Raw genomic sequence first — 72,089 nt, forward strand, 5'->3', positions numbered from 1 at the left:
TTGCTATTGGATCTTTGTTGGGTTGTACGCTTTAACAGCAAGAAATGACCTTACGAATCCTTTCTCATTAATTTTGACTGAAATCTACTTTTCTGTGTTTGAGATAAGACTCTCCTGTTAGTTTTTGTGTCCATTTGCAGTAAATATCTTTTTCTAACTTTTCACTTTCTGTCTGTGGATGTCTTTACTTGTGAGACAAATCTATAGCAGACACAATATAGTTGCTTTCTTAAAATTAATTTTTATTTCAGTTTGTATTTGTATTTCTATAACCAAAATACCTAACAAGATCAACTTTGAGGAGGAAAAGTTTATTTGAGGCTCATTATATCAAAGGTATGTAGATTGTTCACATCCTTGCTGTGCTCCCAAGATGAGGCAGACAATCGTAAAGAAAAATTGTATTGGAAGGAAGTTTCTCCCTTCATGGCGTTAAGGAAGCAGAAAATTGTGGGAAGGGCTACAAGTTAGATGAACCCTTCCAGGGTACGCCTTCTTTGTCCCACCTTCTTCAGTATGTCCCATCAGCCTATTCAGAGTGAAAGAGAGTTATATCCAATTTTCACAATACTAGAGGAAACCTGCCCACCAGGAACATTGTAACTAAAAAAGATATCATTTAAGATTAAGAAGAGATAAAGACAATCCCACACATCTAATGCTAAAACTATATATCTCCACCAGACCTGTCTTACCAAAAATGCTGAAGAGAGATATTCAAAGTGAAAGAAGGAAATGTTAATGAATAAGAAGAAAACATCTGAAGTCACAAAATTTACTTGTCACAGTAATTATGCAGACAAATTCAGAATGTTCGAATATTGTAAACATGGTAAATAAACCATTAATTTCTTTAGAATGAAGAAGGAAAACAATTAAAGTAATAGCTGCGTTAATACGTTAAGAAGTAAGCAATACAGAAAAAATATAAAATGTGACAAGAAAATTTCAAAAGTTGGGAATGGAAGGCAAAGGTTGAGTTTTTTCTTATTGTATTTTCTCTCATTTTATTTTACTTTTAATAATTATATATGTTATATTGCTATCATTTGAAAAACAAACTTACTATAAATATAAAATATCTCCATAATGTTTATGGTAATAACAAAACAAAAATCTGTAGTAAGTAAACCACAATAATAAGCAAGGATCAAAACACAATACCAAAGTAAATCACTAAACCACAAAGAAGACAATAAGAGAGGGAGAATAAAATAAAGAAACTGCAATACAGTTGAAAAATATTACAAAATGGCTATAGAAAAATCTTAATTATTGAAAATTACCTTACGTGTAGGGAATCAAATTTTCAAACTTAAAGAAATACACTGGATAAAAAAATAAGATCCAACAATATGCTATAAGAAACCTGTTTCACCTCTAAGGAGAGGATAGTCTGAAAGTGAAAGAATAAGATAGTCCATGTAAATATAATTTAAAAAAAGCAAAAGTAGCCTTATTTATGCCAGATAAAATATATTTTAAATCAGACAGTAAAAATAAATAAGAGAGATCATTATGTACTAATAAAAGTATCAATTCATCAAGAGGAAATGGTAAGTCTAAATATATATGCACCTAATATTGAAGCAGTCAGTATATGAAGCAAAGTTTCATGGACCTAAAGGGAGACATTGACTTCAATACAGTAATATTAAGGGATACTGATACTTAACTTTCAGCACTGAACAGATGATACAGACAGAAACTCAACAAAGAAACCATGGGGTTGCACAGCAGCAAAAATCAAATGACCCTTGAAAGCATCTACAGAACATGCTATCCAACAACTGAAGAGTGCACATTCTTCTTATCATGATCTGGGACATTCCACAGACTACATCATACAAAAGATCACAAAACATTCTCAACAAATTAAAAAATTGAATTTCTGTCACATATCTTTCATCAAATATAGTCAAAGTAGAAATCAGTAACAGGAAAGACATTAGAAAATTTACAAATGTGTGAAAATTAATTCATTCATAAAGAAGAAAAGTATCAAGGAAGAGCTCAAGAAGAAAATTTTAAGAGTATTTTAAGCAAATCAAAATGGAGATAAACATAAAAATCTATGGGACACAGCAAAAAGAGTACTAAGAGGGAAATTTATAACAATTAATGCCTGCATCAAAAAGAAAGAAAAAAAATCACAAAGTTATCAAATAAACCACCTATTGTTGCATCTCAAGTCGGGAGACAGACTGGAATTGCCTGGAACAACAAATGATCTGAAACATGAATCAAGAAAGAAAAGGACACCAGAAGGAGGGAGGAGAGAAGGGAAAGGGGTAGTATTGGGGATAAAATTGATCAACTTGTAATGTTAAATTGTGTGCATGTACAAATATGTAACAACAAATTATTCTATTACCTACAATTATAGTGCACTAATAAAAAAAAACGAAGAAAGCAATCTCTTTAACCAAACAGGTAAAAGACTTCTATAATGAAAACTGTGAAACCCTGATACAGGTAATTGAAGAGGGCACAAAAACTGGAAATGTATCCACATTAATGGATGAGAAGAATGCATACTGCTAAAATGTTTATATTAACTAGAGCAATCTGTAGTTTCATTGCAATTTCTTTCAAAATACCCAGTTTCACAGAATTAGAAAACAAATTCTAAAATGGTATGGACCCACAGAAAATCCCAAATAGTCAAAGCAACTTTGAGCAAAAAGAACAAAACAGTTCACACTGCCTGCCTTCAAAATATGCTGCACAACTTTAGTCATTAACATAGCATAGTATTGGCTTAAAAGCAGACACAACAGAAGAGGATAGCTTAGCAGGCAACATTTATAGTCAACTAATTTTTGAAAAAGTTGCTAAAAATGTGCCCACTCTTTTTGGCTGGATCAACAGTACTCTCACAAAAGAGAAGGCATCTTTCAAAGACTGGGAATAAAATCGTGGAGAAGGCATCTAGTAACTCCACCAGTAATTTATCTTCATCCCACGGAACTGAGGAAAAAAGAAAGACAAATAGACCAAAATAGTAGGCATAACTCTAAGGGAAAAAAAAGAGGTCAAGACTGCTCTATGAAACTTAAAGGAGAAACTGGTTGCAAATGGTCAGAAAAAAGCCCGTTGCCACGGAAATCTCTCAAGTGAGTTCTTACCTGCCTTCTAATTTGTCAGAACTGGAATTCAATGTTCTGGATGGCAGTACATCAGATCACTTTGAAGAAGAGGATGACATTGGTTCACTAAGAATTTCAAAGCAATACAAAGATATCTGTGAGTTAGTAATAAACAGATTTCCAGGATATATGGTGTAAAAATGTGCTTTAAAAAAATTTATGTGTACTGTTAAGAATTTTAATTATATTATTTTAGTGTATAAATTATATGAATAGTTTTTATAAGAAAAGTAAATGTCATTCCTTTATGCTTAACTAGTATTCTACCTTAAATCTGATAATATTGATCATGAGATCACCTCATAACTTAGTAAGATTTCTTTACAAGTTATTTAAATTTAAAAGTGTATCTAAACTTTTAAAATATGAAACATTCTAAAACTAACTTCATTGAAAAAATGTTAGTTAATAAGGATAGCTACAAATTTTAGTGGGAATAAGTTATTTAACAAATATATGACATTTTGTGAGATACAGAAAGATAAAAAAAATTTAAGATATAGTTCCTGCTCTTAAAAGAGCTTACAGCATGTGTGTGTGTATGTGTGTGTGTGTACAATGTATGTGTATATATATATATATATACACACACAATATCAGAGAGGTACACAGCCTGCGATTCACAATAGATGGGGTCCCTTTTAATAGTGTTCTATATCTTTATTTAACCACAATCTGCATGATTGCTTGATTAATGTTTGTCTTCCACTAGTCTGAAGTGTTGTGATGAGAAGGGCCCTGTCTAATTTTAGCACCCAGCACAGTCCTTGGCATGTCATTGGGATGCAATGAAAACATTTGTTGAACAAAATAAATGATTACTAGCATTTAAAATAAAAAAAAAGCCTAATGAGATATCACATCACTCTATTAAAATGGCAATTATCAGAATATCGAATGAATGATATATTAGTGAGTATGTAGAGAAAAGGGAATCCTCACACACTGCTAGTAAAGATGTAAATAGTAGAACCATGATGGAAAAACAGTATGGAAGTTCCTAAAAATATTAAAAATATACCATGATATGATCCAGCAATCCCACCACTGTGCATATATCCAAAGGAAATGAAATCAATCTTTCAAAAGAGAAAGGATACTCAATATTTATTGTTCCATGATTCAAAATAGCCACAAAATGGAAACTAACCGACCATGAACTGATGAATGGGTAGAGAAATACAAAACACATACACATAGGTGAAATAAGCCAGGAATCAAAGGATGATTGCCACATGATCTCATTCATGTGTGAAATACAAAAAATTTGATCCCCGGAATTTAAGAATTAATGGTGGTGAGGGGATGCTGGAATAGTAAGAGAGTGGGAGGAAGGGAACAAGACTGATTAATCAGTACTAGGTTATGATATATAGGAGAATGGAATTCCAGTGTGCTACTGCACAGTAGGGTGACTATAGAAAATGACAATATACTGCATATGTCAATATGCTAGAGAGGAATTTGACTTTATAAAGAAATAATGAGTGTTTGAAGAGAAAGACATGTTTAACCAGATTTAAACATTATACAATAAGAATATTCATCAAAATATCACATGGTACCCCTTTAATATGTACAATTTCATGTTTTATATATGTTTTAAAAATTAAAGAAAAATCATAGAAACACTAGGGGAAATATGCTGAAGTTTCTGTATTCTTGCTTTATTGACCCAAAGCAGAGAAAACGGCTGTAGTAATTTGAGAATAAGAAAATAATAACAAATGTTTGGAGAAAAATTGCATAATGGATTTACAGAATATGGGTAACATATATAGTACAAAAGAAAGTAAGATGCAGATGCACTAAGTCAGACATGAAGTGCAAGTCCAAACATGAATAAAAAACATTGGTTGATCATTAGGTATCATCAATAGTTCCTTGTGCAACAGTGACTGAAGGAAGGATGTTTTACTAGGTCAAAAGTGAAGAATGGAAATTTGAACCTGTATTGTGTACTCTTCTTCCTCTCAACTTCTGACAATGACAGTAATTAATTAGAGATGACAGAGCCACGGACAGGTGAGAAGTGTGAAGCACATGGATAAATAGAAAATGATTTGGAGTATAGAAAAACTAAAAGTTAAGTGCTTATAGAAAAGGATAAAATAATTTGTGTAGCAGAAAGAGCTCATGAAGAAATTTCTAAAATCCAGGACTTATGAAAAGTGCAAAGGGCGGAATTAGTTATCAGTCTACACGGGAAGAGTTGTGAAACCCAGTTTTGCCCTCGCCTTTCCTCACAAAGAAAGGTGAATATTCCTCCAAGGCCAGACAAGAGAGTGATCAATCCTTTGAAAAGAATAAGAAAGATAAAAATCAAGCTTCCATGATACCAAGAGTAGCAAAAGGCAAAGGTGAAAAAAATTTTTCTGACAGTAAGGGACTTAAGTGAAATTGTAAAAATTGTATTCTGTGATTTTTATCCAACATCTCCAATTAACTACTACGTAAAGGCTTTCTGAATACAGTCTCAAGCAAGGAATTGGAAAGTACATCTTTTGAGGATCTGGTCTTTAAGGAGGAAAAAAACAAAACAAAACAAAACAAAATTAAATTAAATCTACAGACATATAAAGTACAGGGACCCAAATAAACTTCATTACAGAGTGAAAGCAATTATTATACAAGCCCCTTCTCTATACAAGCACACCGAATTTCAATGTTAATTTTATTTTAACTACTTCAAGATTTAATTTACACACCCTAAAGTTTGCCTAATTAAAGTATACAATTCAATGATTTTTAGTGTATTCACAGAATTGTGCAACCATCTCCATAATCAACTTCTACAATATTTTTATTACCTAAAAGGAAACCCCCTACCTACTCATTTCCCTCCCCCATTTTTCCATAGCTCCTCCAGTCCTAGAAAGCCACTAAACTACATTGTGTCTTTATAAATTAGCCTATTGGGAATGTCTCACAAAAATGGAGTTATATATTATGTGAATTTTTAAATGTTTTCTTAGTACTATAGGTATATGTAATAGTGGTGTTCATTTTGATTTACTCATACATGCATGAAATATAATTTGCTCTATTTTAGTCCCCAATCTTCCTCTTTCCTTCCTGACTTCCCCTGTTTGCATTCTTCTACTCTACTGGTCTTTCTTCTATTTATTGATTGATTTTTAATTGGTGCTTTATAGATATGCATAAAGGTGAATATTATTGTGGTGTATATATTAATGTATGTGTGTAGCATAATTTGACCAATTTCATTCTGTAGTTCCTTCCTTTTTCTGTCCCTTCTCTCTCCACCTCTGCCCCTTTTCTCTATTCCACTGATGTCCCTTATATTTTCATAGGATTTCCCCTTATTTTGCTTTATCTCCTGCAATGAGAAGAAACATTAGACCCTTGACTTTCTGAGTCTGACGGTTTCACTTAGGGTGTTGTTCTCTAGTTCCATTCATTAGCAAGCAAATGTCATAATTTCATTCTCTTTTTATGGCTGAATAAACATTTTTGTATGTGTGTGTTTTCCACTTTATCTATTCATCTGTTAATGGACCCCTAGGTTGGTTTCATAACTTGGTTATTTGAATTGTATTGTTATAAACATCAGTGTTTCTTATCACTACAGTATGCTAATTTTAGTTCTTTAAGATCAATACCATGGAGTGTGAGAGCTGGGTCATATGGTGTTACCATTCCTGGTGATTTGAGGAATCTTTAATTTCTTTCCAGAGTAATTGTAGTCCCACCAAATAATGTGTAGGTCTACCTTTCCCACACATCCTTGCCAGCATTTATATTATTTGTTTTCTTGATGATTGCCATTTTAACTGGAGTGAGATGAAATTATGATAGGTTTAATATTATATAACTTTTTGACTGGCTTTTAAATTTAGCCTAATGTGTTTAAGATTCATCAATATGCTCATTACATTACTTTAAAATAATACCAGAAATAAACAGTTAGAAAACTTAGTGCTCATAAAAAACACAAATGTAAAGAAGGGTATACACATTTATTTCTGATACAAATATTTTATGAATTGATACAACTAAAAAAGATTTCATGTGTTTGCCTGTATGTTCTCTATATATCCAGTTCATAGTTGAGGGAATGTACTTTCAAAAAATAGCCTAAATTCAAATCAAATACTTCTGAAATCATATACAATTGCTACTATTTGTAATTATACTGTATGTATGTAATTGCCATTCATTTCACCTTTCTTTCACAAATGTCAGTTTTTTCAATCAAATAATGAAACTACAAAACCCCTTGCACAACAAAGCAATGAAAAGAATTATTAATAAGCTACTTGATGTCTGCAGTCAGTTATTTCAACTCTAACTTATTTAGTATGTAGATTGGATTCACTTAGTATTGATGAATTAGCAGCATTTATAAATGCATGGGTAGACACAAGAAGCCAAATTAAAACACAAGACTGCAAAAAATAAAGCTGGCAAAGCCAGAAACTATTTTGTTCAGTAAATGAATTTTTCTTTAATTGGGAAAAAACAAACTAAATTAGTCACATTAATGTAATACAATCTTAATTATTGCCCTGAGTCCTTTTAAATATTTATGAGCATTTCTTTCCAAATGCCTTGTCAGCTCTATTCAATTAAAGAACATGGCATCAGTTGTACTTTTCAAAACTGACTGTAGTTTTTTCATTACACTGTGACCAGTGTTGCTAAAAAATTATACTTGGGAGCCACAGGCAGATGAATTTCAGTTCATTTCAAAGCCCAGGTTGTGGCCCAAAGATAAAGAAGGGTAGGTAAGAAAGGACATAAAAATTGAGTCCTCACTTATTGAGGACTCTTGGTTTGGACTACTTGGTTCAACTGTATTTGTTCTTAGTTATTAAAAGTTTCTTTTTTACCTGCTCACTGGAGGCATTTATTAAGCTGACGTCACTGTCTTTCTTGTAATAAAAAGTGAATAAATTCATTGGGAAATTAAATTAGCACATCGTTCTGCTTACAATGAATGGAGAGGAGGCTGAACTAACACAACCAATAGTTGTTAACAGATTCCCACCTTACAAAATGAATCATTTTTACTCTCCCTTTACACTTTTGAAGAAAATAGGGAAAATGCTGTCAGATATTACAGATTTATCTTATTAATTTATCAAGATGTATTATATTCAGTTATTTTTGCCAGTTTGAAATGACTTGTAGTACAAACAATTCCGCAAGAATATATCAGCCATCAGTGTCTTTAAAAGTCATGTTTTTTTTTATTATATTATGGACACATGTAAACTTCTCTGTATGTGCCTGTTTGCATATCCATTCACTGTCTTTATCTTTAAAAGTTGACTTTGAAAATTCACAATAAGGGTTATATTCATTTTTTAAAATGTAAAGGAATCCCATGCCTTTGGTGGGGTAACAACTCATTTTGCTCAGTAAGCATTAATCAATATTTTGCATTTATAATTATGGAGGTGGTGCATGTTTTATTTTTTTAAAAGAAAATGTAAATAAAAATACCTATCAGTAGCTCAGAGGAGTGTGTAAATATTTATTTAGAAAGTAAATTTTTATGAGTTGTAGGTGATAAGGAATTTTCCATCTGACACTTATTCACTGTATTTCAGATAACAATAAACAAATTTTTGTTTATTTTCCAATATGAATAATTACAAATTTGTTTGAATCTTCTCTCAGTTTAAAGATAAACCAAGGTAAAGATGAAAGAGACAAGTTAAATTACACACTGAATTTCTCTTATCTTTATATATTTTTTCAGATAAGTGATCATTTATTCAATATTAGCCTTATCATGAAATAGATTTGTTTCTAAATAGGAAACTTAAAAACATAAGTTATCTTATTCTAAGAAGAATTCCTTTCCTTCCTCTTGGTTTATTACAGAAAAGAAATTGTGGAAGATCCATTTGCTCACAAAAGGTTGCTTGGACAAGGCTGGACAAAGTTACTAGAATTTACATGCCTTCTTATGGTGTTCTAAAATTAGGAAAAATGGAAGACAAGTTTTTTTATGTTTTTTCCTATTCAAATATGTAGCTTGTTGTATGCAATAATATTATATTTATCCTTCTCATTCAGTTGATTTAAACATTTGATGAGTTAAGATTATATAAGACATACTTCCCCCATGCCACTGTCATAATTCCCTCATTGGCTTCATTATCATGTACCTCTGATAAAACATCTCCACTGGTGAGTCTTTTACACCATGAAAATCCCACGAAAACAAAGATCTAAGTTTGCCTGGTCTTGCTGAGAACATACAAGCATATAGCAGTTTTAAGTGTTGTTAGCAAAGGAACAGGAATATCTTCCCCTTTATGTAAACCCGAATATTTTATCATGAAAGTGGAAGAAGCATGACTTACCTAATTTTGTTTGATTCATTAAATTTTTAACTCAAAACTTAATTGACTTAGAAATTTTGTTGTCATTACATGAACCAGTTAAAATTTTCCTCAGCTAAATTGATTATCATAACTCAAAACTGTAAAATTTTGTTCATAATTTAACAAAGGTGACTCAATGCAAAGGACACAAATAGAAATAAGTATAAAGTATTCTTTGACAGCCTTTACTCATATGCAATATAATATATTTTAAATAGGTTTAAAAGACAATGAAAAGGTCATAAATATAGCTGCAATGGAATACAAACCTCAGACTTAGAATGTTTGACAGCTAAACTTGGTAAGTTATTGGTATAGTTAATTATTAAAGAAATAAAAACTCTTTAAAAATTTGCAATTAGTAGTAATTATAGACTCTATAGCATGTGTTCTGCTCTTTATATCTTTAATTATGTTGTTTATTTATATAATGTATTTCAGTTTACAAAGCAATTTTCATATATTCTTTATAAAAAGATAATTTCACACTATTGAGGCATTATTTTTCTTATGAAGATGGAGATATTGGCTGAGAAGTTAACTTCCAGTTAGGATATTTGAAGACCTGCAATGTTTAAACTCAGTATCCTGAAATAAAAATTTAAAAAAAAAATTCTTATTCTTAATCATACGAAGAGACAAATGTTTAGACGTTCAAATTTTAGTAGAAATGCTCTGGCGGGAATTGAAAATGTAGTTTTGGAGCTCAGGGTCTAATCAGGAATGATCATATAGATTTTGTACTTTGAAATTTCTTTTGGTGTCATACAACTTACCACTCTGTACTAGAGATGAAATAAGTGTGAATAAATAATATACAAAAATATAGAGATGTGAAGATTAGAGTTTGATTTACTATTTCATACTAAGTTATTTTAAAGTTTTCAAATACTCATATTCGCTTATAAAACCCATGCAAAGTTAATTTGAAAAGAGCAGAAAGATGTGAGCCTGTGAACAATGAATAGCTTAATCAGGAGGATGTAGGTCTTTAAATTTATATGAATTCATAGAATACAAAAATACCTATTTCAAATAGTATGTTCTACTTTCAATTTCTTTTTTTTATACTACCGTTAGTCTCTTATGGACTATCAAAAGAAGGCATTTTTAAAAATATAATGTCTGCAGTTGATATCTTTTCACTTTTTAATTTCAATTACATTTAATTTACATTTAATTTCATTGAAATTACATTTAACTTAACTTCAATTTCATTTTTTTTTTGTGGGGTGTACTAGGGATTAAACTCAGGGGTATTTGACCACTGAGTTACATCCCCAGCCCTATCTTGTATTTTATTTAAAGACAGGGCCTTACTGAGTTGCTTACTGCCTCACTTTTGCTGAAGCTAGATTTGTATTCTCAATCCTCCTGTCTCAGCCTCCCTAGCTGCTGAAATTATAGGTGTGTGCCACTGCACCCGATTCAATATCATTTAATTTTAATTACAATCAAATGGGTTAACATACTAAATATTAGTATGTTAATACTAATATTAATACTAATATTAATACCATAGCCTCCAATATTTACCAAGTCTCTACTATAGAACTGTAGAAGTCAAGCACAAATGTTTTAATTGTAATCCCCAAAGTCCAAGGTATTTTAAATATTCCCTCACCTCAACTTATTTCTCTAGTCAATATAGTTATATAGTCAAATCTTTTTAGTTAGTAAATTATATGCTTTCCAGATTACTGGGAGGGTAATGTTAAGTCATTGTTCGGATGTTTTTGTTGCCTAGAGTTGCTGTCAATCTTATACTTCTAGGTCTTCTGCTGAAACAGTTATGTGATCTTAAAAGCAGTTTCATATGCCTCTTGTCTTGATTGCTAGAATCTGAAACAAAACATGGTACAGGAGGCAACTGTTAAAGACTTCTGAGTCAACTCAAAGGAAGAGTTACAATGGAAGTCTAGAAAAAGGGTTAATTCTCTACCTTTCTAAAGTAGTTTTTATAAACCAGTCATACTATAGTGATGCAGCCTTATCAATGTTTATAGAGGCACAATTCACAATAGGTAAGCTGTGGAGTCACCTAGGTGCCCTTCAACAGATTAATGGATTTAAAAAAAAGTGGTATACATACACAATTGTCTTACTCATCATAGAAAACACTAAGAATGACTTTATGACATTTGCCAATAAACAGATGGATCTGAGATAATCATACTAAGTGAAATAAGCCCATCCCAAAAAAACAAAGGTCAAATGTTTTCTCTGATATGTGGAAGCTAACAAACAATGGGTGGGGGGATGGAAATTCAGTGGATTAGGCTTAGACAAAGGAGAATGAATGAAGAGAAAAGAAGAAGATAGGCATAGAAAGACAGTGGAATGAATCTGACATGTTTCCTATGAATATACCATAGTGAATTTCACCATCATGTGATCCACAAGATATTGATTTTAAAAAATAAATATGGATAAATGGCAGAAAAGTCAATAGAGGGAAGAGAGCAGGAAGTGTGGAAAAGGAAGATAAAGAGGTACTGGAGTCAGAATTAGAATAAGATAAACCCTTCACTTATATAATTAAGTCAAAATGGATTCTGCTGTCATGTATAACTAAGAAGAACCAATAAAATTTTTTAAAAAGAATATTAATAATTTAGTGACTTTTCTTTAGAAATCACATTTCATGGGAATTTGAAATGATATAAATAAAGAGAAAGGAGGAAGAATCCTGTCACTTGCAGTGAAATTTGCCTGAGAAGATGGTTATTCACTATCTTTGAAGAGGTGAGACCTAAAAGGTGAGACCTAAAAGGTAAGATGGTTAATTTATTACATTCTCCCCCAGGAGACAGTCATAATGTAACTTCAGAAAAACATGATTAGATGCAGTACATATTATATCAGAAAATGAAAATATCAGTTGACAAAGTAAAAAATGTTCCAGTGTAAATAGATGTATAAATGCGAAAATCAAATGCAATCTTTTGGAGGAAGAATAAAATGTTTTATTTGATAAATTAAAGATGGGAAATTCACTTCAGAATAAAGAGATCCTGGGGACAACACTGTTATCAGTTCCCACATTTTCATGTTCATTACATTCAAGAATTCCTCCAGGTCTCTGGCATATCTAAGTGGACAAGTAACCAGTTTGGCAACAAGTAGGGTCTGTAACACTAAAAGCAAGAGAATGTATATATGAGCACAATGTCCTACTTGTTAAAGTAGGTTCCCAGAGGATATACAACTTAGGAATTACGAAAAAAATTTTATGCATTTATTGCAATTAATCAATGAAAGAAATGAATGGTGGGTGATGGGATTTTCTACTAGTGGAGGGGAAGGTTGCAAATATGAAGGGCAGGAGCCTTCAATGAACCAGGTGACAAAGGATTAAAGATGAAAAATAATATGAACTTATGTTTAGACTAATACAAATATGATAACATAAATAGTTAGATCTGTTATATACATGCTTTTGTATACACACATGTATGTATATATACACACACCCATATACCGTATTCTGTCAGCTGAGAGGGCTTAATGATTCACTAAGAGAAACAAACTGCTGTGCTCTTGTTTGCAATATATTACAGAAAAAGGATACAGATTAAAATTAGCAAAGGAAAAATAAATATATAAGAGATGAAATCCAGAAGAAATACAATTAAATATTGGCATTAGATTCAGTCACTTCATTAAAGTAATTACCTTTTCATCTATTTCATCAGTTGCATAAAACATGCCACATGGCCGGGTGAAGTAGTAATTTCAACATTTATGGGCTCATTTTTGTTTCTACAAACCATTTCTACTAAACCATAGTGCTCTTATGAGATGTGGAAAAAAAGACAAAACAACTTTTTAATGGTTTATTAGTCGTAACAGTGAGAAGATTCATTCTTGGAAGATTTAATTCTTGGAAGTAGAATCAAATACATTTATTTTGAATACAGAAGTGAAAAATAATAGTAGTCTCTAGTAAGACAAATAAGATAGACTCTTCTCATAGGAGTTGTCCTCAATAAGCCAATCCATCACTCTATTAGTTCAGTCATTTCTGGGTGATAGAGAGAACTACAAAATCAATTAAATCTTTGGCTGTACCCAATTGCTTCAGTTCCCTTGTGGTGAATTAATTTGAAATGACACTTTTCAGAATGCCATAATAATAGATAAGGCATTCTATAAGTTGACCAAATAAGTAAGTAAATAAACAAAAAGTCAGTGATACAATAGAATTTAGTAAAAACATTACAGGATTTTTTTCTATTGGTTCTTTTTAGTTAGACATGACAGTAGAATCCATTTTATATAATTATGCAAACATAGAATATAACTTATTCTAATTAGAACCCCATTCTTGTGTATGTACATGACAGTGAGTGAAAGAATTTTTTTAAGAAGGCTTTTTTAAAAATTTCATTTGTTTGACAGTGGAGTATATTTTGACATGTTTATAAAAACATGAAGTACATCTTATTCTAATTAGGATCCCAGTCTTGTGGTTGTACATGATGTGGAGATTCATTGTGCTGCATTAATTCATGTACATAGGAAAATTGTATCAGATTCATTTCACTGTCTTTCCCATTCCTATCTCCCTCCCTTCTTTTCATTCCCCTTTTTCTAATTTACTGAACTTCTATTCTTCCTGTATCTGGGGACTTTTTGCTAAGTGAAATAAGCCAATCTCCCAAAATCAAAGGTCAAATATTCTCTCTCATATGTGGATTCTAGCACACAACAAAGGGTGGGGGTGGCATGTAGGATTCTAAATAATTATTGAACTGAGAAAGAACTATACAATTGAGATAGTGGCAGGAGAGTACTAAAAGAATGCTTATAAGATACTAAAACTCAACATATTCATTCCAAGAGAGTCATGGACAGTATAGCACTTGTGAATTATATTGTTAAGCAGTAGACAAGTTAAAGATGACTGAAATACAATATTTCCTTAAAAGTGTTAAAAATTAGAGTTTTATATTAGTGTTAATTAGTTAGATTTTTATTTTGAGGAAAGACACAGTCTCTTAGAAATGTAAGAGAAGATTATTATATTCTCTATTGTGGCCAGTGTTTCAAATGTACCCTATGATAAACATATTTGATAATATCCACCTCTATAAAGGAATTAATTATAAAATAGTAGTTATCATTGATTTTTCTCTAAAGAATGGTAGCTGAATCAAGGAATAGACAGCTAATATTATTTTATTTGAAAGGTACAAATTCAAGGTGCAGTAAAAATAATACTAGGTAAATGAAGAGGCACTGTAGTGTGTTAGGATAGCTTACCTTACTACTGCCACTTCACAGTCAGCAGGAAAGAGACTAAGGGGTAGTTTGACTCTGACTTAGGAACTTACACTGCATTAGGGACTTCTTTATAAAGGTTTACAACCATTCAGGATGTGCCTTCTTACATTTACAAGTATATCATTTGTACTCTTGACAACTGTATGGGAAATCTAGTGCCAATGCCACAGAGTGATATTTTGTATAAATTCAGAAATAAAAGGCAGCATGAATAGATGGGATTTTAAAAATACTTTAAGTGGATAATAATTCCAAGTATTGTGCAGAGACTAGAGTTCTCATAAGTGAGTGCTGAGAGAATAGACAAGATGGCTTTGGAAAAATATTTGTTGTCAGCTACCAAGTTAAATCTTTTAGTGCTTATGACCCTCTATCCTAATTCCTAGGCTTTGTTCTAAGATAAACAAGTGATTGTGAAACCTAAAGACAAATGAGTCATTGTGAAACATAAAGACATGCACTTTAATATTCAAAGTTTATTTATTGATGTCATAATAAAAATAAGAGTAAAAACAGTAATAAAGGAAATAATTAAACTTATAGTGGGAATATAGTAAGTATTTCACAATGATTAAAAAAATATCAGAACATTGATAAACCCTGAATTATCTAAATTTTACAAATTTGATGAGTAAAAGAAGGCACATACAAGAAAAATACAAATTCAATGACTGCACTGCTATTGAGTATTAAATTTAATTTGTTAGTGTAAAATGTTTGATGTAAACACTGGAATAAAATTTGTGAGTTATTAGAATTATATTCAAGATAAAAAAATAAACTCCCCTCAAACAACAGTGATACACATACATGTGGTGCATTTTTCCTTTGCCTTTATTCAGTTAGCATAGTAAATACAATTAACTAGCTTTATGCATTTAAATTTGAAGACACTATGTTCTGCCCATATATACCTCTGTGATACAATGAGAAAAAGTAGAGACTTTTTTATTTCTGTCATACTGATAAACACATATAACTCTTTTCCTACAATAAAACAAAGCATCATTGGTATTAAGGGCTGGGGTTTTAGCTCAGTGGTAGAGCGCTTGCCTTACATGCCTGAGGCACTGCGTTCGATCCTCAGAACCACATAAATAAAATGAAGGTAGTGTGTCCATCTATAACTAAATAAAAAAAAAATTTAAAGTAATATATTAAGTAAGCTTTTATGTATCTTTAAGAATAAGTACTTTAAAAAAACCTACATAGTAAACTTCTCCACATCACAGCTTGTGTCTTTTCCATATTTCAAAAGTTATATCATTTTTCTCAAACCATTTTGAAGATGCTAAATGAATCAAATCTATAGAATCAATTCAATAGTGTAATGCATTCTTTCTATCTTAACAATCCTAGATTTTTTTTATTCCTAGGACATTATTTACAGGTCATCTTATTTATAAGGAACTATTTATATAGGTCTATTTCACCAAAAAGTAACTGAGAAGAACTCTGATCAAACAGAACTGCTCAATCAGACCTATCTTTCCAGTAGAAGACATGCTTTATCTGTCTTACTGATAACAGATCATCAACAGAGTTGACAATAGTGCTGAGGTTATCAAAGGAGGAGAGATAATCCTGTTCTACTTTAGGCAAAGTTTATCCTTTAAATGAACAGCAAAAGTATATTTTATCAGTGTCTTCACAAGCTATTTGAGTATTCATAGAATTGATGACTTTGGTATAACAAAAGTCCATTATCACTTTTAATAGGGAGTATTTTAGTGAATAAAAAGAGAATGTGCTGAAGTTGAAATAGATAATGACCCCCCGAATAGATCTTGCACCAGTTTTCACTTTGTTTAGAAAAAAGAACAAAATTAATTATATAAATACAAGACATGATTAATAAATAAAATAAAATCACTATAAACACAAATTTTGTCTCCTCGCTTTTAACTACTTGAATACCTTAAGAGAAAATGATGTCAAATTCATAAATCTGCTCTGAGATCAAGTAGCCACAAAGTTTTCCTGGGAATGTTTACAAATGTGTATAAACCAACACAATACAGGTATGCAAAGATATAGATTTTAAAAATACGTTTTTATGGGATTTGCACCTTGAAAAAGATCTTGCTTGAAAGAGAAACAAAATCACAATATGGAATTTTTAACATATCTTCTTCTTTCTTTAAAATAAAATAACATTTCTAAGAAACAGCATAGCCTACTAAATGTCAAAATGCCACCTCTGTGCCAGTGTGTTGAATTAATTAAATCTGCTTGTCTAGAAAGAGAACATTTTGTTAGGTAAGTTGCAAAGGTCAATTTTTTACTCTCCCAAGTTCTAAAGAAATAAAAATGTATATATTTATGAGTAAGTACATTCTGCTCACAGTCTGTTGTGTTATTTATATCATGAGCATATTAAGTCATTCTCTGATCATATCATAAGTTTAAGAAAAGGAAAATTTGACCTTATTTTCCCAATAATCTGATATTAAATATAAGGTTCCAAATTTGAATCATCCCTTAATCTCAGATGATTTAGGTTCATTCCACAAACTGTTTTCAACTGCTATCGTTAGTAAAAATGAAACACATTCAAGTTTTCTTCAAGTTTTCTGCTCATTCAGCTATACATTTTCAAATTGATTTTTTTGTGTGTGTGGAGGGGGACTTTTCATGTGGTAGGAAAAATCATTTCTGTAAAAACTATTGGATTTTTGAGAACGAATCTCTCTGTTCATAGTTTAGTAGTACTAGAAGTTAGTGCTACTGAACTTTTTAAGAGTTGAGGAAACTAAAATGATTTTTTTTTAAAAGTTAGGAATTTGAAGTATAACAGATGTGCTTTTATAAACATTGCCTGTCTGATTATATGGAACATATGTATAAGTTTATTATACTGAACATATATTTAAGTTTATATATATGTTTATATGTTTGTTCTATATAATAATCAAAAGCTCTTACCAAATACCATTTATATTAGCAACTATATATGGTGAAAATATTAAAAATCTAAAATTTCTGACACCAAAGAAAAGAAATATTGAGTATTAATGAGCAGTTGATAAGGAACTTAAAGTAAAAATTTTAAAAGTCTATATTAGTCAACTAAATTTTGATAAAGCCAAATTTCTAAGGAACTGTTTTTTAATTTTGTTTTACTTTGTTTTGCTTTGAGTTTCTTGGTATTCATGTCCATTCTCATGGTATTAATTGTACTCTGAAATAATTTCAAATTACCAGAAAATTTTCAAGAATCATGCAGAGATGGTCATAACATCTTTGCTCAGACTTACATGTTATAAATGATTTGTCTATTGGAGATGTTGTTTTTCTTTTTGTGGCTACAGCATACCACACTCTTTCTTTTTACCTTTACAGTTCTGTTTACTGTGTCCCTGAAGCTGAACACCCCTCCCTCTTGTACTTCACTTGGAGAGCTCTTATTCATTCATCGACATTCATCATATTGGTTCAATAAACATCTATTTGGTAACTAGTAACTGCAAAAAAATATTATCAGCTATAAGCATTAAACAATAAGAAACTCACCTGGTATAAATCACATAAGACTTACAGTCTTTGAAAAAACAGTCACTTGAGGTGAAATTATTCCTTGATTATATTGAAGTGAGTAGTTTGAAAAAAGAGGTCCTAGATAAATCACAAAAGGCATCCTCTGATTCAGACCTTGGGGTTAGGGAACACTTACCTGTGAAAGTGCTATCCAAACTAAGATCTAATAAAATAACTTCACAGACACCATGGAATGAGGAAGAACATTCAAGCAGAGTCAACAGCATGTGTAAGTAATCAGATATGGGGGAAAGGATACTGTCAAAGAACAGAAAATAAATTGGTCTGCCTGGTACACAGACTGGGAGGGAACCATGGGAAGAGATTTAAAAGCTGAATCAGGAAAAGTTCTTTTCACATTTTCTATTTTAAAGAATTCTGATATCATCCTTGTCTAATGGGGACCTATTAATGGGAAGCCCAATTTTGAAAAATCAACCCACTCCCACAAGGAAAAGTAGACCATAAACTTCTCTTAGAAACAGGTCTTACCTATCCCATCTCAAATAACATTCTTTTTGAAAATAATTTAATCTCTTTGGGATCTAGTTTAATTCTTCTCATAGTAGTTGCTTGATAAGTATCTACTCTTTTCACTAAATTCATGAAAAATATAATTTATTCAATTTGTTAATCTGTAAAATAAAATATTGTCCTTTATTGCTAATAATATTTTTGTAATAAAAATAGGATATTAGAGAGAGGAAGATCAACTATCATGGCAATGATTTTTTCTGTGTCAAGTATTAAATAAAACTTCATTCAGGGGAAATTTATTGGCATTGGCATTTGTATGTACTATTAATTTATCTTTGAAAATATTTGCAAACATATATTAATTTTCAAAGTTCTAAAGAAACTATTGTTTTCCTTTTTTTTATTCTTCTTCTTTTTATTTTTTAATTTTCTTTTAGTACTGAGGAATGAACCCAGGGGTGCCTAATTAATGAACCACAACCCCAGCCCTTTTTATTTTTTTATTTTGAGATGGGACCTTGCTAAGTTGCTAAGGCTGGCCTTAAACTTGCTGTCCTCCTGCCTCAGCCTTCCAAATTGCTAGGATTACAGGCATGCACAACCATGCCTATCAACCTCGTTTTCTATTGCTACCACAAGTAATTGTCACAGACTGAGCAACATAAGATAACATCTACTTATTATCTCAGAGTTTCATGAATTACAAGTATAAAAAGGCTTCAATAGATTCTCTGCCTAGAGGACCACAAGGCCAAAACCAAGGTATGCACCAGAGTGGCCACTTATCTGAGGTACTTAGGAAATTAATTCTTTTAAGATCTTACTCAGATAATTGACAGAATCCAATTCCTTTAAGTTGTAGGGCAGCAGTCCCTTTTATTTGCTGGACCTCATTCATGAATTACTCTCAGGTCCTAGAAGTCCACACATCCTGTCTACATGGAATAACTCCAAAACTAGAAAAAGAACATCAAATCTTGACCACATTTAGAAAAACTGTCCTTTCCACTTTTCCTATTGGTCAGAAAAAAAAAAAAAAATTTGGATTTAAATAGCTCATGTGATTTAACCAGATCTATTAAGATAAACTTTGATTAACTCAAAAGTCAACCAAATTATTTTTTTATAACATAATAGGATCTTTTTTATATTTTTATTAGTGCATTATAGTTATACCTAATGCCAGGTCTCATTTTGATTTAATCATAAATGCATATGACAGTTTGTATGTTCTAAATCCCCCATACTTCCCCTTTCCCTCCTGCTGACTGCTTTCTTCACTGTTCAGGTCTTCCATTTATTTTTAGCTTTTTCAAAATTGGTGCTTTGTAGATATACATAAGTAAAATTCATTGGGGATGTAGTCCTACATGCATATAGCATATTTGGCTAATATCATTCTGCAGTTCCTCCCTTTATCCATCCCTCCTCACTTCCCCTTCCTCTATTCCATTGTTCACCTTTCTGTTTTTATTATATTCCCCTTTTACCCTTATTTCTCTCTGGTTTCTGCAAATAAGAGAAAACATTACACCCTTAACTTTCTGAGCCTGGCTTATTTCACTTAGCATGATACACTCAAATTCCATCCATTTACCATCAAAAGACAATTTTATTCATGGCTGAGTACATCATTTTCTTTATCCATTCATCACTTACAGACACCTGGCCTGGTCCCATAATTTGGCTATTGTGAGTTTAACTGCTATAAACACTCATATGTATTTATCACTAATAGTATGCAGATTAGAATTCCTTTGGAAAAATAAGAAAGAGTGGGATAGTAGAGTTTTATGTGGGTTCCATTACTAGCCTTTGGATGAATCTCAATACTGATCTCCAAAGTGATTACACTAATTTTCAATCCTACCAACAATGTATAAGTGTTCCTTTTCCCCCCATTCTTATCAGCAATTATTGTTATTTCGTTTTTTCTTATTGATATATGTATTTATTATAGGAATTGGCCCACACAATTTTTCTATTAACTATTTTTCTATTAACTATTTTTCTTTATTCTAATTAGTTATACATGACAGTAGAATTCATTTTGACATATCATACATAAATAGAGTACAACTTCTCATTCTTCTGGTCATACATGATATAGCATCACACTGGTCGTGTAGTCATAAATGCACACAGGGTAATAGATGTCTGATTCATTCTACTTTCCTTCCTACCCTCATCCTCCCTCCCCTCTCTTCACTCCCCTCTGTCTAGTCCACAGTACTGCTATTCTTCCCTAGCCCCTCACTGCCTTGTTTTGAATTAGCATTCACATATCAGAGAAAACTTTCAGTCTTTGGTTTTTTGGGATTGGTTTATTTTGCTTAGCACATTCTCCAGCTCCATCCATTTACCAGAAAATGCCTTATTTTCTCTCTTCTTTAAGACTAAACACTAGAAAAACTAGGGATAGTAGGAACATACCTCGACATTGTAAAGGGTATCTATGCTAAGCCCTTGGCCAACATCATTCTAAATGCAAAAAAACTGAAAGCATTCCCTCTAAAAACTGGAACAAGACAAGGATGTCCTCTTTCACCACTTCAATTCAACATCATCCTTGAAACTCTAGCCAGAGCAATTAGAAGAAATAAATTAAAGGGATATGAATAGGAAAGAAAGAACTCAAACAATCACTATTTGCCGATGACATGATTCTATATTTAGAAGATCCAAAAATTCTACCCAGAAATTTTCTAGAACTAATAAATTAATTCAGCAAAGTAGTAGGATATAAATTCAACACCCATTAATTGAATCCATTTCTATATATCATCGATGAATCTACTGAAAGAGAAATTAGCAAAACTACCCCATTCACAATAGCCTCAAAAAAATAAAATAATACTTGAGGATCAATCTAACAAAAGAGGCAAAAGACCTCTGCAGTGAAAACTACAGAACACTAAAGAAAGAAATTAAAGAAGACCTTAGAAGTTGGAAAACTCTCCTATGCTCCTGGATAGTCAGAATTAATATTGTCAAAATGGTCATACTAACAAAAGTGTTATACAGATTTAATAAAATTTCTATTAAAATCCCAATTATTGTTATTTCTATTCTAGACAATTATTCTAATTGGAGTGAGATGAAATCTCAGTGTACTTTTGATTTCCATTTCCCTTATTCTAAGGATGTTGAACATTTTTTTATGTTTGTTGGAAATTTCACTCTCTTCTTTTGAGAAATGTCTATTCAGTTTATATGTCCATTTATTGATTGGTTAATTGTTTTATTTTTGTGGCGGTAGTCTTTGAGTTCTTCATATATTCTGGAAATGAATCACCTTTTAAAAGAGTAACTGTCAAAGATTTTCTCTCATTCCATAGGCTTTCTCTTCACATTCTTAATAATTTCCTTTGGTATGTAGGAACTGAGTGCTTTAATAAAACTCCTAAAGCTCAAGAAATGAAGCCAAGATTCAATAAATGTTATCACATCAAATTAAATGCTTCTGCATAATAGGCTCTTGATATCTCATCATATTCACAGTTCTAAGATATAGGCAAAAGATTTGAAAGACCATTTCATAATTCTAACTTAGAATGACAAAGTTGAAAAGATATAAGCTGACCTCACATGTCCAATGATATTACACTGTTTATTAAAAGTGCACAAAGAAACAAATTCATCTTTGTAGTTTCAAGTGAGTCAAAGACATCAGACCAGATCTCAAATATGCTTTCTATTTTGAATAATGCATTGATATTCAACAGATACCTCTTACTTGATTAGTGCTTTCTCTTAAAATTATCATTTTTATTGTTAATTTAAGTAGATTGATGAGGAAATTAATGAGAAAATTAATTTGGTAGATTAGTTAGAGTATTTCCTGAGAATAAGAGTACTTAGGTAACAACTATCTAAAATTCAAGGAAATATTCCTATTAAATCATTTAGTATTACAAACATTTAATCATATCCCAACCAGTTGTCAATTTTGTTAATTTGTAATAGTAAAATTCACAAAAAATTATCACAATGCATTTGTCATAACATCTGGTAAATAAATATGCTCAGTGCAAAAAATGGGCATCAAGGGAAAGGATGACAGTGAGTAGAAAGCAAAAAGGAAGAAAAAAGCAAGGGTGAGAACAAAAAAAAGAGTGCAAAATGAAAAAGAGAAGTAAATAAGAAGCAGGGAAATTAAAAGGAAAGAAAAGAAATATGGAAGCAAAGAAGAAATCAAGGAAGAAAGGAAGAAATGGAGACAGAAAAAAAGAAAAGAACTGGAGTAAGGAAAAAAGAAGGAAGAAACAAACAACTTTTAGATATTTAGATGTTGAACAAATACTTTTAACTGACTTTTTCAGTTGATAGCTACATTGGGATTATTATCAAGAAAACAAAATTTGTTTAAAAAACATACATGTTTATGTCATGATTTTCATGTTCTCTATCACCATCTGAATTTTTAATATCCTTCATCCTTCTATTAGACCATCATCAATTTTGATGATTATTTCTAAGTTTTATTTCCCTTAAATAATTTAGGACTAGAAATTGATATGTTTCTTCTATTAATCCAGTTAATTTGTACTCTGATTTTCTTTTGACCTTATCTTTTGTGTATTTCTTGTAGAGAAGGCAGAATTGGATTTATTTTATAAAATCTAAATTGAACTCTCTTTTTACTGGGGCATTTATATGTCATTTACATTAAATGTGATTATTAATATAGTTATACTTAAGTCTGTCATTTTGCTATTCCTTTTCTATTTTTCCTGTGTCTTGCTTATTCTCCCTTCTTTTCAATTGAGCGTTTTTCAGGTTTCCATTTTCTCTCCTTTGTTGACTTTAATTAAAAAATAAATTTACTGGGATTGCTTTAGAGGATTGAGAGTGTTCTCTTAGCCTATCACATATATTATCAAGACCTCTCAAAATTATACACTGAGTTTTTTTTTTCATTCTTGTAAATTTTTCTATGCTTCTTTTAAATTTTGCATATAAGATATACATCCCACAATGTGTTGCTATTATATTTGCTTAAATAGTCAATTGACTTTTAAAGAGATTTTTTAAAAATGAGTAATGCATCTATTATATTTATCCATGTGTTTATCAGTTTTGATTTAGTCTATTGGAGTTTATTATTGCATGTTTAAAGTGAATATAAGAATTCTTGCCAGATGTGGTAGCACATGCCTTTAATCCCAGGGGCTCAGGAAGCTGACGCAGGAGAATCATGAGTTCAAAGTCAGCCTCACCAAGTTAGTGATAGTCCCTATCTCTTAATTAAATATGTTTTTATAGAAAAGTTGGGGATGTGGCACAGTGCTCCTGATTAAAAAAAAAAAAAAAAAGAAAGAAAGAAAGAATAATTCTTCTCTATGAAAGTTTTTCTTTAATATTTCTTATAGTGCAGATCAGATGTGATTAATTAATTGCTTCTGAATTTGCATGCCTGGAAAAACTCTTATTATACTTTGATGACTGAAATATACTGGGTATATAGAATTATAAGTTTAAATTTTTATTTTAATTTCCTATTTTAAGAATATTTTTCTACTATCTCCTGTCTCAAGTTGTCATTAACTAGATGTGTAGGGCATTCTTGTCTTCATTCCTTGGTACATTGTATCTTTTCCTGTTAGTAAGGTTTCCTTTTAATAACAAGTTTTGAACAATTTGATTATGATGTTATCATGTGCTTTGTTTTCATGCTAGATCTCATGATTTTACATATTTTAAAAAATATTGTTGTTATTTCTTCAAATATTTTTCTCCCTCCCTAATTATGATATTTTAAGCTACTACATGCTTATTAAGTAGTATATGTACATATAAGTAGTACATATTTGAAGCCCACTTACATGCTTATTAAGTAATCTTCTATTTTGTTTTTATATTTTGTTTTGCATAGTTTACATTACTATATCTTAAATTTCTCCAATCTTTTATTCCTTACAATTTTTTTTTATCATTCATCCCATCTAGTGCATTTTTAATCTCACATTTGTAGACTTTATCTCTAAAAGCTTGGCTCTGGTCTAGTATGTATTCCATGTTTCTTAAGCTACCGGTATATAGTGAGAATAATATCTAATGTTCTTGTCAATTCAAAAACAGATCAGTACTGGATTTTTTGATTTTATTCTTTTTTTTCTCTTCTTTGGGATAAGTCTTTTTTTTTTTGGTGCTGGGGATTGAACCCAGGGCCCTGTGCAAGCACTTTACCAACTAAGCTATCTCCCCAGCATAAGTCTTTTTTTAATAGCTAAATTGCATGCCTGGTAATGTTAGACTGGATTTCAGATTTTGTAAATTCTATTTCATTCATTGTGTGTTATATATTTTTTCCTATGTATACCTTCTATATTTGAATTTCTCTGAAGGCCGATTTTGTTAAATGATTTTTCCATGTAATTGCTGACCATTTGTACTTATTTTGAGGAGTACCTCTTCAGTTAATTTGCCTATTTATTGAATGGGTTATTTGGTATTTTAGTTTTGAGCATTTTGAGTTCTTTATATATCCTGAATACTAATCCTCTGTTAGAATTGTAGCTGGCAAAGCCAACAATAAGATTCTGCCATCTCATTCCATTCAGAATTACAACAATAATTGCTAATGAGGATGTGGGAGGAAAGGAATCTCTATATACTCTTGGTAGAAATGTGAAAGTGTCATATGTTTTCTGTTTTATTTGGAAACTAGAAAAAACAGAAATCAAAAAGGTTTCTCATGAAAATAGAAGGCAGAAATTGTGTTGGGAGAGAAAGAAAAGGGAGATTCCAGGCAGTGAAATTGTTCAAATTATGTTAAGTGCATGTATGAATATGTCACATGATTCTGTGTAATTAATATGTGCCAATAAAAACAATAAAATGTAGGAACAAACATTTTTTAAAAATAGATTCATTTGTTATGTTATCTAGAAGTGATATTATATTTTTAAGTCTGGTTTTCAATATATATATATATGTATATATATATATACACATTCATATATATATGAATAAATAAATATATTTGTTAAAACCAAGATATTTAAAAATCTGTGGGTCTTCTTGTCCAAAATACAAAATGTAACATCTCAAACTTCCTATTTTCCAGAGAATGTTATGAGATATTCAGAAAAGCAAGGAAATGTGACCATAAACAAAATAAGGCAGGCAACCGAATTGCCTGTAAGAGAACCCAGATGTCAGGTTTAATAGGCAGAGGCTTCAAAGGCACCATTAAAACATATGTTCAATCAACAAAAGGAAAGAATGCTTGAGAACGTAAAGAGAGGTATAATGATGAATCACATCAAATAGAGAATTCAATAGGGAGACATAACTGATATTAAAAATAAAATTCAGTAGTTGAAATGTAAAGTCATTGAAATGATTTCTCTGGCGGTGCACATTTGTAGATTCAAAGTGGTACAACAAAGAATTAGTGAACTTGAAGAAATATCATAGTAAATGTCCAGTCAGAAGAACAGTAAAAAGAAGTAAGAAGAAATATAAACAGTCTGTCAGAGAAATGTGGAATATTCGTACATGTATCAACTTTTCACATAATGAGACTACCAGGATAGGAGAAATACAATAATTAATATCTGAAACTTCATAAGTTTGATGAAAAACTTCAATTATCACACTGAGAGTTTCAACAAACTAAGAGAAACAGGAGATCACACCCCTATGTATCAAAGTATAAATGTTGAGAAAGAAAGAAAAAGAAAAAAATTTGAAAGCAGTAAGAGATGAACAACTCATTGTGTTCAAGAGAACATGAATAATATTCTGGTTGATTTTTCAGAAACAATGGAAAACAGAAGGTAAGGGTATAAGGTATTCAAACTGCTGAAAACACTCTTAAATCTAGCAGAGCAATAAACATTTCATTATATTAATTACACACAAAACAAGCATGTAAGTTTAAACTTCAAAGGCATATTAAAGGTTTAACATTTACAGAAATAAATTCCCTATACTTCTAGCTTCTTTTTAATAAGCATGTGATTCATATTGTCACTGAAAATAGAAAGGCAAAAGACTTAGCAATAAAACATGCTCTATGAACACTTTTAATTGGTAATACCTGTCTGTAGACAAGTAAAGAGATCTGTAATGAGAAATAATGTAGTTGTGATAAAAGACATCACAGTCAATTTCCTGAGAGAGAGACTGAGATTTAATCACCCAAAGCTGCTTTTGCAGCTACTGCCAAAGTGTGTTAGCTTTGCCATGGGGGAGCAAGATGCCTGTCAAGACTGCAGTAAAGCAAATGGAATCGCTGCCAACACACTGCCTACGGACAACAGATGAGCTTCATACACCATTTATTTTACTTCTGCACATTTTGGTCTTATGTTGTGTTATCTATAGAACATATTGAGCCTGTAGATCACTGCAAAATGACTGTTGGTGGGAAAAAGATTGCTGTTAAGTTAGGAAAACAAAGAAGAAAATGCTTCTTTGGAGTTAATTCAAGTTATAAGCCAGAATCTCACTGCTGAGTAAAGCAGATATTTATTCTGATCACAGTATCAAAACCGACTAAGCTTTAGATAAATACCACTAAAATATTTTTGCATTAAAAAGGGGAGGTCATGTAAAAGTTCCCATCAAATCCTCTACAGTTTCTTAACTTCTAAAGTATTACTATCAAAGTTATTCAATAAACATTTGTTATATTCTTGATTAAGTTAATTTATCAATAGATTTGTATTCTAATGCTTCTCCAGCCTGAGAGAATACAATATTGGAGATAGAAATGAGAATATAAGACAAAAGAAGAAGAATTTTCTCAGAATTGGAAAAATGGTTTTTGAAATTTAGGATGTTTAAGAGATTTATCTTAATATTTTGTTGTGCCTACAGGAATGGATTTATTTGAAATTTTGGCTATACAGAAAAAATTTTTTTTCCTTATTTATAAAATAAAAATGACAATAATAGCTACCTAGTTGCATAGCTAAAATGTATATAGTGCAATAGACATTTTGACATAATACTCACTTTATTCTCATAGTAATTATAATAGTAGATATTTACTATTCCATTTTCTATATTAGAAAAGTCAGAAACAAATAAGTATGCAACTTACTGCAGATCACATTGCCTTTAAGTAATTGAGGAAGGGTTGACATGTGTCTGTCTCCATGGTTAAGCTTATGATTTTTTCATTTATTACCCCTCACCTTCTTTTGGCTTCTGTTTTCTCACACTTTTCACCAATGTATAAAAATAAAGTAAGTTCACATTATCATTATGTTAAGTACCCTAAGTTGTAACTCACCTTGTTTTGAACCAAGAAACCACTGAGATGGAATAAGGAGAAAAGATACATTGAAGATCCATTTAATAAATGAGAAAAGCACCATGAAGTCATTCATAAAGTTTGTTGGCATCTCAGAATCCAGGGAGACACTACTGTGTGAATTTGTATTTTAAGAAAACTCTGGGCTCCAGGAGATAGTTCCTGAAGATCAGGGAGTTGCCAGATCATCTCTGACACAAATATGTCCTCATTAGAAATGTCATTGTATGAAAATAGTGACTACCAGGGGGAAATTTTAAGAGCATGCCTGACCCACCAAACAAATCCAACACTAGGCATCCACTTCCACAAGGTCAGTTGTTAAAGATAATTTACAAAGATGAGTCTGAAAATTGCCCTTCATTCTTCCCCATATACCTGAAGAGAGAGAGAGAGAGAGAGAGAGAGAGAGAGAGAGAGAGAGAAACTTCCTATAAATTTCTTATAAAGCTCATTTTAAGTGCAAATTTTAAAACATTATCTGATTTGCACAGAAAAAGAATTTAAAGAGTAACATTTCATTATTACATACAAAAACACAGAATATTAATTTTAGTGTCCTTAAAGATGAGGAAAGAGAATATAACCAAAGAAATGTGTGCAGCATCTACAAGATGGAAAATATAAGGGATAAGTTCTTCTTTAGAAACTCCAGAAAGGAAGAGAGTTCAATTTACAGCTTGATCATAGCATAGTGAGACACTATAACTCATTGAATCATGAGATAATTGTTTCATGTTGTTTTAGGCTACTAAATTCATGATTTTGTTTTTCACAGAAGAAACAGAGAGCTAATGTAATAGGTAAAATGTATTATATGTGGGAGTAAACTAATATCTCAGCCTCTAGTTATTGAACAAATCATGGATTTTTCTTCATTCTAACCATATTATAAACAGAAATTAAATTAACCATGATGAGAGGAAAAAAATGTCATATATTTTCACTTCTGTCTTAATCCTTATTGGAGTCTTGATCCAATATACCATAAGTTAAGTGTCTTATGAACACCAGAATTTATTTCCCTCAGTTCTGAAACCTGGGAGATCCAAGATCAAGGCACTAGATAATTTGGTGTCTTCAGTTAGGTACCCTCTTCTGGTTCATAGATTGCATCTTCTAGTTGAATCATCCCATGATTAAGAATGCTGATCTCTTCATCCCTTAAAAAGATCTGAGTCCCACTTAATAGGACTCTCCCCTCTTGATTTAACCAATGACCCTCAATGCCCTCCTCCTATGCCATGACTTTGGAGATTAGGATTTCAACATAGGGTATGGGGGCAACCCAAACATTCTGCCCTTAAAACCATCTAGTCAAATTAGATTTATAACTATGTTTTGAATAGTACAAACTATTTGGGAAAAGTTTAACCACCAGATATCATAAAAATGTTTTATAATTTCTAATGTAGATACATACAGCAACACTTTTGGAGACACAATTTTACATTAAATATTTTATTTATTAATTCCACAAAAAAAAAAAAAAGATATCCTCTTCACAAAGAATGACAGCAGTGGTAAAATACTGAGACTCTTGCTCTTTGGATTTATGCCTTAGGTAAACAGAGTTGGCATTAGAGAATTCAATGTGATAGAGAAATTCTGTTTAGGGGTTAAAATTCGCTTCTCCAGAAGACAATATCCTTCATTATGCAATGGCTCTTGAAGAATTATGAAATTCATGTAGAGAAAAAGAGTTAAGTCAAAAGAAAGCAAAATGGTGATACCTGGAAATTTAATAAAGCAAGTGGTTCTTATAGTTTAGATGTGGTGTCCTCCAAAACTCACATGTGAGACAATGCAAGAAGATTCAGAGGAGAACTGTGTTATAGCTGTGTTATAGCCTTGACCTAATCCGTTAATTAATCACTGATGGGATTAACTGAGTAGTAACTGGAGGCAGGTGGGGTATGGCTGGAGAAACTGTTAGTTGAGGGTGTGACTATGGGATATATATTTCTATCCAGCAAGTGGAGTTCTCTCTCTCTGCTTTCTGATCACTATGTGAACTGCTTCTCTCTGACATACTCTCCTGCCATGATGTTCAGCCTCACCTTATGAGTCACAAAGAATGGAGCTGACCTTCTGTGGACTAAAACCTCTGAACCTGTGAGCCCTTAAATGAACTTTTCCTTCTCTACAATTGTTCTGGTTGAGTCCTTTAGTTGCAGCTGCAAAAAAAAAAAAAAAAAAAAAAAAAAAAAAAAAAAAAAAAAACTGACTAAAACTGTGGTTAACTTAGAAGCAAAAGAACATGACAATATGAAGTTCATATTTTTTGTTGCTCATAATCCAGGAATTTTGATGATTCTCTGGAGAATGCCCTTTTTTGATATGTCTCTCAACCAAAAAAGTCCATGTGGATTTTTAGTGTACATAGACCTTATTGAGACATTGTACTTATTCAGTAAGTGCTTAAAGATTGGATCTTTGAAAAAATGGTATCCAAATAATATAATTATTGGAGTCAAAATGCAGAGCATAGAAAGAATTAAAAGTTAAAAGATAAAATACACAGGCAGTTATATAAGAGAACCTAATTCTAACATTCTCTCCCAGAATTCATTTCATGATTTTCTTCATCTTACTTCTAAAGAGACTTTTCATGTGGCTTTTGTACTGTGTATTGAAGACAGATTGAAGGACAGTGAGAGAGTGATCCAAGAAAGTAGAAATGAAAGGAAAACTAATTTGAAGAAAATTTATAAATACTTATGAAAAGTATTAATTATAAAACATTATAGTCCTTAATCTCTTACTCCAAATTTTTCAGTGACTTCCCATTATAAAGTTCATGATACCTGAGACAAGCTACTTATGAATAAAGAGAGACTTAATTTGCTCAGTGTTCTAAAGATTCAAAGATGTGATGTGGCATCAGCTACTTCTACTAAGAGCCTCTTGACTGTGTCACATCATGATGGACGGCAATGGTGGATACACATGGGAGTGAGTGATCATACCTCATATAGGAGGACTGAGGAAACTGGATGGGGCCATACTTGAACTATTTTTTGGAGGGGCAGTACTGGAGATTGAACTCAGGGGTACTCGACCACTGAGTCACATTCCCAGCCCTATTTTTTGTATTTTATTTAGAGACAAGGTCTCACTGAGTTGTTTAGTGCCTTGCTTTTGCTGAGGATGACTTTAAACTCACTATCCTCCTGCCTCAGACTCCCCAGTTGCTGGATTTTAGGCCTGTGCCGCCGCACTTGGCTGTACTTGAACTTTTATAAAGCACTCTTATGAGAACTTCCAAAGGGTCATATGAGAACTAACAATGAATGGACATTTGGGGAACAAACCACTTCCAAACCATAGCAGTATTCTTCACACATTGACTTATTGACACATAACACTTATTCAATAAGTGCTTAAAGACTGGATTTTTGAAAAAATGGTACTCAAATAATAGAATTATTGGAGTCAAAATGCAGGGCATAGAAAGAAGAAACTCTCAGGGAATAATCAGGCAAATTATCTTTAGCTTAACAAATGACTATTGATTTGACATGGAAAAAAATTGTAAAGGTCTAAAAAGTCAGAGTCAACAGGAAAATTAGAATTTCTAAGTCAATCATATTGCCAGTATTATGAAAACAATATGAAAGAGTTTGCTGTTAAAACAGAAAAGATATTCATATCATTCTTATTTTAAAAGTGTTCTAATGATCTAATCTAATAATCTATTTGTTGAACTCATACACAAATGTTTCATCACCAACATCTTTGTGTTTGTTATATTTATCAATACACTCAGTCTTTCTCATACAGTAGTGCCTCTTACTCTCCTTAATGTATTATCAGAGTTTCTACCATTTAAAAAATTTGGCTTAATAATTTTGACAAATTGAATTACATCATGCTATATTTTAAGCTGTTTGCCTGAGTCAATTACAAATCAGAAAAGGAATGCTATAAATTTCCAAGTAAAGATCAGAAACAGTGAATATGGCCTCCACCCTAAGTGCAGTTAGAAAATATACCAATCAAACAACTGTGTTCCCTCCATCTTTATAATCACACAGTAAAACTCAGCAGGATAATCGTATCCCTCTGATTCTTTTGTCTTGTAAAGTCTCTTGATCTCTGTTTGAAGACAGAACTGGGTTGGGAAGACCTGGTACTTTTGGGAAAATTCTGTAACTTTCACAAGAAAACTTAAGGAACCATAGTAATTTCATATGAAAACCTGTACCCAAACTTGACTGATTTGGGAAAGTTTGCATGGCCCTGGGTTAAAAGAAAATAGAGAGAGAAATAAATAAATATAAAATTATAATTATTATTATATAAGTATCTTTCTCTGGATTCTATAGTTTGCAGTACAATCTATGTACAATCCACATTAGCCTCTCAATTTTCTTATTTAAGATTATCATAAAGGTAATCTTCCCATGGTTTATTCTCCATTATGGCAAAGGATGTCCCTTAGAATCTAAGCAGGTATAAATGTAGGTCCTTTTCATTCTCCTAGATCACCAAGGATGTGGGCATTCACAAAATGTCAGAGGATTTCTCACCCAGGTTGGAAGGGCACAAACTGGACGTTGTTCCATCACTTCCCACAAAGGTGGAACAAAAGATTAGGTTTTTTAATGCTTTGTTGGGAACTTTCAGCTGTGACAAAGAGTATCAAGCCAAGTTATGCCCCATAGTGTAGCATCCACATGAGGATATAGATCTCAATATGGCCAGTATGACTGGTGTACCTATAAGCTTTATTATCCCTTAGAGATGAATTGCAATGGGACATGTCTTTCCTCTACTGATCTTGGCATCTAATTATTAGAGGCCAGAGTCTCAGGATCCCTCTGTACTCTCCTCCTCTTTATCTTCAAATGTTGTTTATGTACAATGAAAAAAACTTGAAAGTGACAAAGTCATTTACACATAAAGAGGATTTATTGGTGTATATAACTGGAAGTCCAGAAATATGGCTGACTACAACCAGCGCTTAATATAGTGCCACAGATAGCACCAAAGACTTAGTTTATTTCTCTTCTGTTGTGAAAGTGTGACCCTTAACTTCCAGACCAAAAAATCTGAGTCTCTATGCTTATGCCCTAAAAAAAGTTTTCCTTTCATCTCCTGAAATGTGACTGGGTTATATGCTTATCATTGAATATATTACCTAGTGTAGTACAATGAGCCATCCCTGGGGTTAGATCCCCCCTTACTTGAAGATTATTTTTTGAATTGTGGCTTGTATCTTATTTGTGGCTTGAAAATCAATACATAACTGTTCTATGCTGTTTTTCAAAAGAATACACTAGAATACAATAAAAAGAATATATCACAGTACATCAGACTTCAGAGCAGAAAATAATACTTTCTAAAACAATTTGTGTGTTTTTTGTGTGTGCCCTTGCACATGTACTTTTCTTTCTTGGGATATGAACAAGAAGATTTGGACACAAGACTTACACTGAGAAAATGAAAGACCAGTATACCATAAAAGAGGCAACAATTAGACAAACCAATGAAATTTATCTTTTATTGCATTTACAATCTTTATTAAAGAAAATACAATGACAAAGAGACCAATATTCACTTTTTCAAATTTAACCATTAATTTAGAGGAGATTACTCTGCAAACAATTGAACATTTTCCCTATGTATTAAATGACAGACTCTGTATAAAACATCCAGTGTATTTTTGGGGGATAAAGTAATGAAACTAAAAGGCCAGGCATAAAGCATCAGGATCATCAAGGGCATGACAGTTCTTAGGAACAAGACAAAAATCTAATTACCTGCCTTGGGCTAGAGCCAGTCTGACAGGAAAAACATCTGTGTACTGAACTAAGTGCATGATTCATCTCAGAACCTCAGGCATTGTTCAACCTAGATATTGAGGTATAAAGGGCCAGTTGTAAAGATTGGATATCCAGGAGCAGGGATTAAGGGACATCATTATATCACAAAAATCAATAGAACATGCAGAAATTGGCTTGTATGTACAGTTTGTGAGTGTAATGGATTTTTGCATTTTGCAAGTGCCTGTTAAGTTTAATGGGATTTATATTTTTCTGTTTTGAATTACTTTCAGTTAAGGGATCTAAAATTTGTTCACCAAGAAAACTTAACCAAGTAGAACAGAACATTCCCAAAAGGACATCGACCAAGCCCCAGAGCACTTGTTTGTTTATAAGATGTACTGCATTGCTTGTTGTCACATATTGTTAATAAAAAAAAAATACTACCAACATTGGCTAACAATACTACTTAGGAAGCAATTATGGTGCCTTTGAGATGCCAAGCAACAAAAGACTTACCATATTTATTGCAATAAGTTGGTAGTAATCACAAAGATTATTAGCAGACTTACCATTTTTCCACAGAATATTCTTCTTTAAACCATTCTCAAAATTTTGATTTTTTCAATATGAAAAATTAGGAAAAATACACCAAGAAAAGGCAAGATCAATATAGACAAAAAGAATTATTTAGTCTCATGATATTTTCAAATAAAATAAAGATACATTTTGAATTCAGTCTTGGAGAATGAATGAGATATGCATATGTGGATATATCTTATTCATCACACTTAGATGTACAAAAGTGTAAAGTTGTTTTATTCAGGTTAAATGTGTTTCATGGCTGCCTAGTCCCTTGAACAGAGCCAACTACCACTCTCATAGCAAGTTGGAGAGGAAAATCTTTCCTTGGGCTAGAACCTGGCATATGAAATCTCTTCTCCCCAGATGTAGCAGAATTAAAATTTTGTTATAATTCCTTATACTTCATGGAAGAAGTATAGGTGTCTAAGAGCATATACCTGCCAATTTCTTTCTGTCCCTTCCTGCAGGTGATCATACCCCTCGGGCTTTTCCTCCCACTCAGAGGGTAATATTCTCACTTTTTTTCCCTTTAACTAATTTATCCTACTGACTTTTCTTTTCCTTCTAAGAAAACAACATCAATAAAAAAAAAAAAGCCATGAAGTCAGGGTGTCAATGTATACCTTCAACTTTCAGTAAGAGAAAAATGCACTCCCTTTGTCAAGGAGAAGTAAAGACTTTGTGCTTAGAATGTTAAGGGAGAATACTTAGATTTAAATAGACATATTAATATCTCCAGATATGATCTTGCTATATATAAAAAAGGATATTCCAGGAAATCTAGGTAGGAAAACAGTCATTTAAAAGCTTAGCTAGACAAATAAGGTTAAAATGCAATTGATTGATTATTATTCTATATTTCTTATTTAATAAATAAAGCAGGGAATGGTTTTAAAACTGAAGGAAAAAGTTGCACACAGAATTCTAGAAAACAATGACAAACTTTGGTTTTTGAACTGTGGAATGACCTAATCAAAGCATGATTTAGGAAGAATTATTCCAGGTTAGACAAAAAATAATATTAAAGGAGGAAAATGCAAAAAGAAAGAGCATTCAGTGGACTTTCAAGAAGAACCAGAACTATGGGCTTTATTTTTTCTGGTATTCTTTTTATGATAATTCTTTGGCATATATGGACATTATTGCTAATGAATACACCATTGAGTTAACTGACATGATTAGAAGCTCTAAGAGAGAAGGGGAAAGGAGTTTAAGAATAATGACATTGAGAAGAGAATTCAGAATGCATACAAAGTTTTAGAGTTAGTTTAGAAAATATGATCAATTATTTATGGAGAGTTTAGAAAGATACAGAGGTTAACATTCTGAAATCTCCCTGGCATGGAATAGACATTAATAAATAAACTAAGAAGCACACAATTTTCATGTAAATAGTGATCATTAAAAGCCAATGTTATTTGGGATATAAAAGTAAACAAATGAATTTCTACTTTTTGTGATTTCTGTTGTCAAGAAAATAATACACTTCAATATTAGTGTAAACTTTAAAATCAACAGTATTGATATGTACTTCTTGGAAGGTTTTGAAGATTACATTTAGGAGACGCTTCAGATTTTCAGATTCTAGAATCACAAAACACTCAGAACTTCAAACGTCAAGAAATATTAATAGTTATTTTCGTGCCTATGGGAAAATTAAAATGAACTTTGTGGGAAAATTTCGGATGAGTAAGTTTTTCCATTAATATGCGAACGTGTGCAAAAGAGACATGATTCCAGAACCCTCAGTGTTGTTAACTGTTTTATGATAAAGTAACTATGATCTTGACTAGTTGCTTCACTTTATAAAATTATATCTTTTCTAAAAATATTATATAGTGCTGGAACCAGAAATCATAAACCAGCTAACATCAGACATGATCTGAAAATGAGTTCGGTTTTGGAGTTGCTTGTTTTATATAAATTTCTAATATTAAAAAATGAATCAAAAGATTTCACATAAGAATTCAAATGTCTACACTTATAAACCATCACCTCTACTCTCACATTGTAGTCATCAAGAACTGAGTCATTGCTTCCTCTTTGCCCCTCTTTGGGTCATATACTGTAAGTGCAACCTGCGCAGCTATTCTTAATTCATGTCACTTCCCTTGCTTGTGTAGACATTTGAATTTACCATTCTTGCCCAAAGTGATACTAAGCCCCTAATAATTTCTATGCATTCTAATTATGATCCATATCAAAGATGAAATGTGATTATGTTTATATGTGTAGATTTTTTGGATTCTATTAACAATTCATTTGTTAGTTTTGTTATAGTTTTTGTTTTAAAGTACATTTCCTCTGCTTACTATGCAATTATGTATTGTGCTTTTAGTAGAAGAAATCATACTTATTTTGGGAACATTAATGTATATACATACCTACATATATTCTCACATAGTGAGAGAAACGTTTTATCACATAGACTAATCAAATGATCAACACATGACTTTCATGTCAAAAAAAGAGTACAATGATAGAGTTGATATATAAATATTGGTATAGACTTGATATCAACTAATCTATGAAGAATAGCAAGTTCCAAATGATTGATTTAAAAAAAATAAAGATATGACAAGGATATTTGCACTCAAAACATTCCTGATGTTAGCATATGCTATGATTAGCATAAAAAATAGTGTTTTGAGTCCTTTGCATTTAAAATTTACCACTATTATTTTCCATTATATTATGTAACCTTATTGATAAATTCATTCAGTCATTTTTGGTGAAAGAAGAGTTTATGATCTCTGCATACCTCATGCCATCAATGGATTGTTCATTAAATTCATCTACTAACAATCTTTTCTAAATATAATATCCATTACTTTGACTCACTTCTACTTCATGATAATTTACTTCTTTTAGTTAAGATCTTTCTTAGAGATACTTCACAATCATTATGAAAAAATTTGAGAAGAAAATTTATTACAGAAAGCACATGATGATCAGTATTTTGATTAATGAAGATATCATATAGATCGATAGTTTCATAAAGAAAAATAAGAACAATAATATAGCACTGTGAGGTTTTATTTTCAGTCTGTCATGATCTCTGAAAAAAAATTGCATTTTTATATACCCACTTCTAACAGTCTTTCCCCTAAAAAAAGAAAACAAAAACTTTCCATTTATATATTTTTCTTTACTGTAATAAAAAAGTGTACTATAATATTTCAGCAGTGGTATAAAAAAATGCTGAAATGATCTGATGTATGTGCTGTATTCAGAATAAAAATCTTCATTATTTTAACTGAACATTTTAGGTGACAAATGGGACCATATTTCCCTGAATTGAAAGCCATGAAAAATGAAGCTAGGATCTCATATCTAAATCAAGCTCCTTGTGCAACTCTTATATATGGAAGAGTATCATAACAATGATTATTAAAATGTTGGAAAATAAAATGTTACACCAAAATTAGTTATTTTTAAAAAATTATCTCTTTATGTAAAAAGCATTACCCCAAAGTATCTCATACCTTCATAATTCAACATGCATTCTTCTTCATGTATGTTGCTGACTTATCTTCTGTTCCTTCCATTAATATTACTAATTTTACACTCTTTAAACTGATCTTACTACTGTAAGGATTTGGACTTGTGGGACAGGGCATGACTCAAATGCATGAAGAGGACAATCCAGTGACTTTAAATGCTCCAATCCTAATGCCATTTCAAATTACTAAGAAGTTTTGATATCTACTCTCCCTATATCCAACTTTATTTATCTGAATTAAAAATAAATACACATAAAATTTTCAACTGCATTTTCTTTATTTGTGCAATGAAATTTATTACACTGTTGAGAGTAAACACAAAAGCATTGGTACAAAATAATATTGCATTTGAAACTCAAGCTAGAATTATGCTCTAAATTATTTTTGTTGGGGTGGTCCAAGGTGCCTGGATGGGGGCAGGACATCAGGCAGCCCGCGCATGCACAAAGAAACAATGCAGCCCATGCATGCGGGAAGGAACAACACAGTCAACCCAATAAAGTTATCTTTTCAACTGCATCTGGCCTATATCTCCTTTGGTTACCTCCATCTGATCTTACATTTGGTGCTGAAACCCAGGAAGGGTTCTCAGTCCTCCCCCATAGGGGTTGAGGTCTGTCCTCTCCTTCAAATGAACTAGGAAATCCCTATACCACTTTGTTTCTCTTCATCTGGGCTGACAGAAGTGAAGTAACTTCCATTGCATTTCCCTTGGCCTTCCAGATGCACCCTCCATTACAGGGGTCTGTCCGCAGGTCACGTGCCCACCACAGACTCCCTGCCTATTCCGTTTAAGGTGGGTTGAGAAGATGCCCCAACCTCCAGCTAGCCCACTTCCCATTCCTTAGGTGAGCACGATCAGAATTTGGGACACCTCTTTCTGTTCCTGTTCTCCTCCAGGTAATACTGAAAGGTCATGGGGAAACACTGAGTCCTCCTTAGACTCCAAGACTCCCTTGGCTGCCTGTACTTTAATTTTACTAAATTAGGACGCACCCAAGACTTATACCATAAGCAGCTGGTCTTTTACTCAACTGTGTCCTGGCTCTAGTACGTTTTAGACAATGGCTCAAAATGGCCTTCAGAGGGAATTTTTGACTTTCAAATTCTGATTTGGCCAATTACTGTTGCTGGACAGAGAAATGGTCAGAAGTGCCTTATGTTCAGGCTTTTTGATATCTGCACTCTCATCCTTCCCCTTGTTCTACCTGTTCTACTGCCCAAGTTCTCCTATCCAGGTACTGTCCCAAACCCCTTCCACTCTGCTCTTCTGAGCCCTCTTCCTCGTTTTCAGATCCACTGGAACTTCTCTCAGCTCCATTCCCACATTCTCCCCCTCCTTCCTCAGGCCAGACTTCCTCCTCTTCTCTCTCCTCTCCTTCAGCTAAGTTCCCCCTCCACCCCCTACCCCAAAGTTTCCTCCTCCTCCCCACCTATCTCCTCTCCTGTTAGCACCAACATCCAATCTCATCAGTGCCCCCAACCCAACCCAGTACTTCTTTGTCCTGTCCAGGAGGTGGGTGGTGCAGAGGGCATTGTGTGAGTCCACATACCATTCTCACTCCAGGATCTTTCCCAGATTGAGATGTGCCCAGGGTCTTTCTCTGCTGACTCTTCTACCTATATTAAAGAGTTTAGATATCTCTCTCAGGTCCATGACCTCACGTGGCATGACATCTATGTCATTCTTTCTTCCACTCTCATCCCAGACGAATGAACCCGCATCTAGCAGGTAGTACAGGGTCATGCCAATCAGGTCTACTTAATGGACAAGACCCTAGCCATGGGTGCAGTTGTTGGGGGCTATGCCATGCGAACTCGCTGAAGATGGCGCCTGGCAGCTAGCCAGAAGCTGTTTTGATCACATTGAAGGTACGCGTGCACAGGTGTTCTCAAGTGCTCCTGCTTGTGCCTGCTCATGATTGGGCAGCTGGCTCTTCGCCTGATCTCAACTGGGGTGGCTCTGCCCTCCACCTCTTGGAGGGAATATAAGTGGACAGTAGGTAGTAGAGAAAGAGCAGCAGCATGCAGAGAAAAGTGACAAGGAGCAGCAGCAGGCAGAGAAAAGTGATAAGGAGTAAGGAGCAGCAGCATGCAGAGAAAAGTGACAAGGAGCAGCAGCAGGCAGAGAAAAGTGACAGGGAGTAAGGAGCGACAGTAAGAGGAGCAGCTAGCAGAAAGAAACAGTAGAAGCCATTAGCAGAAAGGAAGAAGAAGAAGCGGCAAGCAGATAGAAACAGCGAGTAGGGGCAGCGGTGGAAGATAGATCGCAGAGCGGAGAGTGGAGAACTGAGAACACATCTTTAGGTTGCAGATCACAGATTGCAGTATGCAGGACACATCCCTAAAGCACCTTAGGTAGATAGACCCTTAGTTCACAGAATGCAGGACGCACCTTTAAGAAGCAGCAGCAAAACTGAGAAGACATGGATTTCTGAAAGTGTAGTCTCTCTCTCTCTTAAGCAAAGTCTTTCTCTCTTATGCAAAGCCTCTCTCTCTCTCTCTCTCTCTCTCTCTCTCTCTCTCTCTCTCTCTCTCTCTCTCTCTCTCCTTTCAAAGCAATCAAATCTCAGTTCCTCTATCCTCTATACCCGCACAAAGTGTTGCTGCAGGTGGTGACAAATTGCCATGGGTGGCGACATGCAGTGGCAGTCCCAGTACCCAAAACAAATTGGGATTTTCAGTAAGGCCAACAGAGTTGCCGCCATTGCACTCGCATGGTCCAATACCTCATAGTGGGCATGTAGAAAGTATTCAACAACAAATTGGTTAACTTTGATAAGTTGAGGGAAATTACCCAGGATCCAGATGAAAACCCAGCCTTATTCTTAAATCATCTCACAGAGGCCCTTACCAAGTATACTAAACTGGACCCTGAGTTTCTCTCTGGGGTTATGGTACTAGAAACCCACTTTATTTCTCAATCATCCCCAGATATCAGAAAGAAGCTCAAACGAGATGAGGAGGGCCCTCAGACTCCTATTTGAGATCTGGTAAAAATGGCCTTCAAAGTCTATAATGCTCTAGAGAAATCAGTTGAACTGACCAGGCAGACTCATTTATAGAAAAAGGTGACACGCCAAACCCAAGCCTTGGTAGCTGCCCTGAAGCCTGCAGCTCCAGTGAAAGCTTCAAAGGGGAAACAGCAATCCTCTCCTCCACGGGCTTGCTTCAAGTACGAACGTGAAGCTCACTGGGCCCATTGGTGCCTAAACACACGGTCCCCCTCCAGGCCATGTCTCACCTGTGAACAAGCAGGACACTGGACGGGTGATGTCCTATGATTGGCCCTTCTCCAGCACCTCCACGTGGGGATATGACCAGTCAGGTGGTCCCTTCCCTCGAGCTGTTGGAATTTGCAGAAGATTGAAGGAGCCTAGACTTGAGGATCCTCATCACCCTTGCTGAGTCCAGGGTAATGCTCTAGGTAGTGGGTAAGTCCATAACCCTTCTTTTGGTCACAGGGGCTACCTATTTTTGTCTTCTGCCCACTCAGAGCCTGTTTCCTTCCAAGGTCTCAGTTATGGGAATTGAGGGGACACCTCCTTTCCAAAAAAGACAACTAAATTAGCCTGTACCTTAGACAGATACCATTTCACACACTCTTTCCTGGTCATCCCATCCTGCCCAATTCCCCCCCAGGCAGAGAAATTCTCCAACTCCTAGGGGCTACCTTACAACTTTTCCCCAGTGATCCTACTACATACCTCCTCCTACCTCTGATCCTTACACTCTCTAGCACTCTTACACCACCTACTCTACTGCTGCCCCCAGACCTAGTCAACCCTCAAGTCTGGGACACCTCCAAACTGATCATAGCTTTTGTTATGAGCAGTGAGTAAGAGAGGAATCAAGTTTGGTTCCAACAAGTGGATTTTATTCATGCAATGCACAATCAACTTAACATTTCTAATAATTGCAAGTCAGAAATACATTGAAGATTCACTCCCTTGTTCACCTAGAGTCCAATCCCCATGGACTTACTTAATGCAATGTCTCTTAGCCAAGAAGTCAGTCAGCAAGACTGAGGGGATTCTTCTCAACCATAGCCTCTCTCAGCTCCTCAGATGTCTCTGAATGTCCTTGGGTGTCCGATAATCTGGAGACTGGGTGGCAGTCATCACGGTGGGAGAGGTGGTCAGTCGTTTGACCTCAGTGACAATGGTTGATCAGCAATTAGTGATAGAATAGACAGCAGTTGGGGCAGTCAAGAGACACAGCAACATGGAGTCCTCTGGTCACGGTACTGCTGACAGTTTGCTCCAAAGGTACAGGAATTTAAGTAGTGATTTTCAGCCCAGTCATGCTCTGGTCTTCATTGATAAAAACCAGAACACAACTGTATACTAGGAGTCCCCACTCAAATCATAGTGGTCATTCCCATCCATCCAGTGGTTCCTACCCTTACACTCTTTTTTCTCACATTCCCCCTTCCACCTCTCACTTCACAGTCCTGGACCTCAAGGTTGCTTTTCCCTAGTTTCTCTCCATCTTCACTCTTAATACCTCTTTGCCTTCATATGGGATCCTACATCCTTTAGGCCTCAACAGCTAACTTGGACAGTTTTACTCCAGGGTTTCCAGGACAGTCCCTACCTCTTTGGACAAGTCCTAACTCAGAATTTGGCTACTTGTAATTTGGGGGATAGTGTTTTCTATAATATGTGGATGATCTCCTCTTGTGCAGATGATCCCTTCAGACCTCCCAAACTCACACTACCCAGCTTCTTAACCTTCTAGGATCTCATGGCTAGGTCTCTCCAGTCAAGATCCAGCTTTCTACCTCTTCAGTCACATATTTAGGCATTTTCCTCACTCCTACCTCTAAGAGCCTCACAATAGACAGAATCCAATCCCTCCAGAACCTACAGCCACCCAAAACAGCAGATTACATTCTCTCCTTTCTGGATTTGGCTGACTTCTTCAGGCACTGGGCCCCCAACTTTGCTCTTCTTGCCAAACCCTTATACCAGGTAGCAAAGGAGACCCCTCATGGACCCCTCACCTCCCCCAACTTAGTGGCCAACTATTTTTACAAGCTCAGAGATGCTCTCATATCTTCCCTCCCTCTCTCTTCCTAACCCTAACCATCCTTTCCACTTCTTTATGAATAAAAGACAGGAGGTTGCTACTGGTATCCTCGTGTCAGGGTCTTAAGTCCCCTTGCTCTTCTCGACCATTGACAAGGGAAGGGGGCACTCCCCAACAAGGTCAGACCAGGAAAGGTAGGGCTGACTGACCGCCCACACGCAGCCCTCTGGGCGGAGGACAATCAGACAGCATCAGGGAGACCAGTCACAGCAGGAACTCGTTTATTGAGGAAGTCACACAACTTTTATGTAGGGTGGAGGCTAGGCAGGAACCAATCAGCTTAAAGGTCAGCAAGTCCCGGGGGATTCACGCAGGCAAGAGTCCCATAGGACTATATGGTAAGCATGAACTGATCATGTTCACGGAACTATTGTTAACCAATCCCTGACGGTGGTCCGATTTATCATCATTAACTTTTGAAACCACCTTTGAGGCCTTGATCTTGCTCACTCATCAGGAAGTAAGGAGTCAGCCTGAGTTAGTTAACGTGTCATTAGTCCCAACATATCCCCCTTTTTTGTTTTTTATTAAGGGTGTGTCTGTCTTAGGTTGCCCCTGGGAGGGTCTTACCCACCTTGGAACATCACCCTAGCAGTTTGGGGGTCTGCCTTACTCGAAGGTGTGCCTGTCTTAGGTTGTCCCCCTCTGAGGATCTTACCCGTCATTGACTACCATCTTAGCACTTTAGGCGAGCCCCTCAGGAGGAGCAGGGCTTAAGGGAGAGATACTTAGACCCCAGTGTCCTGATCCAAGTGATCCATGATCCTATAGGGCTCCCAACCACCATTATGAAGGGCGGTATAATGCTGTCGGACCACCATGAGCTGCGCAGATTTAGCCTGACTTTTCAGGACATGGATAAGCTTATTGATTATGCAAGGCCCAAAGGTGAACACAAGGATAATGGTGATTAGCAGTCCCATAAGCAGAAAGAGGTAGGGCAGCCACTCGTGTAACCTAGTTCAGAGGAAATTAGAGTGGAGCTCGCTCCTACGACATTCCAGATCTTTTTGTAGGTTTTTGATTTTATCTTGTACAATGCCAGAGCAGTTGGCATAGAAACAGTACTCTTCACCAAGGAATAGGCAAAGCCCTCCTTTCTTTGCTGTTAGCAGATCCAAACCACGATGATTTTGCAGGATGACAGCAGCCAAGGAATCAAGTTGAGTCTATAGATCTAAGATGGTAGAACTGCAAAGTGCAATGTTAGGAGCTCTGTGTGGCTCTCAAGGAAGTCCACTGTCCAAAGTCATGAGGTCAGAGACCCCAATCTCAGTCACTGTTGTCCCATTTTTGCTACTACGCATTACACTCTTTCTTAAATGTTCATATATTGACTCCTGAGTCTATATGAGCATGAGTTAACACAATTTAACATTATATCTAAAACATGAATTAAAGAAAGGCTGAGAGATTTTAACTTACCTTTTGTGTGGCAAAGTGGCAAAATGCTTTCACAATATTAACCTTTAAACAAATCAGGCTTTCACTAACATTTAGAAATACATTTACATTTAAATTTCTTTTATCTCAGTGTGACAAATTTTACATATACCCTATTGATGACAGGTCCTATAATAGAACATTAAATGATAAGTTTAAAATTACCATTACAGACAAGTTTAATTTGGAGAATAGCAGCTTCATAAATTTTCTGCTTTAAAGGCTTGTATACCTGGAAAATATGAACACATTTAATATAGAAAGAGTGACCATTCCACAATTACCAAATTTAACAAACACATTTGAATAATCCCATACATGTCAGCTCTAATTCATTCATCTTATTGTAAAAAAACCAAGATATCAGAAAAGTGTACCAACGGTATTTGCCGTCTCTTTCCTATGAAAGAAAAGTCCTAGAAAAATTAATGTTAGACATTTTATTAACATCAACATTTAATTAGTTTGACCACCTAGAGACTTGCAAGTTATTTTAAAGACATCTTACTTTTATTAGTTTACCCAATTTGAATTGAACCTTTTTAAATCACATAAATTAAAAGTAACTGGATCCATTTTTAAACTTTAATTTTAGGAGCACTCAGTTTTGATACAGACAAAATATGACATCAGACAGTACAACATACAAATAACACAAAATCAAAGGCCTTATAACTTTATAGATGAATCTCCATTGCAATGTAACAGATGTTCAAAAACTCTAGTTGAATAAAAAAATAGAACTGATCAAAAAGTCATGAGATCAAAAAAATGTAAAATTCAAACAAACAAGAGTCCTGGAAAAATGATAGGGCCGTTAATTACTTTAGTAAAGCACCATAAAATTTACTTTTGCTGGAATTTAGGTAAGACTCTTTTTGCTCTTTTTCTTTTTTCCCCCCTTGGGTTTGAGACCAGTCTCCTACTGAGTCTTCAGTTTTCCTCTATTTACATTTTAATGTAAGCCTTGACTGAGATTTGGATCTGAAAGGGGCTAAAATGTTCCAGCAGAAACTTGATGCCTAGGGCATTTTAGCCATTTTTTCCTCATTAGTTATCAATTCAAACATTATCTCCAGGGAATGGAAGCAGAAACAGCTGAGTCAAAGTTGGAGGAGGAGGAGGGATTAAGAGGGGGAGAAGAAGGAAGCGTTCGAGTTTGCAGGAAGAGCATAGAAGCATGAGAAAGAAGAGACTTGAAGATAAGGAATCCCTTTCTGCATCTTGGGCAAGGTGTCTTGGGGGTGGCCAGCCTTTGAGCTGAACCCGGAGAGCATCTAGGCAGAGCCTCAGAATGCACCGGACCAGTGGGGCAATCCCTCTTGAAGTGGCCATACTCCTTTGCCCTTAGTTGCAACTGGTGACAAGGTTGCCGTGGGCTATGTGGCAAGTTTATGGAAGGAGATGCAACGGGTGGAGCCGATAGTCCTTTAGGCAGCGGCTCTTTGGGGGGAAACTTAGAGCCCCCTTTGGGAAGTCCTGGAGAGAAGCAGGCTTTAAGGGTGGGTAATGTAGGGTAGACTCCCAATGGGGGACCCTCTCCTAAATTGATTTCCCTCTTCCTAACAAGTTGTTCTACATGATCCCACATGGACCAGTCAAAAAGATTAGCAGCAGGAAGCCAAAGGGCCACCTGAGTAAAGATGTCCCAGGCTTTTTCTGCCTGTGTATCAGACCACTCAAGGCCCCTACTCTTCAGCATGAGTCTAAGAGCTGTGAGAGCACAGGATCACCATGTGTGGTGTGTTGCCCCATCTTTTCAGGGATGCCCTTACCTCGGAACTTACTTGACCCGATCTGCCGGTACTTTCGGTTTCGAAGCTGCCTCTTCGCTTTGGCTGTGGATCAGCCTTGAGGGGCCCCACGTTGGGCGCCAGATGTCGGGGTCTTAAGCCCCCTTGCTCTTCTCGACCATTGACAAGGGAAGGGAGCACTCCCCAACAAGGTCAGACCGGGAAAGTTAGGACCAACTGACCGCCTGCTCCCAGCCCTCCAGGCGGAGGACAATCAGATGCATCAGGGAGACCAGTCACAGCAGGAACTCATTTATTGAGGCAGTCACACAGCTTTTATGTAGGGTGGAGGCTAGGCGGGAACCAATCAGCTTAAAGGTCAGCAAGGCCGGGGGGCGGGAGGGGGGGTTCACGCAGGCCAGAGTCCCATAGGACTATATGGCAAGCATGAGCTGATGACATTCGCGGGACTATTGTTAACCAATCCCTGATGGTGGTCCAATTTATAGTCATTAACTTTTGAAACCGCGTTTGAGGCCTTGATCTTGTTCACTCCCCATGGTGTAAGGAGTCAGCCCGAGTTAGTTAACATGTCATTAGTCCCAACACTTCCTCTTTAGCCTCTCTACAAAGGGAAATGACATCTATCATCTAAGTTTTCTTACAGAACTGCCAAGTGCTTGATCTTCTGATGGCAGACAAAGGGGGGACATGCCTATTCCTAGGAGAAGAATGCTATTACTACATCAATGAAACTGGACTAGTGGAGAAAAATGGTGAAACTCTCAGGAGCCTAAGTGAAAGACTCAAACAACAGCAGCAGGAGGATGGTCCCTGGCCAGGATGGCTAAACTCCACTCTTGTCATCTGGCTAGCTCCCATCCTTACTCCCATAATAGTGGTGGGACACCTGTTGACGATTGCTCCATTTCTCCTCAGGTTTGCCCACAATTGAATCAGTGAGGTTGCCCGGATCACTGTCAACCAAATTCTCCTGGACTCCTACAGTTGCCTCCCCATGGACCCTACTTCCGAGCCCTCTCCCCACGACACTCCCTAATAAGCAGGAAGTAGCCAGATGGACTCCGGCACCTTATATCATCAAAAAGGCTGTAATGTTAGGGTGGTCCAAGGGGGTTGGATGCGGGCAGGGCATCAGGCAGCCCGCACATGTGTGAAGGAACAATACAACCCGCGGACGTGTGAAGGAACAACCAATCAGGCACTGACAGAAAAACCCTAATGGCGCCTCACAATTGCCTGACGGTCAATGGAGTCCCAGGCCAATCCCAGGAGGACACAAGGTCCTCTAGCTTCTCCTGCCCACCCCAGACTATATAGGTACTACCCAATAGGGGCCACATGCAACTTCTCCAGCCCTCACCCTGGTGGACTGGTGAATCTCACCCAAGAGCCAACCCAATAAAGTTGTTTTTTCAACTACATCTGGCCTATCTCTCCTTTGATTACCTCTATCTGATCTTACAATTTTTGAAGAACTTTCTTCTTTGGTTGAGGTTATGGAGGATCTTCATCTCTAAACTAAGGGGTGAAGATCCATAATTCTTCATCATTTCTACTTTAAATGACTCACTCAATTATTTCATTTTATTATTCTTTTCTGCATAAAAAATGATATCAAAGACTCTTTTATAATTCTGGATTCATCATTAATGCTTTTTGGAATTTTTTGTTGTCTTTTTTTGTTTTGGTTTCTGAAATCCAATTTTATAAAATCCATCTGTTGAAAAAATTATAGAATTTGCTTGCAACGTTACTGTTAATTTGTGAATATCTCTTGTCTCTATTTTGATCTCAGAGCTTGTCTCTTCCAAAACTCAAGTTGAAACTACCCCCTAAGTTATGTTTTAATGGTATTTGGAGATAAGGATTTTCAAAAGTAATTGGGAATAGATGAGATCCTGAAGATGGACCCCTTATGATTACATTAGTTACTTTATTAAAAGAGGAAGAGAAACCCAATAAATAACCTTACTCTTTGGCTGTTTGATGCCTTGCATCACCTCAGGAACTGAAGAGACAACACCCCAGATATCACCAGATATGGTCCCTTGATCATGGACTTCCAGAACTGTGGGTTGAATATACATTTACTGTTTATAAATTATCTGATCTATGGTAATCATTTTATTACATGGTTTTTAATAATGAGCAGTGGAATACAAACCAATAATATGGCAGAGTCACAGTTATTTTTTATTGTCTTCAACACTAATGAATAATCTAGTAACTCATAAAAACAAGAGAAATATCAACCCTGAAAATAAACAGATGGAAACAAATGGAGACAATTAAGAAATATGTCAACAAGGATAGCTCCATGAGGTTAATTCTTAACCATTCTACTGGGATCATGTAAAGTTAGGATTTTTGACTACAGATTTCTCAATGTATACCAGAATGGAAATTTCTTTAGTAGAGCAAACACACTAAGATAAAATTTGCCTAGTCATTAATCACAGCACCTGCATTAACAAAGGATTGACTTGTAGGTGAAGCTCCCTTGAATGGGATGGTCACCATGACAATTTCATAAAGGTCCAGCTATGGTCAAATACTCTCCTGCCCAACAGGGAGGCAGAGTTAAACACTGAATTGTTAGTGACTGTAGAAGATAGACCCAGTTCTCTTGGCAAATATAAAACAGTAATAAGTTTGGAAGTAGCATTGTTTCCTTTTGTCAATTTTATGCTTGGAGATAACCTATTCTCTTTTGCTTTTGAGAGTGGTCTTGTTTAAGCTTTCTTTTATAATTTTGCTTGGCCTTTCATGTCTGATCAAAATTTTTTGTTGTTGGAGCACAAACACTTAGGCTTTGGAATTTTAGCCTCTTGTTTGCCTATGACAATAGATAGCAACAGAAAAAGGACTGAGACAATCTCTGCTATTTACACTTTTGCCAAGACTATAACATAACTCAGATTATTGTTTATTTTATTAGAATGGTTTTATTTTATTTATGTTAAGCTAGAAATAAGATAAATCTCAGGATCCTAAATTCTTCCTGTATTTTATACAAAATATAGTGCAATTATATTTGCAACACAGGCAAAAGGATTGGGTACAATACCTTCAAGAAAATAAACTATCATAAGACCCATGGGTTACTTCTTTTCTTTTAATAAAGTAACCTTTTAATAGAGTAACATTTTTTTTTTCTTTCAATGGTAACATTAGCATAAACAACAATCAGTTCTAATAGAAAGGTATTTAAGACTGGATTCAGTGGAGCTGGAAGAAAAATGTAGGTCCTTGCTGGCATGGTGGCTCAAGCCTGTAATACCAACACCTGGGGAAACTGAGTCAGGAGGATCACAGATTTGAGGCCAGCCTTAGCAACTTAGAGAGGACTGAATCAACTTAATGAGACCCTATCTGAAAACATAAAAAGAACTGAGGCCATAGTTCAGTGGTAAAACACCCCTAGGTTCCATACCAACTACCAAAGGGGGAAAATAAAGAATAGAAAAAGAAAATTCAGTAATCCTATAAAGTAGAAGAAAAAAAGTAATTTATCTTCTTTAAATTTTTTTCATTAGAAATTTGCAATCAGTTACAAATAAAACTTAGGAAAGTTATCAAATAAAAACATTCTGCAACTATTTTATTAAGTGCACTATGTTCATTCTGGATTCTTATTCCTATTATTACAATACTACATAGTAGGTACATATGTTATGTACATTTCCTAACAGAAGCACAACAGTTTGACTAGTTTTACTTTTTCTTAGTATTTCTTAAATGTGAGAGCATTTGGGTACAATCAATATTCTCAGAGTCTTAAGAGTCTTAAGAGTTAATATTGATTGTGAGTTTAGTTTTGTTCATTCCAAGTGAATGGAAATGTTCAAACAGTGATGATGTTTTTGTATAGTGTGAGCTTTCCTTGTCTCTGTTTATGCTTTTCTCTACACCAAGTGTTACTTTTAGGAGATGTGATGATACCGATGAGCCAATGATTCTGATGTATCACTGTGGTAAGGGCAGGAGTTTGTATCACCTAAAGCAAAGGGCTGAAGGCAGAAGATGATTGGCGCTTTGCTTTGTTACTAGAACCAAAAACAAACAAAAATACATAAAACCTGACACATATCCTCTCAACCAAATGCTAGAATTGGAGAATAAAACAACAAAAACACTCTTTCAATTGCTAGACTTGTATTTGACGTAGGGAACTAATATACTATCTAACTACCTTCTCCCATCAGGTCGTTCTACTCATTCAATAAAACCACTGTTGTGTGTTACTGTGTGTGCAGGTGTTGTGCTGAAGACTTAGAAACAGCACTATATTTCCCTTGGAGGAGCTCTCAGTCTGTTTTTGGGGTCAGAGACATGCAAACCTGAGGAAGAGTAAGAAGGGGGTCACTGAAAACCAATAAAAAATATTTCATCTGGATGAGTTTACTGTCCCACTGTCATCCTATTTTTCTAATAGTTTTTATTATTATTTTGAAAAGAATAATTTGCCTCTTCCTACTTATCCTCTAGAATTGGGTTGTAAACACTTGGGATGTGACCATGCCCAACTCTAAAGTGCCTGAAACGGCCTCCCTCCTACCTCGCCCTAGGGACAAGCATGGCTTTCTAAAGGGCCTAACCCAGGTCCTCCTGATTTCTGATTTCTAACTACCAACGTGCCCAGTGTGGCAGTTTCAAACTGCTGGCTTCTCAGTAACGGTCCAAGTGGGGCCAGCACAGGCCAAGGACCACTGGTCCTCCTTTTCTGGCCAGCATGTTAGCAGGGAGCTGGACTGTGGCCTCACCCAATCACAAAGCCCTTGGTAAGCCAACAACTGTGACAGGGATGGGCAAAGAAAGATGGGGAGGGGCAGGTGGGGTATGGTGCATCTGGAGTCCAGAGTTCTCAGGGTTCTGGACTCTCAGTCCCTGTCATGTCCCGCCAAGCCTGAAATGCCTGCTCACTGCATTCGTTGCATCCATGGGAACCCCTGAGAGGTGAGGGAATGGGTGGCCTGCCCTGACCTGAGTGCGCACCTCTGGGAACCACTAAGGCCAAGGACCCTGGGTGGAAGCACCCAGAAACCACTCCGGATGCAGGAACTCTCGCAAGACATTTTATTAAGTGGACAGGCAGAGTGTCTGTCTCCCTGCAGAGAGAGAGAGAAAGGGAGAGAGAGAGAGAGAGAGAGAAAGAGAGAGACAGAGAGAAAGAGACAGAAAGAGAGAGAAAGAGAGAGAGAGAGAGAGAGAGAAAGAGAGAGACAGAGAGAAAGAGAGAGAGAGAGAGAGAGAACACATGCAAGAGTGAGGAGGAGAGAGAGAGAAAATGGTGGGGGAGCCATTCTTAAGTAGTGGAATTTCATGGGTTAATAGCAATGGACCAATGGCTGGCAAGGAGGTGCTCGGGCTAGGAGGTTCAAGGGCTAACAATCTGGGTTATAATGTGGTGTGGGGGAGGCAGAATAATGGTGGCAGTAAAATAGCAGATCATATGCCAATACTGGGGACTGAGCATGACCACAGACCACTGCTGCAGGAGGTGATTACTATGGAGGACCACACTGTCCTCACCCAGAAGTTGACCTGGACGACTTGAAATGGGGACTCCCAATGTGGTGTCACGATCAGGGCAAGTTTCTCCAGGCTTGAAATAAAGAAATCCTGACAATGACAAACGTTTTATTTGTCTAGTGTTGCCCTTCTTGTATAATTTTTAAAGGCAATAGCAGTGTACTTCCTTGGTGATTGTGAGTTTGTAAATACCCTCCTGACAGTTTTTGCTTTTGATGTTTTTCTTTATTAATATGCATAATTTATTAACCTGTTGATATTTTACTAGTCAAAAAGTTTTAAAGTTCACAAAGACTCATTACCAGTTCTATTTTATTTGGAAGTGCTGATATTTTCCACTTCTACAAGTGTCTGTCTTCCTATAATACTACTAAAACATGCCTAGGTAATAGTTTTCATGTGACATTTCTGTGTGGACCTCACTAGGTTTACAGCCTTTTGATGGCTATTGTTTAAGATATCAAAAAACAGACTGGTGCTAGGCTGATACTGCTGCCACTTGTAAAGCCCTTGTGATAAAATGATGGAAGTGGATACTGCAATCCTTGGTAAACTGATAGAAGTGGATACTGCAATTCTTGGTTTACATATTTTATTTCCTAATACTTTCTCAAACTTTTTGGCCTTTATTTGGATAAACTAGTGACCACTAGTTTACAGTGTACCCTAATATTGCCTCATTTGTAAATGTTGAAACTTATAAAGACAAGTCACTCAGAAATTCAAGATTGAAATAATGTCCAATTCTGTTTTAATGAGTTGCAATGAACATTTTGGTTGAATCATATAAAAAAGGTACAACTTCTTTTTATTCTGCTGTATTTTTTAAAACCTCTCTTTTGTAACATCACCCCCCCTTTAAAATTTTCTAAAATTGCAATTTATTATGTTAATTTTTCCTTGACTGTCATGATAACAAAACTAAAATATTTTTATCTCTTCCTAATTTCTAAGTATAAATCAGTAGAAAACATTGAAATGGAAATTCATTCCACTTAATGTATCCAATCAACATCATGGCTCAGAGTACATCTTTCTTCTTTCTTAAATGATACCAGTTTTAAAGGTAGCAATTACTTTAGCTCTATTTTATGAAAACTACCTCTTTTCTTGCCAACCACAGTACAGTTAATTAGCATGTAACAAGTTCACATCTTTCTTCCCAGTAAAATATATTCTGTGTTGGCTTCTATTACTAAATTACTCTTGGCAATTTTAGGTCACACTTTTGAGAACTTCAAATATACAGTTTATAATCATTATGGGAAAGATGAATATTGTTAAGAAATTGTAAACAGTTATTAATTCTTTGAAAAATCCAGATATCCTTTAGTTCTTAGCAAATATTCTAGATGACATTTTTTCACATTTTTGAGTCATCAACCTCAGTATGATATTCTTTCGTTCATGAATTGTTTTGTATGTGGGTATAAGTTCTAGTGTTGGCAGAACCAAATGTGTAGATTACAATAAGTAATGTTTTTCCTGGCTGATTTTACAAAGCTTTGCAGAAGATACACTTTCTTATATAATTTTGACTTTATTGCTGCATGTAAATTAGTTTTCAATTCCAGAAAATGATTAAAAAACTTCTTAAAGAAAAGTGACATATATTTCCTCAGATTGATATTGAGGTAGAAGATAGAAGTACAGATTTAGATAAAGACATAGTTATAGAAATACATAAAAATACATAGATATAGACATACCCAATAAAATCTATGAAATTTCAGAATATAAAACGTCCTCTAACTAGAGTCAGTGAAAGTCACATTACATTATTTCATCAAAACAATCTGAATATGTGGATATATGGCTCTGCTCAAAGTGGTTGGTGCCATGCACAATCTTGATATTATCACTGTCACAGTGTGAAATTGATATGAGTGATAGAGATTGTCTATCCATTGAAAATGATGACATAACACTTCACTGGTGACTGAAGCTTCTATTTGTGACTTGTGGCTCTCTATTCATTTTTTTCAGACAGTATTCACTGAGCCGTTTTCATGACGAGCTCTGTTATGGTCACCCCTGTGGTACTGTCATGTTATTCACTGTTTATGAGAATATAAAAGTAAAAATGACTTTGTACAGAAGTTTTCCACATTACATAGAAAAGCACACAGCTAATTAAAGCTAGCTGAGGTATATGATACAAGAAGAACAGAGTCCTTGATGTGAGCATGAGAAACAGGAAAGAATGCCCTGGGGAATTAGGGGAGATTTTCCAAGGCAAGAATGTTTGTATTTAAAAATCATAGATTTGGGATGTTAAAGTCCAACAATGTTTAAGAGAATGACTCCAGAAAAAGGGAGTGACCTATTACAAAACATGTAAAAAAAACTTAAGCAGCAAAGACTTTGAATCAATGGGGCAATTGAAAAGAAGGCACAACATGTAATCATCCTGACTTAAACAGTGGGGAAACAAGGCACTGGAATTTACTAATAAGTCAAGAATTTGGGTTTGAATAAGAAAGTGCAATGTAATTATGGATGAGAGAAAAGAACATAAGATATAACCATATGTTACTGCCAGTTCTTTCCAAATCAGGAAGATCAGCGAGGCTTCACAGGGGATTTGTGTGAGGAACTTGATTTTCTACATCTACTATCTCCCTCCAAATGCCTGTTTAGTGGAGAGCTCAGGAGAAGGCTGCATCCTTGTCTCTACCTACTGGTATAGTGCCATCTCCTACAGAATAAAGAGTGGCAACAGGAGCTCAGTCTATGCTGAGATTTTCAGGACAAATAGAAATACAGCAGGGAATGAGAAGTAGTTGTTGCAGGACCAAGTCTCAGGGGCAATGATGAAGCCAGAGGACAAAAAGACAGTCAATGTAGATAACAAATAATTTGGTCCTATAGGGAAGGTAGGAGCTGGTTGGAAAGAAATACTGCCCTTCCCCCTCCTGCTCCAACCTGTTGCTAAGGTAACCTGCCTCAGGGATTATTCCTCCCTGCAGGGAGTTGTAAGAGTTGTAAATTAATGTCTGCTGGGTTGTTATTGCCTGGATCACTTTACCATTTGACCCTCACCTTTTGGCCCATCCCCTGGCCACCAATGTGAAGTCACTGAGTACGGATTTGGGCAATGATGGGACAAGTATTTCTCTTGAGCTGGTGTGAGTGACTTCAGTGTGCTATGACAGTATCTTTGCCATAGGAAAGACACATGGGTAGTTAATTAAGTGGAGTATGAGAGTTAGTATCTGTACATCTTCTATAAGGTAAAAATGTCAGAGTGGTCTCCTGATTTCATTCATTTAGAAATCTTGAGAACAGATAGCCTGTATATATCATGAATACTCAAGGAAGTAACATATCTTTCACTTTTGACATGAGAAAATAAACTATGAAATACTAGTATGTGAAATATAAATGTAGTAATACATTTTATATCCAGTCAAAAATACTAAATATTCTTAAAATAGCTAAAATTATAGGCAGAAAAAAATGCAAGGTTTTGTTTCTTGCAGGAAAAAGTACAGCATTCTAATAAGTTATGCAGTATTAGAATTATAATATTACAAACTATCATTCCTACTGATACCGCCGTTTACCAGTGACGAGTTCTGCTCCTTCTAATGTTGAAGATTGAACACTAGAGAAGCACGCCAAGGCAAGCATATTAAGCAGGTTTTATTTAAAGGTAATAATACAGACTTCTCCCGGCAGGAAGAAGGGGGCCATGACTGATGTTCTAAAAGTCCCAAGAAGTGTGCTCACCCTACATCTTTTATAGGTTAAAGTCTCTTTTGTTCTCCAGTTCTCTCCCCACTTATCTCTCCTTCCTGCCTACTTGACTAGGCCTGGTTTTGCATTAAGTGAGAAAGCATGGGCAGGGGGAGGGCCAGGGAATTCAGGCAGATAAGGGCCCAGGGGGCACCAATTAGCAGCTCCTTGCTTGCAGTCCTTGATAAAGGCAGGTAAATTTGGTAATCAACAGCCTCCGGAGATCCTTGGCATTCCATTCTTCCAGGGGCAGTCTCCAACTTCCAGAGGCAGATGATTTTATGGCCTCCATTTCCTCAATTTGACCCGATCCCCTATTTCTACACTAACTACCAGTTCTTAATTCTGGCTTCACTATGAAGAAACCTCAGTTTCAATTAGAACTTCATTTAACACATTGCTAGGTTGATATAGATCCATGATTACTAATGTGTCCCTTAGATCCTTTCATTCTCCATATAGCCTGAAAGGAAAATGTGATGCAGACGAGGAAGGCAGAAACTAGGTGAGGAATCCAAACGTAGAAAGTTTTATTTTCCAGTCAGGGTCTGACAAAGGCCATCACTCCTGAAAAGCAAGAGAGGCAGAAAAAATTTAACTCTGGGGTATTTTATGAGGCGGTTTGGGCGGTTTACGTAAGGTCTCATGAGCTTATATGAGCTGCTTGCTTAAGAATTTAGGATGGGCTGCCGGGACAAGTAAGGGGATGATCCAGTGGGGTGGTTAATGAGAGGTGGGAAGGAGAGGTTACATTTTAACTCTTTTTTTCTCTGTAAGTGCCCCTCTAGGATGGGAAAGCAACTTAATGGTAAGAATTTGAAATGGCTGCATAGATGCTAAGCCTTGGACCTAATATAGCCTCTTTCCAATTTTCAATCCTACTTTTTCTTCAAGACTCTGTTCAAATTCTACCTACCCCTGGAACATCAAACTAGCTTTCCTAATGACCATGGTATCTTTCTTTTCTTATGCCATGATATATTTATATCCCCACATTAGGTACTATCTTTGCTTTATAATTTAGATTCCTTTTAAAATTTGAATTGTACATATGTATATAAATACATATGCACATGTACATATACACATATTTATTGGGTATACACATATTTAAACTTGTAGGGTAAATAATGCAATTATATGAGTTAGATTACTGAGATAGAATACGTGTCAGTTATCTATTGTTACATAACTAACTCAAAGGTTAGTGGCTTAAGCACCACATTTTAATATTACTCATGGTTCCCTTGATTACTGGCTCAACTGGGCAGCTCTTTTGCTGATCTCGATTGGACCTCCTGTAACTGTAGTAAGATGGTATCTGTGACTGAGTCACTGTGACTACTAGCAGCGCTCCCTGTCCTATAATTGTTCCCACCTTTCCTTCTACATGAAGTCTTTGTGTATTCAGTAGTATAGCTAAACTGCTTTCCTGGCAGATGGAAGCTGCCCATCCCTTTTAAAGTCTAGCCATGGAAGTGATACTGCTGTTCACGGGTGATGAGTTCTGCTTCCTCAAATGTTGAAGTTTGAACATCAGAGAAGCACACCAAGGCAAGCTTATTAAGCAGGTTTTATTTAAAGGTAATAATACAGACCTCTCCCAGGAGGGAGAAAGGGGCCATGACTGATGTTCTAGAGTCCTGAAAGTGAGTACACCCTACATCTTTTATAGATTAGGGTCTTCTTTTTTCTGTTCTCTCCCCCCTTGTCTTTCCTTCCTGCTTACATGACTAGGCCCAGGAATTGCTTGTGACATAGCAAAAAAGGTGAGCAGCAGATGTCAGGGGGAAGGGCCAAAAGTAGATACAGGTATGGGCCCAGGGGACATTAATTAGCAATTCCTGCCTGCAGAATTTTGGGAGGGGTAGTTAGGCAGATAACCTTGGTGATCAAAATGGCTCTAGAGACACTGACATTCCAATTTCCCAGGGGTGGTCTCCAATTTCCCAGATCTGATGACCTCCATTCCTTGATTTGACCAGATTTCTTATTCTACACTAACTGCCTGTCCTCAATTCTGGCTTCAAAAGTATCTTCTTCCGCATATTTCAAGTAGTTATGATACCAGCTCTGATTGCCAGAGGGAGGAGATAAGCGTAACTTTTGAGGAAATGACAAAGAATTTGTGACTATCTTTAATCTACCACAACATTTGTCACTAATAACCCCATCAGTGATTATCGTAGAATTTTACAGAGTTTCTTCTCAATCATTTCATCAAAGCTCTTCAACTTACATGATAGACTGTTGAAATAAAAATTTCATAACTAATAAGAGGCATATATAGAACAATGACTTGTTTTAAACAGTTATCTATCATAACACCAAAGAACCTGGTGTGTAACAGATATATTGATTTAGGTCCTTAGAGAAGCAGAAATGCAAATGGGATCAAATAGTTCAGGGACTTTTTACAAAGAAACAACAGTAAGAGAAAGGCTGACCATGCAAAGCTGACTGTAAGTGGAGGAGAGAGAGCAAAAAGAAAGATGATTTTACAGAAGCACCCTCAGTGCAAGGAAAAGGTCAGTAAGACTCAAAAATCCTCAGAGTCTTTAAACCAAACTCTCTCTCAAAAAAAAAAAAAAAGAACTCTTGAGTCCCTCAGGAATACTCTTAATCTGCCTGCTATATAAGTCATCAATTTGAAGCAGCTAGTGGGAAGTGTTATTCTATACAAATACTGTGATGCATTTCAGCACTCAGAAACTGGGGCAGTTAGCCATTTATTCTCCTTCACTGAGAGATTTGAGAGGTGCACTATCATGAGCATCACAGAAGATGATCAAGAAATACTCAACAACATAGGAATTTGTTAATACAAAAAAGTAAAAGGTTTTAATGTACTTTGCTTTAAAAAGCACTAAATCTCTAAGTTGTTGATTTTTAAGTCACTAAAATTGAAATAGCTTTTAAAAAGAACATTTCATGAAATTTCAGATATTTCTGGTAAGTAAAACTGCTGCGTGTATTTAAAATACTTTTTTATGCAATAGTATAATTTCCCTTAAGAAAACACACATGGAATATTACATGAAGATGTTGACTCTGGAGTTCTGGAGTATTAAATCTATGTTAGTTAAGAATTTGGTGTTCAGCTCAGAGAGATAAAATAAATTGCCTATGCATCAGTTCCATATATTTTCGACCTCTACAAGGGCTATGACTGTTCTCAGTCTACCTCCCACTGCCATTTACTCATTCTGGGCCTTAATGTCCTCATCCAGATCTAGAAAAAGGAAGGAAGCTCCCCAAACACCAGTTCATCTTTCTCGTTGTCTGCCATTTCTTCTGGTAAACAGAACAAATGTTCATTTCAGGGCATTATAATTTATAATTATAATTCTACTCTTTTCTTTGAGTCCTGGTTGATTAATGAAGGTAAATATGTTCCAAAGGAAATGAACTACAGATAGACAAGAAAGTTGACTTGAATGCCTACTCCGTATCTATATTTTTCTTTATCTTTCTTTCCTCCTTTCTTTTTTTTATTCTGTCACAGTGGGAACAATCTAGGTGAGCACTGAGTTTTATTATGCAACACTACAGAAATGTACAGAAAACAGCAGCACTTTTTGTCATCTTCGATATGCTCAGAATGATTATTAATGTGACTTTATGCTAGACAATAGTTAAAGTAGAGAAGGTAACTGTGTTCTGTGATTTCAGAAGCAGATTGTAGAAATCTCTGACACCTGTCTTAGATGAGCAGAAATGACAGATTCCTTCAGGATGGCCCCTATTCTTTGGGCATTTTGTAGACAGCCAGCATTCATCCATTTTTTAATACATCACTTTGCTTTCAAGAGCTTGAAAGTATTAATTGAAATTGCCCCAGGAGAGGAGGCTCTTCCAAGAATTAAAGGTAAAAATAAAAGCAAATATGTTTTTAGTACATATGAAATTATTTTAATATCTTCAAATTTAGACTCTTCAGACCAAAATTTTTTAAATTACCACATGTGGAATACATTGTTGTTGTTATTAGATTCCACAAAACAAGTGAACAGATACTTCAGAGTATTCAGTTGAATGTTTTCTCTTTTTCCCACTTAGAGAAGACTTACTGTAATAGATATTTGTGTTTATTCTTATCATTTGTTTTTCTCCTGTGATAAAATTTTCTTTACTATACCAAGTCCTTTACTTGAAACTGAATAGGAAAATTTTCTCAGAAGAGTCATTAATCCATACAACTGATCAATTTATAGCACCTTCCACAGTAAAGAGATGTTAAAAGCTTCTCCCCCCAACCCGTGTCTAAAGGCATATTATTTTCTGCAATTACACATATGAGGTTTTATGTTTGACCTTCTGAGGTATTTTTGGCAACCATTTAGGTTTGGGTTGGAAAAGAGCATCTTCATAGATGGTATCTCCTCTTTATTAGGGAAGAACTTGGCACTATGTTGACAGGTCCATTGATGTGGACGTGAATAATTTTTTAAGGGAAAGAGGAAGCAATGGTAATTACTAGTGATGTTAAGGTTGATGTCCAATTTGTGAAAATTTCAAGTTGTGTTCCATTTCTTGTCTCCCAGTAAACAAGTATTACAGCAAAGAAAGTGTCATTTCCTAAATTTATTCTCTATATGGATTCACAAATATAACATGGAAAAAATTTTTCAAAATCTATTTGAGAAAATATTCACATTTATAACACATTATTAAGCCCATAAAATTAAATATGAAATCAAACTGAACTATTTTAATTATATTAAATAGCTGCTTTTGGGGGGGATTTACTGGTGTTTAAACCCAGGGGTGCTTAACCCCTGAACCACATCCCTAGCCCTTTTTATTTTTTGAGACAGGTTCTCACTACGTTGCTGAGGATGGCTTTAAACTTGTGATCTTCCTGCCTCAGTCTCCCCAATTGCTGAGGTTACAGGCATGTGCCACCAAGCCCAACTAATTAACTAATAATTTTTTAATTTTTAAAAACTTGTTCTAATTAGTTATTCATGACAATAGAATGCATTTATGCACTTTGATAGGTCATACATAAACTGGGTATATTTTCTCATTTTTCTGATTGTACATGTTGTAGAATCACATGATCACGTAGTCATATATGTACATAAGGTGATAATGTCTATTTCATTCTACTATCCTTTCTATCCCCATATCACCTCCCCTCCCTACACTACCCTCTACCTAATCTAAAGTAACTCTATTCTGCCCTAGCATTCCCCCCTTATTGTGAATTATCATCTGCATGTCAGAGAAAACATTTGGCCTTTGGTTTTTGGGGGATTGGTTTATTTTGCTTAGCATGATATTCTCTAACTCCATTCATTTACTGGCAAATGCCATAACTTCATTCTGTTTTAAAGCTGAGTAATATTCCATCAAATATATATATCATATTTTCTTTATCCATTTATCTATTGAAGGGCACTTAAGTTGGTTCCATAATTTAGCTAGTGAGTTGAACTGCTATAAACCTAATTAACTAGTTTTTAAAGAATTAAAATTTACACACATATTCTTGAAAAAATGTGTGCCATTAGTTTTTCACATTTATTTAAAGAACTCTAAAAATTGGCTTAGTAGAGAGATACACAGGGTTCACATTTATATATGTATTTAGAATGCTTAAGTCAAGATTTAAACATTCTATAGTGATACTTTTCATTGCATAAAAATACTGAATGTACATAAAGAAAACAATTATTTGAACATGTTTAATATTTTGGATATATGGTGTTTTGTAAAAACTACAGCTTTGTTATTAATAAGATATAAATAGAAATGAGGAATTTAACATGTCTGAAATTCTTTATCATCTGCTCATCATTGTCTAAGAACAGGCTTTCTAAATTACATAAAGAAAAAATGTTTTGATTTATTTGAGGTTTTATTATAATTTCTACTGTATATGTGATAATATCTCAAAAGTCTAATTCCATGGACAGGGAGCCTCTAGTGATATGGGAGATCATCATGATTTTGAACCCCAAATATTCAAATGTTCAGTTTTTGTTATAGCCAGTATGGTTCAGTATACATGGATGGGCTTCTTCCTGTTTTTACAAAGTATTCTAACATCAACAATGTGAAACAGAAAATTTAAACAAGAATTTCTTCCAGATTTTGAGTAGGTGGAAAGTTGCTAGTATCAGCTCCCTTCCCTGCCTCTGTAAAATCTTGTTTATATGCTTTTTGCTTTTAGGAAACTGTATGGCCTGAACAAACAGAGGTGATTAACATGATATGATAATCAATAAGACAAGGCTCTAACAATAAACCATGTCTTCACGAGGAGATGAAGAATGGATAGATAGATTGACATAAAGAGATCAATAGATTTCACATGTTAAATGTTACACTGAAGATATGTCTGGTTTTATTTGAGCACTAAAGATATTTTTAAGCAGGCAGCGAAATGGAAAAAAAAAAGTACACTTCTTGCTGTGTCATGCATGTGTGAGGGAAAGAATCTGAAGGCAGTACTAGAGTAATAGAGTGAGTTAGGAATTAATCTGTCACAGAAATTCAAACCAAAGATGATTACTTCTAAAAATTAAATAAAAGTACAATGGAAGGAGGAGAGAAATGAGCAGTAACATTAATTAGAAGAACATATTGCTGATTGTGTGAATGAATGATGCTAGTTATAAAGAGTCTAACTATTTTTGATGCTTGACTGCCAACAACTTTGAAGCCTCATCCCTGCCTCTCCTTGTGTCCAACATCTGTGCAAGGTTACCACAGTAGGATATTTCAAACTGAAGGGATAATGGGTTAAAAAGTCTGCAGTCATTTCTTCCCTGCTATTTTTCTGCCGCCATTATTCTCCCTTTCTCACACCATTTTGCAACCTATATTGTTAGCCCCACAAACTTCCTAGTCAGTCATTGGTCCATATTGTTAGTAGCTTGTGAAATTCCACTTCTTAAGAATAGCTCCCCTGCTGTTTTCTCTCTCTACTTTTCTTTCTCATCCTGTGGGCAGACACTCAGTCCACTTAATAAAATCTCTTGCATGAGTTCCCATGTCCAGAGTGGTTTTCTGGGTGCTTTCGTTGGTGAGTGACTCTGATGGGCTCTTCTACTGTGAGTAGAATCCCGTCTGTTGCCTCAGACCCCCAGATGCTGGTCTCGCCTTCCATTCGCCCACATGCTCTCCTCCACATCCTGAAACCAGCTTCAGACTGAAGAGTTTTCCCCTAGGTTGACTTACACACTCCTCTGCTGACCTGAGAAGTGACTGTTGATCATCAGGTGACCTCAAGGTGGTTGAGGAGTGGGGATTCCCCCAGCCATGACATTAACAGTTACGGCTGACCCCCTTAGTTGCCCTTGTCTGATGGTTGGGTTCCTGATCTTTATGGTGGAGAGTCTCTCTCAGGGTTGAGGCTCCTCTTCACTTTCTCTCTTGAAAATCCCAACGTCAGTTCCTCAACTCTCAGCTTTTGCCCGGCACACATTGACCGGGGTGACGACTCCCATCATTGTGCTGCCTTCTTGTTTCCAATTAGTCTGTGATCTCCAGACACCCTGGACACTGACTCAGCTACTTATCAATCTCCACCATGGGATCTAGGTCTTCCATTTTGGCATACTCACCCTTGGAATGTTTACTAGAAAATCTTAATTCCCTTCACCTGATCCCTGACCTAGAGCCATCAAAACCCATTTGCTTGTGTAAAGATATTTGACCACAGTATCCTTTAGATAATCAATCAAAATGGCCAATTAATGGCACCCTGGAACTTAATACACAACTTCTGTGAGCGAGCGGGCAAGTGGAAGAGATTTTTTATCTTTAAGTCTTTTATTTCTTGCACACTAAACTTGATCTTTTCTCTTCCTGTGAACCCAAACACCTTTTTTTGATTTATTTTCCCTCTTCTGATCCCTCCTCCTCCTCCAGTTGAACAACCCCCATACAGGTCCCCTGGGGCAGAGGACCCTCTGGCCCCTGCTACTCCATGTCCTTTGCCCCATTCTGTTTCTGCTTCCACTCCCCAACCCAACCCACCCCACCCAGTCCTCTTACCACACCATTATGAGCACAAGTTCTAGCCCTCCTACAGGAAGGGGTAGGTGTAGAGGGAGTGATCAGAGTCCACATTCCTTTCTCGCTCTCCAATCTTTTCCAGACAGAGAAGCAGGTAAGCTCCTTCACCTCCAACTCCACAAAGTTCTTTAAGAATTTCAGTATCTTACCCAGTCTTATGACCTTATCTGGTATGGCATTTATATGATCATGTCCAACATCTTGACCCCTGAGGAACACAGGAGTGTCTGGGAACAGATGAGCAATTATGCAGATGAGGTTCACCAATCAACCCCAACCCACCCCTTTGGGGCTGAAGCAGTACTAGAGAGGGTGTCGCAATGGGACTATAACACAGGAAACAGGCGTCTGCAGTGGGATGAGTTCCAAAACTGCATCCTTGCAGGTTTCTGAAAGGCCACCATTAAACCTATTAATTATAATAAACTTCAGGAAGTAATACAAAACCAAAAACCCATCTGCCTTTCTGAGTTGCCTCACAGAGGCTGTGCTCAAAAATACTAATCAGGACCCTGAAACCCCAGAGGGAAGACAGCTACTCATGACATTATTTTCCCAAAGCTACCTGGACATAAAGGCTAAATTGAGGTTGTTGGATAGGGGGCCCCTACCCCACAGCCAGAGGTTCTAGCGGGAGCATTCAGGGTGAATAACAGAAGGGAAGAAAAGAAAAAAAAAAAATTAACTAAAATACCAAATTCTAGTCAACACCTTTCAGTCAGCTGGACCTGCCCAGGAGACCACTACTAGGGGCACCCCTAGCTCCCAGAAGACCTCCAGGCCATGCCTCAAGTGCAGAAAAGATGGTCACTGAGCACAAGCCTGCCCTAACTCCTGGCAGCCCCCAGGTCCTTGTCCAAAGTGCCACCAACCGGGACATTGGACAGTGGATTGCCCTGGTGCAATGGTGCCCTGGTCAACCCCCCCTTCCCCAAGTGACTTACTGGGATTGGCAATGGATGACTGAAGGGGCTGGGGACTTTTACGCCTGATGATCATCACCACTCAGGAGAACCAAGTGACCCTTACGGTGGCAGGCAGTCAGCTCCCTTTCTTTATAGATACTAGAGCCACCTTTTCAGTGCTGCAGGAGTTTTGGGGACCCAATTCCCCTGCCAAATCCTCTATCGGGGTAGATGGAAAACCATACCACCCCCTAATAACCCCTCCAATAAGTTGCCATGCATGTCGGACAAGTCTGCTTCACTCACTCCTGTTTGATAATTCCTTTGTGTCCCATTTCCCTCCTGGGAAAGGACATCCTAGCCAAATTGGGTGCCTCTATTTCCCTCTCACCCACCCTGTGCCTCCACAAAGACTCTTCTTCTCATAACTTTGCAGGAACATATGACTCAACCTGAGTCTTCCTATCCCCTTCTTCCCTCCCTTGTTGATCCAAGGTCTGGGATAACCACACACCCTCTGTAGCCACATGCTCACCTGTGCTTATTTGCCTGAAGGACCCAACATCCTACCCAGCCCAGGCCCAATATCCCCTTCCCCAAAGGAGCCTCTTAGGGCTTCAACCAGTCATCCTGGATTTAAAGCAGGAAGACTTCCTGTGCCCCACAAACTCACCTTATAACACTCCCATCCTGACCATTAAAAAGTCTAATGGATCCTACCTTTTGGTGCAAGATCTCTGCATTATCAACTTGGCAGTTTTCTCCATCTTCCCCATTGTGCCCAATCCCTACACATTGCTTTCCTCTATCCCCTCCTCCACCACATACTTCTTTGTGTTGGATTTGAAGAACATCTTTTTCACTGTCCCTCTTCATCCTGACTCGCAGGATCTCTTTACCTCTACCTCGACTGACGCTTTGACTCAAGTTTCTTCTCAGCTGACCTGGATACTTCTCCTACAGGGATTTTGGAACAGCCCTCACTCTTTGTCAAACGCTGTCTCATGATCTTGACTCTCTTACTTTCATTTCTTCCTCTGTCTTACAGTATGTTGATAATCTTCTTCTATAGTACCTCTCTCGAGGACCCAAGGGGACACTATTAAGCTTCTAAATTTTCTGACTGATTGAGGGGTTAGGGTCTCTCCAGCAAAAGTACAGCTTTTCTAACATCAAGTTATTTACTTAGGAGTCAGTCTCTTACCTGGATTTAAGGCCATCACTGTAGAGAGAAAAGCAATGTTGTAGACATACCCACTCCATCTACCAAGGAAGAAATCCTTTCCTTTCTAGGGCTAGCAGGATATTTACAATCTCAAATTTTTCCATCCTGGTGGCCCCCTTGTATGAAGCTTCAAAGGGTGCTCCCACTGAACCTCTCTTCAACCTGGTGGAAGTCCCTTTCCAGACCCTAAGGAAAGTCCTTTTTTAAGCCCCAGGCCTATATCTCCCTTACGTCATCAGGTACCTCCCTGACATCATCAGCCCTTTTTTCCTGTTTGTCTCCAAACAAAGTGGGTTTGCTCTGGGGGTCTTAGGGCACATGTTCAGTCCCACTTTTGGCCCAGTGGCATATCTATTTAAAAGACTCAAACCCCACCATAAGAGACTGGGCACCAGGTCCTAGGGTATTGGTTGCAGCATTGGTCTTAACCCAGGAATCAAAAAAACTTTGCTCTAGGGCTCCCACTGAGGTGCTCTCACCTCATCATCTGTCTGAACTTCTTACTTATAAGGGTCTGTAAACTCTACTGCCCTGTTGGGTGTCAGCCTTGCAAACTGATCTTATTGAGGTCTCTCCCATTTCCTTTAAGACATGGCCTCCTTTAAATCCAGCCACCCTCACCTTCCAACATGTATGCTTCAGCAACCCTTAGATTCCTTGAGATTCTGGGAGAGTCACTCCCCTGCCCCTCCAATATTCAGGAGTGGACCTTACACAACCCTACCTTCATATGGTTCACTGATGGGAGCTCGTTTCTCCATTAAGGGATCCCATGGGCTGGATATGCATTGTCTCCCAGGAAAAGGTTATAGAGACAGGACCACTACCTAACAACACCACCAACCAAAAGTCAGAACTAATCGTTCTCACCGGCGCATTCACCCTCTCAAGGGGAGAATTTCTCACAATCTACACTGACTCAAAATATGCTTTTCATATTATCCTTTCCCATGCCACTATGTGGAAAGACAGGGGCCTTCTTACCACAAAAGGGAACTCCATCACCAACTCTAACTACATCCTAAACCTCCGTGAGGCTCCCAGCAATCATAGGCCTTGTACATTGCTGAGCCCATCAGACAGACCAATCATTCATCTCTTCAGGCAAAAACAAGGCAGATGAGGAGGCTAAAAGAGTGGCCCTATCTTCCAACTCAGCCCCCATTATGACTTTTCGTGATCCCTTACCTCCACTGCCACCCAACAGGGAGATACTTTCCTACCTCCACTATCTATTCTACCCCAATCTTTCTTCACTCTAATAATTTGCTAAGACTCTTTTGAAACTATCCACCTCTGACATCTCATTTCTGAAGAACTCTTCTCCACATGTGAAATTTGTCTATGAACCAATCCTACAGCCATCAGACTCCCTACTTTTCCTACTCAAAAGTCCCATGGTGTCATTTCAGGCATAGACTGGCAACTTGATTTCACTCACATGCCCGAAGACACCTTCTCAGGATGGGTTGAAGCCATCCCCACTTCCAACAAAAGGGTACTGTCTCTACCTTCATCCAGCATGAAATCATTCCGCGATTTGAAGTGCCTACCTCCTTCCAGTTAAATAATGGGCCTGAATTCATCTCCCAAGTTTTCGAGCAACTTGCCAAGGCTCTTGGAGTCCCTTGGCATTTCCACATTCCCTTTCACCCAAAATCATCAGGTAAAATAGAACGAACAAATGAAACTCTTAAAAATTTCTTAACCAAAGTTTCTTTAGGACTTCACCTTGACTGGATTAAACTCCTGCCTCTTACTCTTTTGTGTCTTTGCTTGCTCCCAAAGAAAACTGCCAATATCTCCCCTTTTGAGCTGACGTATGGTCGTCCCTTCCTTTCCCCTGGGATAATGCCTCTTCTTTCTTCTCTTCCTTCTCATATATTCATTCCTCTCCTAAACCACATTGGGCATTACTATGGTGTTATGCTAACTCCTCCCTGCCTAGACCCCTGGCTCAACCTCTTCAAATTGGAGACCAAGTTCTTATCTCTCCTCCTCAGGAGGCTACAACTCCTCTATCTCCCAAATAGCAGGGACCCTATATGGTGATCCTGGCTACACCAATGGCTATCAAGGTGCAAGGTTTACTGAAATAACTACACATTTCTTGGGTTAAACTCTACTCTCAATCCATAAACTCCTCTCCAGCTTCTAACCCTGAGTCTTCTTTCAACCAATACTTGGCCACCCCAGTGGGACTTCTCCACCTCAGGCTGTGGGCCATTAAGCCCTCCACCCTTTTTCCCATTCTGGAGACTGAGGACCAGAACACCAAGGCACCAGACAACCATACCCAGCCACAAGGACTGAACTGCCAGCTACATAATTGTCTCCTCTGCCATTCACCCTGTCTGCCATTTTCCTAACTATTGGATTTTTCCCCAACAGATCTGTCCAGGTGCCAGCCATATCCTCCCCCTGGATTTCCCATGGGATTGCTGGAAGATTCCTACCCAGTGGTGTTTTACTTATTTTACACATGTTCACAGCTGATGCTCAGAGGATCCACTCTTAACACAGATAGTCACTGCCACACACCACATACTCAATTTAAGTGACTCTCTCATGGCACAGTGATGTTGGATGTGCATGAGAGCAGGGTTCTCTCATCTCCTTGTTAGCACCCTAGACTTTAACAACTCTTTGACTTTCAACAGCACTCCTTTGGAGCAGGCAGATATCACTCCAAAATTATCAGGAGTGCCTCTCTTCCAATATGCTTCCAATGGAAGCCACCCTGTGGGTTCACTAGAAAAAAGGAAGTGCTCTCAGGAAGAGTGCTGCTTCTATGTCAACCAATCAGGTATTTTTAAGGACAAGATCAAACAGCTACATAAGGACTTGGAGGGGAAAAGGAACAATTCTCCCATTTATGTCCCCCACTCCTTATCATTGCCATCATACTGACCTTTGCCCCCTGTGCATTAAAATGTGCACAAAATCAGATTTAATTTTTTTTCTAATCAGACTATTAATCAGCTTGTATTGCAGGACTGTCAGGACCTTATAAAGGAAGAATCAGAGGGGAACTATCCAGTCTCTAATCCTTGCCTACTACAATGACATCTCCCTCCCCTGAAAGAGCTCTTTGACCATGCCCATCAGGAAGCAGTTACTGAAGATGAATCTTCACCCATATGTTCTCCCAAAAAGGGCATCTTCTAATAAAAACAAAAATGGGGTAATGAAGGAACAATGGGTTAACAAGGCTGCAGTCTTTTCTCCCCTGCTATTTTGCTGCCACCATTATTCTGCCTCCTCCACACCATTTTACAACCTAGATTGTAAGCCCCACAAACTTCCTTGTAAGTCGTTGGTCCATATTGTTAGTAGCCTGTGAAATTCCACTTAAGAATAGCTCCCCTGCCATTCTCTCTCTCTCTCTCTCTCTCTCTCTCTCTCTCTCTCTCTCTCTCTCTCTCTCTCTCACTCTCTCTCTCTCTTTCACCCTGCATGCAGACACTGACTGTCCGCTTAATAAAATATCTTGCATGAGTTCCTATGTCCAGGGTGGTATTCTGGGTGCTTTCACAAACTATGCAGGTTTCCAGCAGCACATGGAAATCCTCACTCTGGGCTACACTAACCACTAAACACATTGCAAGTCCAAGCCAATTGACTTTCCTTGCTCTCTTAAGCTGCTTTGCAGCAGCTTGAAACTTTACCCAATTCTCCCTGGAAACAAGTTATGAAAGCAATGAATCTTTTTATAACTTATTTGTGTGTGTGTGTGTGTGTGTGTGTGTGTGTGTGTGAGTGTGTGTGTGAGAGAGAGAGAGAGAGAGAGAGATTGATCATCGACCTCCATATTCAAACCAAACTGTGAATGAACTAACTCATTTTTACAAAGCAGTCTAAAATCAATAATGTGAAACAGAAAATTTAAATAAGAATTCTTTCCAGATTTTTAGAGTAGATGGAAAGTTGCTGGTATCAACTCCTTTCCATAACCCCTGCAAAGTCTTGTTTATTTGCTTTTTGCTTGTAGGAAACTGTCTTGAAGTTCAGAAAACTAGACTCTATATTCTTTCGTCTACCTTTAAATTTAAATTCATAGATATTTAAATCCATACTTGTTTTTTTTTTTTTTTTGATCTTAAATTTCTTGAATCAGCCTTCTAAAAGTAAACTTGTGTTTAGAAATTTCCACTTGTTTTGGAACATTGAAGTTTGTCTAATAATTGTGTTTCAGCTGGTGTTATGCAATCTCTGTGGCAATAGAACATTCTATGTCAATGTCATTTATTTTCTTGGTACATGAAAGAGAAAGTGCTTGAATTCAATTAGCAATAAAATTTGCTTGTTACTCAGAGATACGGACAGAATGTCTTTGACAATAAGTTTTTCAAAAGTGAAGTTAGTGAAACAGTTGCTATCATAGGAGGATGACAGATTGACAGATTTTATATATATATGTACACACACACATATATATGATGAATATATATATATATATTCAGTTCCTACCTGAATTTGATTTAAAATGATCTAGTAAAAATTGTAGAAACAATGTAGAGAGTTTGACTAAAATAATTTTGAAATAATTATAAGAAACATCATATAAAAACTTACTGTAATTACATTGAATTAGTACTGAAAAATATTTTAAAGTAAATTCAAATAGTTTTAGTCTAATTGCCAATGTGCTTTAGTAATGTAACAGGTATTGCAAGGCAGAGGAAAACCACACTTGCAATGTTTGATTTTGTTTTTGTCTCTCTCTTTTTTTTTTTTTTTTTTTTGAACCATTTTAGGTTCACAGCAAAATTAAGAGGAAAGTAAAGAATTCCCATATATCTGTTGCCACTAATCATACATAACCTCCTCTCTTATCATAATCCCCAATCTGAGTGAGGCATTTGATAAAACTGATAAAATTACATTTAAAAATCATAATTATTCAGTCTATGGTAACATTATGGTTCATTCTTGATGTTTCACATTTTATGGATTTGGACAAAAGTGCCATGACAGGTATCCACTATTATTGTATTATATGGAGTAATTTTTCTGCCCTAAAATTAATCTGTGTTCCACCTATTCATCCTTTTATGCCCCTTAACCTTTGGCAACCACAGACAATTTTTGTCTCCATACTTATCTCTTTTCCAGAATGTCATACTGTTGGAATTAAGCAGTATATAGCTTAACAGCTCATTTATTTTTAGTGATGAATAATGTTCTATAATATGAGTGTATTAGAATTTATATATCCATTCACCTACTGAAGGACAGCTTGTTTGCTTTAAGTTTGGAAAATGATGAATAAGATTGTAAAAAACATGCACACCCAGATTTTTGTTTGAATATACATTTTTAATTTCTTTGGATAAATACCTGGAGCATGATTGCTGGACCTTATGATAAGCATATATTTAGTTTTGTAGGAAACTTGTCAAACTGTTCTTCAGAGTGGACAGACTATATTTCATTATAATCAGCAATGAATGTACTCTTGTTGCTTTGTACGTTACCAGCATTTGATGTTGAAATTATTCTGGATTTTGGCCATTATAATAAGTATATCATGTTCTTTCATTGTTGATTTAACATATATTTCCCTTATGACATATGACCTGGAACTTCTTATCATATGTTTATTCACATCTTTATATCTTCTTCAATGAAGTGTCCATTAATGTTTTCTGCCTATTTATCAGATCTAACACTCTCTTCTGATATAGGAACATCTAAAGTATATTTTTATATCAAGGTTAAGAAAGAGGATTTGTGGATATAATTCCAATACTCATTAATATAGTGCTAATTAACAGGAGGACACTTGCTGAGGTTACCAGCACTTTGGTAGATTCCTGCTTGGAGGTGTGAGCCACGTGGGAAAATTAAAAGTCTGAAATAATCAGTAAGGGGCAAAAGAAAAGCCAGGAATTAGATTTAAAAGGGTGGCCCCAGGCTGGGGAGATAACTCAGTTGGTAGAGTGCTTACCTCGCAAGCACAAGGCCCTGGGTTCAATCCCCAGCACCACAAATAAAAATAAATAAATAAAAAAAAATAAATATAAGGGTGGCCCCTGCTGGGTCTCCCAAGACTGATTGAAACTGTAACTGAAAACAACTGAACAACACCACAATCCTTTATTTAAGGGAAATAGATCAAAGGTCTCGGTGTGGCAGGGATCTTGAAGGTTGTTTGGTGCTTGGCAGGTTACACCCATCTCTAAGGTTAGGGTTTGAGTCTAAGGCTGTATCTACCTTTAAATTAAATTTAAATTCATAGATACTCACTAAGTTCTTGAGGCTGGATGTGAACTTGCAATCCCCCTCCTAAATATCTAAGGCTGTGTTTGATCCTAAGGCAGGGTGCTAGCATGATCTCGGCTTTGTTGAATGGGGGAATTTCACCCAGGAGTTCCCAGAAAAGCAGCTTCCCTGCCTTACGTTGGCTCAAACAAACCCATAATTTATATATGGCTT

Source organism: Sciurus carolinensis, chromosome 10 (genome assembly GCF_902686445.1).
Source record: "Sciurus carolinensis chromosome 10, mSciCar1.2, whole genome shotgun sequence".
NCBI classification, from domain to species: Eukaryota; Metazoa; Chordata; class Mammalia; order Rodentia; family Sciuridae; genus Sciurus; species Sciurus carolinensis.